Source organism: Betta splendens, chromosome 17 (assembly GCF_900634795.4).
Source record: "Betta splendens chromosome 17, fBetSpl5.4, whole genome shotgun sequence".
NCBI lineage: Eukaryota > Metazoa > Chordata > Actinopteri > Anabantiformes > Osphronemidae > Betta > Betta splendens.
The window spans coordinates 275803-345017 of NC_040897.2; the positions used below are offsets into that span (position 1 = coordinate 275803).

Genomic DNA, 69215 nt, shown 5'->3' on the forward strand with positions numbered 1-69215 from the left:
GGAAGTTGAAAAACTAGAGCAGGAGCACAGGCTGGTGAGGGGCCCTTTCCTATTCTAACGTAACCCCCAACATTAAGTTGTAATTGAACAATTAAATGGAAAGTATCTCAATAAACAAGGCCACACGCGTAGACAGCATAAACTAGGTTTAAGTGGCCATCTTGTTGCTAAACAATGAAACAAGTGACAAACCAAATGTTATAATTTAACAAGAATCAATTCATATATTATGTTTATGGCAGATCCAATATCTTTGGCTTTTCTGCACCGCGTGCCCCCTCTAGATGGAGCACAGTCCATCGTTCTCTGTCGGATTCCTGTTAAGCTGGTAAAAATTAACATTGTACCGTCAACCACTGTCAAAATAAAATAATTTCTCGTAGCGGCTTCTGCAACCGTAATCGTTTCGACAACGCAGTGACAAAATAAGTAGCTGTTGTTGATCCAGTGTTGATTTAAGGTTATCTTTACATCTATTAGTTGGATTTGGTCAGATAGCGCCGTTACGTTTGGCAGGCTTTTATTTTGCGAGGAAACCGCGCGTCCGGCGTGTTGTGGCTGAGTCTGGATGAAGGAGCTCTTTGTATGAGTGGGGCGCGAGCTGCACGGCACCGAGCACGCGCGCACTAGGAGCAGCAGAGCGGCACCGAGCACAGTCCCAGACGGGGACAGCGACACACCGGGCTCCGCTGCTTGATACCGACCGCGGTTAAAGTACGAAAACCACCTTTGCCTTTTGACCTGACTTTCATTATCCAAAAGTGCGTTTAGCGGGAAGTTTGCTACGGTCAGTAACGTCAGCGGCCAGCGCAGCACGGCAGCCGGCGACGGGAGACGAGCATCAGCGTAAACTTCACCGCATATTCACTCCTGGCGTCTTTTCTCTAATTTAAACGCTTGGTTTCAAACTACGTTAGTTCGTTTCTGTTTCTGGTGTTGACGTCGGTGGAGTCGTTAAAAAACCTTACAACTTTGCATAAAAACTAAAGTAGCCAAAGGTTTTATCAGAGGAGGGAAAAAAAGGAAAGAAGAAGAAGAAGAAGAAGAAGAAGTGGATGGATTTTCAGCTATGGATGTGACAGTTTACCCGCCGCCTCCTCAGCCTCTGGCCGCGTCAGACCACACGAGGCTGGGGCAACACTCGTACCCCGAGCCGGCGTACGGGACCCCCAAGGTAAGGACGAGACTGACTGAGCCACCGCTGCTTAGCCTTGTCTGAAGCCCTCATCCTCCCTCTGCTCATTATGTGCTCATTAATTGATTTATTAGGCTCCACTTAATTAACGCGGTCGTTAAAGGTAACTACATTCCTTCAGTGGCTTTTACTCGACACTTTTATCATATCCTCTGAGTGGGGGCGACACGAGCTGACTTTTGATTCTGCGATTGTTTTTGTTGATTTCAGGGCATCTTTAATTAAAACTTTACCAATCATCTTAAAGTGTGAAACTCAAATGCTCCACAAGCTGGACACACACAAGTATTATGATTAGATTGTGAGTGAGAAGAACACGCACTATTACAATTCAGAGGCTATTTCTTTGCTCAAGTCGTTTATCAGTGCTGTATTTATGCCTTTCTTATTTTTTTTTATCTCTGGTGACATTTTAGTTAATCTGGGTGTTTGAGACGCTTTTCCACTTCCAGCAGACCAAGTTCAAAGGTCTGATTCAGTACACAAACCTGGAACCAGTAGTCTCCACATGTATATTAAGTGGCAAGTTATAAGGTAAAAGGATGCAAATACACACAGAGCTGCTACACAGATGACTGCTCCTTTGACAGAGATGAATTGCTTATTTAATTTGGCTGATGAGTGCTAGTAGAGTTAATGACAGATTATTAGCCTCTGTTTAATTATAGCACAAGACAACAGGATACTGTAACTATTAATGCTGCTGCTGTTGTATAGTTTTAAACATCCAGTTTTGCTAGTGTTGCTGTTAAATCATGCATGCTACAGTCCTGCAGTATGGAAATCTTAATCTGTCAGTTCGGGTTTCAGTTACAGTTCAGTTCATTATTTTGGTCTGCTATTTACAGGGGTATGTATGTGTGCAGCTAAAGCACATGGAGCAGGTTAGAAGGCATGCATAATATCCACGTGCCGTGCTTTCTGGCTGTAACAACTTAAATTTTAATATTTAAAATGCAACACTGGCTCTGAGCAAATGAACAGCCATTTTCTTAGTTGGCCCCTGTGATGCTACCTGTGATGTAATCTATGGTGATTACTAAAGACCTTCACTGATCATGTATCATTCAGTATCCTTACCAAAATCTCACACCTGTCATTATTGCTGGAGTAGAGGTGGTCTGGTGACACAGGTGACTGGTGTCAACATTTCCCAAATGTTGAAAAATATTTCTTGGAATCAGTGTTGTAGTCTGTTTTACAAATCCAACTAAAGTATCACCTCAAAACTTGTTATCCTGTATTCAAAACCAGACAGTGGTTTCAGATCCAGCACACAGCAAGTAAAAAGCTCTATGTAACATAATCTGGGCCACAGCATCCTGGGCATGTGGTTACAGTAAATGCAATTTAAGGAGCCCTATGTCGAAATGTGAGTGTTTCTTGTTTTTGGGAGAAAATAGTCCTTACAAGTTGTTATACCCTCATTTGGCCGCTTTCACTTCTACAAAGGAGAAACTGCTATTACAAATGTGTAGAGCCAGTACCAATACTAATGCAACAGATGTTATCATGTCAATATATACTACATGTCCAATATTGTCCAGCAAGAAACAATGACCTGTTCCTTTCTTTAAATGTCCACATGATACTGAACTCCTTGTCGTGCTTCTTTCACTGTCATCCTATAAACAGCGTCCTGGCGTACAGTCCTCGCTACTGATTGTTCTTGGCCTTTCTCATTATCTTCCTCCTTGCCCGTCCCTAGTCTTCCTCAGCTTCTCTGTACATTTCTTTCCGTTGTAGTTGGATGCAGACTTTTGCACACAGATCCTACCTTACTGCTCATTAGAAACGTGTTCAGTTTGAGTTGTGTCTCAAAGATGACAGCTGTGTTAGAATTGTGTTCACATTTTGAAGATCTGCTATAGCCAAACAGCCTCTGCCTGTCACAGGCCTGTTCTTAAGTTACGATGACTCTCTGCCTGTATTTGTAAGTTAGCCTAATAACAAGTGTTATTATAAATGATTTCTTTGTACGCAGAACCAATATACTAATATTAAAAATACCTTTATGAGAGATCATTGCAGAAAACGTCCAACTGGCTTTGAACGAAGTAGCTTCGTAGTTGTGCTGCTTGAATGCAAATAACAAATCATTTGACAAACTGTTAGTAATATTCAAGTGGCACTGCTGTTAAAAAACAAGATTTGCAAAGCAGCAGCAAACTAGGACATTTTCAATGTATGGGCTAAATGATGTGTAGCTGTTGTGCAGATTTGGAACTGAATTTTAGATTTATGTTTTGTTATCTAGTTTATATTATTATGTGTGCTCTATTTTAATCATTAGATGTTGATATGTTGGACGTATATGACAATACAGTATATCAACCCAGCAGGTTTTGAGCCCAGAAAGTGTAGAAATGTTGAGCGTACAGAACCACATCGCAGTGCAATGTGTTGTCACCAGTGAGTGTATTTGTTTCAGAGGGAAGGAGAGACAGAAGAGAGAAGCTGGGATGTAGAGCGAGCTGTGCGGTTGGGGGTAGGGACTGGAGAGAGAGGTAGAGAGAGGGTTATTGGGGGTAGGGATGTTGCAGATGAGAAAGAGAGAGAGTGACAGAACGAGAAAGAGAGAGCGAGCGAGCGAGCAGTGGGGGTGGGGGTGGGCCCACTAACGTTTGTAATATTTTTCTCTCTCTGCCTTTTGATTCACGGCTCTCTCATCCTGATAGAAGAGATCATATTACTAGTGTGGGGGAACAGCGATAGAGCGAGAAATAGAGACAGAGGTTATATAAAAACGGAGAGCGAGAGGAGAAAGAGAGAAGAGAGGGGTGAAGCAGACGAAAGGGGGAGAGAGACAGGAAGTAGGAGAGGAAAGTAGGAGGCACAGAAGAAACAATGAGAAAAAAAAGGAAGAGGAACAGGGCAGAGAGATGTGTGAAAAAGAAAGGAGTGTGTGTTTGAGATAGATTACAGACATGTGAATGTACAGTAAAGACAGAGCACGGAGAATTCATCCTATTACCTCAGTATATGCACATAATGCCCATAGTCATATAGGTGGTCTTCCATGACTTAGATTGCCAAATCATATACAGCTTGTAGGAATTGTATTAAAAACACCACACTTTGTTACCGTTATTACGTTATTAGATTTACATCTTATCACCAAGGCATGATGAGCCTTTTGCTGAACTGAAATACCAGAAAACATTTGATTAACATTTAATTCTTTATAGAATCTTTCACCAATCTTAACTAAAATGCATTTGTTGCCAGAACCCAATCAGAACCTAGTCACATTCTGGTGTGAGCATCCTGCAGTTTACACCTTTGCCAACCAAATACCTTTGGATTAAATTATAGTTGAAAGAATACCCAGGAAAACTCAGTTCAGTTTAAAATGTATGGTTTGTTGCTACAGTATGAAAATGAAGATGAATATTTTCATACTATATTTCCTGGTAGAACAAAAAAAACAGAAACATCAGAAACATCATTTCTGCAAATGTTTTGCCCAATGCATTGCTCCGTAATCTTCTGACCTTAATATCTTATCGGAAAAGGTTCTTATTCGAAATAGGATTTGAAAAACTTGTTCTGGTGATCGATTGATTGGCTGGATGGTCACGGTCATGGTCAAAGGACAGATGGAAGTGTTTATTATTATGGCTAAATGAAAAGAAGCGAGAAAGCCATGTGGAGCTCTGATTGGGAGACAGTGCTCATAGAGAGTGTGCACAGACATAAATAGGTGAAGTAAGTTGTAACCCTGCAACGGCATGAGCAGATTTTAGTGTAAAATTCAGTATGTATTCATAGTTGAGTGATTTGATTATTCTGTGGCTTTAAGAGTGAAAACGGGCAAAGCAAGAAAAAGGAGGTCTGGGGAGTCAAAGATGGTAGGAGAGGAAGGGAAGGTTAGGGTGCCGGAGAGAGAGACTAATGCAAACATGATTGTGAAAGCTGGGTGAGGTATTTCTAAAGCAAACATCACATGGAGAAGTGGAGCAGACCTTAGCAAAGAACAGGAGAACACTTGTAACCTGGGATGGGGGGGCAGGATGATATTCAAATAATGTAGAAAAGCGAAGTGGGACACAGAAGCAAGCGAAGCAAATTACTATAATAGCTGTTATTTTAGACTAATGTTCATGACTTGTGTCAGATCACAAATCAGTCATCTGTGTTCGTAACTGAAAGTCGCACGGTTTCATTTTTGATATGAAGTTACACTAAACATTACTACTGAACTTAATTTTCCTAATTTTCTTTCTGTCATTTTCATTTCTTGCCTCTACCTATCTGTCAATACAAAACTGCTTAGTGATAATATGAAAAATGATCCAATTCATTTAGCTGCCTATGTTTCAGGATGTTTTGCATGTCGTCTCACCGTCGCTTTAGGTTTTCATACTTGATTAGGCCGGAAATTAATTGCACATAAATACTTGCATACAGTCAAGAGGTTTTATGCAGCATTTGCAAAAAGCTAGAAGCTCGGAAGAAGTGTGGGGGTAGTTTAGTCCATATAGACGGTCTTTACGTTTATAGCTTGTTGCCCCTTGCTGTATTTTCCAGCAGGAAATGATGCTATTTTCCAACATAACATGAAAGAAGAATGTAAGTCTCTAGCCCTGTTCAAGCCTCACGCAATGCACAACATTCAATGCAACGCTGAACCAGTACACATTGGAACATGATCTCAGTTTCTTTGCTGTGCTGCTGCTGCTACTACTCATTTCGATACAGTCTAAAACCCGCACTGATAGTTTTGTGTGAATCGCACCTCTTCTCCACCGTCCAACTCAGGCTCTAATTCCTCTGTGCTGGGCTCCTATTTGTACCAGCGTTTTTTACTCGTGTAATAATAAACCTGCTCCACATGAGTTGGCTCTGTTAAGGTATTGTCATCACTGGCAAGTATTCACAATAAAACCAAGATGATCCAGAGTATAATCTAGGTCATTTTAATTAGTTATTACATCTCACACATCAGCTTAACTCCTAAGTGAGTGCGATGATGAAGAAGTATTTGGGTAATACAGTCTCAGCTATTTAAAAAGATTTACTGTACATTCCCATTGTTTCCCTCCACAGCTTTTCAACCAGCCAAAGTGTCGGCATCTCATCTAATTATCTATCAGAAACGCAACCAGTCAATCTGTCTGTCCGTCTGTCCGTGCTGGCTGTCATTCCCACAACAGAACGACTCGCCAGACTCCCCTCAGGCCCCCACCCCTGGTGCCCACTGATGATTGGGTGACTTTCAGCACTGTTGCTTGTATGTTGATGTGGCTGAAGGTGTTTCAGTTGGTCGAATCACAGGGACGAAGCGATGAGGGACTCCTGGTTGGTGGAGGGATGCCAGATCGAACAGATGGGTGGAGATAGAGCAGTGCCAGAAGAGACTAATTATCAGGAATTCGTTTCCAAAACAAACATATTGCAATCAAATCACATACTGCAATAACTGCTGCGTGGTTTTGTGTGTGTTTGTGTGTGTACTTTATTAGTGACAATGGCTTGGATCAATTAACTTGTGATGGAAGACACTGGATCAGTTCCTGGGCCATTGTTGCAGTCAATTTTTCTTTCACACCCAGCTTTTGTTCATGTTCATATGTTACAGTGAAGTACTAATTACTGTGGGTAGATTAAAATAAACATGTCACATTTAAAGTGTATGGATCCTTTTCCTTCTGCTGTCTATTTCTGACTTCAGTTTTCAGTCAGCATGTGCTTCATCTGGGAAGTTAGGCATGGATTTTAAAGAATAGTCTCATGAAAGACATTCGGTCACAAGTTGCCAAATCATAGATTTTAAGATGTCTTTTGTGGTATCTGTATAAAATACCGGTTTAGTGACAGAACAATGAAAAGATGTCACAGCAAGCAGACCCAAACAATAAAAAACAGTGTAAGCAAACTATTTAACTAGCAAACCAACTTATCCGTTGTAGAAACTAAAGCAAAACTGAGGATCTGTGCAAACAGCGACGCTTCTTAGAGACTTTTATTAAAGGACTGAATAAACATGCATTCTGAATGCGCCACAGCTGGATCCACTGGATGAGCGGATAGAACTCTCACCTCAAACGTACCTAATTGGACCCTGAATCATAAAACCAGTCCTTCACTCTCCAACAGCTCACCAGGACAGGTCAGAATCTGGCACTTTACATAGTATTTGTCCCCTTAGTGTAATAAATATATACAAACGCACACACACACATGTTTGTTTTCATGGCCTTGAACTAAACAAATTTGCTGGAGAGTTGTGTTAACCTTAAGCTAACCTCACCACCCAACCCTACCCTACCCTAAGATCCATGCAGTTGAGTCCTCACATGTATGTGTAAACCGGTTGGGGGAACAAACGCATTATACAAATGTAGAATTTCCCTCCATATGAATATGATAGTGAGCAATGCATACTAAAGTGATGCATCACGCACACAGACACAAGCTAGATTTACAGCTAGGGTGAATACCGTTTAGCCAGTGTACATAGTTCTGTATACATTGTTGTCATGGCAACAGAGATAAGACAGATAAACAATTGCTGTGAATGTCAGTTTTCTTTTTCTCCCCCTCCACACACACACAAACACAAAGTCTCAATGTCTCATTTTCCTTTACAGCTCACTCTGCAGGGATGACTGTTGATTTATGTGACCCGATACACTTCACCATCAGCCAAAATTTATTAGGTCCCGTCCATCCGAATAGTTTCACGCAGCCGCAAATGATTCAAACGTTTTCTCAACCATTACAGCGACACATTTGCAGAAAGACGAGTCATGTTGCCATCTTCCAGCTGTAGTCGAGGAGGACATCAGACTGAACAAACAAAATACTGGCTGAGGGTTGTTGACTTTGGAACCTATTAAACTTTATTACACTTTATTTCTTTCATATGCTAAGCTACATTTAAGTTAAAGTTTAATCCATAATTATTACGTATTGTTTTGTTTTTTCCACGGCGTAAACCCAAAGTCAGATATAAAAGCCAGATCACAGTTCTTGTACATGTATGTCTCTCCTCAATGGCTGATTTTCTGGATGAATATGACTAATGTGACTTACGCTGCTTTTAGAGTAACATCACAGCTCACTGTCTGCTCACTCCCTTACCCCCTTCTCCCCACTCCCTCTCCTCACCTCTGCTTACCTCTTTCTCCATCCTCTCATCAACTTCACATTTCATTTGTCCCAACATTGCCTTCTCTCTCTGCCCACTGTATTCAACGCTTTCCCCCCATAAACTGTATTTTTCTCTTTTTCTTTGTCCTTGTCTGTCATCCTAATAGTCTCTCTCCCTGCCCCCCCACCCCCCTCCTTCGACCCTGACCCACTTAGCTGACTGTTTGTTATTCAAACGTCTGCCTTACCCACACAAATACACACACACACACACACACACACACACACACACACACACACACACACACACACACACACACACACACACACACATACACACACACACATACAGAGAATCAGGAGAGGAAGCAGCAGAGAGGAGAAAGACAGGGTAATCTAGTGTATGTATCTAGTGTACTGTACTGTAATAATAGTATAATAGTAATGTACTGTAGTGAACTCTTATTATTATCGTCATTATCGCTTACACTTAGCCAGCACTGTAAAATGTGCTGGATTGTGTTTCTCCAAAAATCACTGTCAGTCCTTAACGTTTCACTTGTTCTGTCTGTCCTAAAGAAAAGTGAACTAGGTTCCACTCTGCTTCTTATACTGAGCACCTGCTGAATAGAAATCATTGCTCTTTCTCTCTTTGGGCTCTCTCTCTCTTTCCTCCCTCTGTCCTCATCATTTCCCTTTCTGACAGTATTCACTGTACACTAGGTTGAAAGCTCTTGTTTGTCCTTTCGAAAGCAGGGATGTGTCAGCCACTTCGCTCAGCATCTACAAATGTTTAAAGTCAATGTTTGAATAGTTCTACATACGCAATGTTGGAGTGTATTTAGGTTTTTGTGACTTAAAGTTGTAAAAATCTGGGCTCCATGCATCTCTTCTGGTCTTCTTGGTCTTTGATTGCCAATATCGGACTGAGTTTAGACCATACTTAGTAAAATGTATGTAAATGCAGTGAAACCTCATCTATGATAAACAAATATTTGGAATTATAGTCTGTTATTAAGTTGATCAAATACATGTCAATTTCTTGGTTAGTGTATTCATTCATCTTTTATACTCGTAGCTCTATTGTGAACAACATCTGATTTCTTAAAAAATGCTTTTTTATGCAAATACATTATATATGAAACAGGATTTTGCTGTTAACCTTTGCTTAAATTTAAAATTTGTAGACTATGAAACATTACATCAACGTGAGAAGTTACTCCTACAAGTCACAGCGTGTGAGGTGCGTCACAAGTTTGGCTTTCTGTTGACTCTGTAAACCTACACCTCATTTGCATTATACCCAACAGCTGGTGAATAGATGGGGCAGTTACACCTGCCTGTCCACCTGTCCACTTGTATGTGTCTGTTTGTGTGACTGTGTGCAGTGAGTGTGTGTGTGTTTACATGGGCAAGTGTTTGTCTCGCAGGTACCCAGTACAGCAGTGATGATTTGTTGTATAAGTTGAGATTTCGTAGTTCAGAAAGGAAGGTGGGTTTGGTAAAGGGTTAAGGCGTTGAAGCTACCAATAGCATCAGAGAAATGTCAGATATGAATGACTTCTTGTTTTATAGCATAAAATGCTGTTGTCTATATCACTAAATCATCAATAAATTATATATGAATAATTTATTTATTAGCTGTGTGTTTTGTGCAAATGACCTGAAAAATCAGAATGCATATGTCTAGAAAGCTGTAGCCGTGGCTGTTGTCTAACAGTCTCCGACGTTGTTTAGTCTTAGGCTGGATATGGTTGCGTTTCCAACATGGCTCCCTGTTGTAGCCTACACAGATTTGGAATGTCATTGTTGCTTCTCTGCTATGACCTCATCATGGATATTTGTTGCCATGCCATCGCTCTTTCTGTTTACAGGGATTCTGTGGTCAATATGAGATGATGGCCTGAAGCCCTAGCTTGCTTCCTTTTCACCCAACAGACAGACATGACACACGGAAGTGTGTGAAAAATCATGCTGATAGCCGCGCTGATATCTGCGTCTAGGAAATAGTGGCAAGAAAAGAACTTATTGCTGAAGGTTGTTCAACCAGTTATTAAACTGGTTCATGGACTTTTCCTATCATTAGTTTGTGTGACTGATGGATGCGTTGAACTAGGACATAACAAATTGTGATTGTGTTTTATGCCCTTAGAAACGCTGTTTTTCTTCAACTGGTTGGGCACATTTTAGTTTTTCATTGGCAAAAAACTCAACTCATGATTCTTTCTTAGTGTTACACAATATTTGTAATTTGATGTGTGAATATTCCATCAAACAAAATAAAAGATGAACACCTGAGTAATGGACTGATCAATGGCTCAGAAATCAAGGTCTGGACCAAACAATGGACTCACTGAATATGACTCATTATTGCTGCCTGTAGTATTAGAGTAACATAACATAACATAACATAACATAACATAACATAACATAACATAACATAACATAACATAACATAACATAACATAACATAACATAACATAACATAACATAACATAACATAACATAACATAATGTATGTCGACAGATATGAGTCATGACATTGTAATGTTCCTAGTATTTAATGACAGTTTGAGTCCAACAGACAACCTGAAAACCGGTTCACAACTGGTACGACACTGATCATCCTCCAGGCTCGTTAATGCTAAATAGAATTGTTGCAATAATGTAGTTGTTTCTATAGTTATAGTTATAGTTACTCTGTGGTTGTTGAAAGTGTTTATATGTCATCTTATTAAGGTATGTATGTAAATGGAGGGGGAAAGGTGATCTGAGGGGGGTGAACTGGCTGCTATCAGCCCTGCTTTACTCTTATCTTCACTTGTCCCCTTCCTGACTGTTCTGTTTACTGCCTTTGATTGTTGACATTGTTGCTCTTGCTTTTTGCTCCCTCCAGCTGGAAGGGGACACCATGTTCCTGGGTATGGCAGAAGCAGGCCTTGACTTTGCCTCAACAAATCAGGTTAGTGCCTGTACTGTAACAAGCATTGCATATGTGTGCGTCTGCTTGTGAGTGTGTGTCTTCGTGTGTGTCTGTGTGAGTAAGAGCGAGTGAAATGAAAAAATCTGACCTTTCATTGTGTCCAAATACATTTACATTATGTGTTCTTCAGTTGAAACAAATACCAGTTGGGTCTGTTTCAGCAGTAAGGTATGCTCCCAAGAGGAAGTTTACCCATGAATGAGTAAAACTGAAACAAACAGTTGCATGTATAGACAAAAGAAAAGACCAGGTGTCCACAAAGTTAACAAATAGGTGGCTTCATTTGATGCCATTAGTTGACTGTGTGTATGATTTTCCAATATACGTTGTAGTTCTCAATTACAGTAAAATATATACAATATATACAATACAGCAATACAGTTTTGTCATAACAAGTCCTAAGAGATTAAAATTATACCTGAAAGACAGTGATAGTAGTGATGATTATTATTATTATTACTTCCAATTTTAGGAACATTTAAACATTTAAGTTACATTCATGAAATACTGCTCTAGAGATGGAACACTAAGTAAGTAAGTAATTGGGATGCACAGGATACCTTTAATAACAAAGTATATTATTCATATTCCTATAGCAGCCTTAGAAATCCACATCTAACCTTAGAGCCTACATTGGTGCTTCCTGGAGCTCAACCAAGCCAAGGCAAGTAGACATTTTTATTCAAAAATGAAACACACACAACACTTAAACAGCAAAAAACACCCCTTCAAACTATGGCAAAGAAAAACATCAATAAGAATAATAAACGAGGAGAAACTAAACACTATTAACATATGGCACTAAACACAAAAAGACTTGACTCTGAAACCAAACAAAGGATTTGACTTAGAAGTTAAACAAACGACTTTCACATGATTCCTAGCTTTCACGTCACGTGGCAACATTGCCTACACTACATACCGTATTTTCCGGGCTATAAAGTACACCCGGATTTAAGCCGCACCCTTTAGATTTTCATAAAAAAGTTTTTTTTTCATATACAGACACCTGTCTATAAGCCGCAGGTGTCCACATTGAGAGATATTTGAGGATTAAATATTTGCGCAAAAAGATGATACACAAAGATGTTTGTAACTTTTACTTAAATACCGTGAATGTTTTGCTTTCCCCACACTTTTGTTGTTTCGTTGACTTTTTCCTCGTGGAAAAGCAGAGGTGACTTGACTTCTTTTAAGGTGGCGATTGTTTTGGCTTTCGTTGAGTGCAGTAAGTCCTGCATGGTTTGCGCTTAAGAGGTAACAAAACGTCTTCGCAGTATCTTTTGTCGAGTCAGCTATCTATGAAAGGCAGAAATCTGCTCTGTCGTCGCTGTCCATCCGATGCGGTCAACAAGTCAATCATATATGGTTGCTTTCTTAAAAAAAGCTGTTTGGCGTCATGAAGCTCGTAAGCCGGTAAGGATCCGGTGAAAAAAGCAGCAGCTTTTAGCCCGGAAATTATGGTAACCTAATGCAGCATTCTGATTAACTGAGTGAATATAATTACTGCAGTGAAAGATATCAATGGAAAGAAAAATTTGCTTATTTTTTAAAAGTTTTCAGTTGCTAAAAAATGATTATAATTACACTAGCATTCAGTAAACATATTCTCATTATAAAATAAATTCAGAAGCCTTTTGTTTAGGTGGAGTTGAAAGTGTATGTTGAGCTGTTCTATTATGAATTATAGATCATACTAAATATCGACTGTTATTAGATTACTCTTGCACTATCAAGCAAACATTGTTTCTGAATGGCTGTGGACATAACTGCGTTCACTTTAAAGTTTACAAAGGCCTAGTAAAACCTCAGGAGGGACAGATGTGTTTGTGTGTAGGAGAGAATTACCTTAACACCAAGCAAAGCCCATATTAAAAAGAAACTTCTGAGATACATTATTCATAAAGTAGAATATAGAGAATATTGTGTACTATAGGAAGCTATGGTTTGATGTTTTATTCATAGTGTTGTGCCATAAGAAGACGGGGAGTGGTGTGTGGAATAAGAATTATTGGTTGTAATATTGGAGTACCTGTGTCTAAAGTCAGATGTTGCAGTGATGAATGTGACCAATTTTAGTCCAGTCTGAACCTTCTCATCCTTGTCATTTTGGGAATTGGAGCAGCAGAGTGTATTTACTGTGATAAACCAGGTATACTGGAAGTACTAAAATGCTTAGTTGTATTTCATCAATTTCATGTACAGTAACATCTTGCCAATTTTAAAGGTTGTTGGAAGACTGTAGTTCAAGTGTTCGGAACAAGACACAAATAAGAAACCACTAAGTGAATCTAATATACACTTAGTGTTAAATTTACTTGGTTTTACGGGTTTTATTTCATCCAGATAAATATTTTCTTTTTTATGTTAAAGAAAAGCAAATTACACAGAGACCAGGATCTTACATTTATGCTAATTTCATTTAAAAGGACCTTGGTGGCTTTTGCAGTGTACTAGATAGCTTAGCATATAATTAGCATCCTAAAAGTCAAGCACATGGCTAAAAGAGTACAATATGCTGCAGATAAAAAAACAAGTCCTCTTGACATGTAATTTAAGGACAGCATCCAGCAAAGACCAGTCAAGGCAGGCTTACCAGTTGGGACATGGCATTCAGAGGAAACCGTCTGTCAATCCTGTGTGAGAGGATATTATAGTCTGGTATAAATAGACACTTTGTGTTGCAATTGGCTGACTCCACCTGCAGAGTCTCTGCAGTAGATTGACTCCACTGCCTCATGCCCACTTTATGTACTGTAATAAGTCAAATATAGCATCAATACCCAGTCTCATCAAAGTGAATGGAAGACCAGCATTCATAGTGTAAAATGTATTTTCTGTGGTTCCTCTGACCTTATCTCTCAGCACATTGAAACTCTATGTTGATGCTGAAGTGCAAGACAGTGCCCGAGCAATTCTTACAGTATGAAAGTTACTTAGTGTGCACAGTCTATAAAAAGGAAAAGGATTTTTCCTAATGCTAAAACTTCACATTCCAGCGCTACTCCTGGGGCTTGTTTTAAATCCTTGGTTGTCTTTGTGATTTTTCCCCACAGTTTCGTGTGCCACACTCTTCTCACCCCCCCAGCAAGGTGACGTCACCAAACCCACCCTCTCAGCACTGGAGGAGAGACACGCACATGGCAGAGACACACCGTGTACCTTGGGTAAATAGTCACACGCACGCACCCACACACGCACACACACCTAAAAATAAAAGTGTGGCATTTACAGTATTTGTGAGAGTGAAACAAACTTTTGAGTTGACCTGTGAGAAATCCTTATCCTTATGGGAGAGTACTTAATATTCTTCAGAACTAATGAAAACGCTTGAAATTTTAAACTGCTTGTAATTAACAAATGCTAAGATGTAGAAAATCTGCCATAATTAAAAGACCTTTAACCTGCAGGTGGCAGAAGTGTAAAACTAAAGATCACAAGGATAATTTTGGATCAGGGATGATTAGGCCAAAGTTTACCCTCCAGGGTATAACATTTTAAGTCCCTCACATATACTTACAGTATATATGTCACATGGTATACAGTATATAAGATGTTTACATATGGAGTTGTACATTTCTGCTCTCCTGTGTTTATCTAAACGTGGCGGTTTGGCAGGTGTAGACCTGTTGTTCTACTGGTTTTACTGGAAATATTCTATAGAATGGGGTTTGGTCTGTACTTGGGTTGTTTAAGCACCACAAATTCATGTATAAATCAGCTTTGTTACTCTAAGAAAAAAAAAATTCAGTGTCGTTCTGATGAAATCGACTTTACAATGGACACAGCCCTGGTTAAAACACTGAACCACATGTAAGGTGCTCTGTGTTTAGCTTTGACCCTAATCTATGCCTCATTTACACTTCACAGTCCTCATCTCACTTTACTTTCTTGCTAATACACAACAGTGCTCTCCCCCACACATATGATCAACGATAGCAGTGACACCACCACTCAATGCTTTGGTAATTGATGATACTGCACAGGTCCATGTAGAAAAGGCTGGACTTATTTTTACTTGTTGCTTTCACACAACAGTGAACAAAGGAGACAGACTATGGGTATATTATAAAATCAGTGAGTGGCTATTTTTACCGAGTGTCTATTGATGTATTAGGAGCAACAATTCCGTGTGGATTGTTGAGACAAGATGCATTTACATCTTTTTCAAGGGCTGGCACAATCTGTCTCAGATCTCCTTTACACGCAGTTTGAGAGTCAGATTGCAATCTCTCATGATTTTTTCTGGGTTGCATTAACTTTTGAACTTGATTTCTATCAGATCTGCTGAAGACAAGTGAAGTGACTAAATATAAATTAGGTTTAGCATTTATCTTAACAAACTCTCCAAACACATTAGCATAAGAGACAAAGAACTTTGTTATCTCCAATTTATAACCAGTCATTAGTGTAGTGTTTTTATTTTAGATTATGTTATTTTGCTATTTATGATTCCCTAAAACACTCATTATCATAAGCAGCACAACAATAATACATGGACAACCAATAGATTTGGCATTAACATACCGCGGCATGTAACCAAAACAATCTGATCAATGAAGCATCCTTATGATGAGATGCCCAAATACTCTCCTATGTGCACTATTTCCTCATTTGTAGATGATGATCTAATTTAATGACTTTGCATCTAGTTTTCTCCACTGTCCTATAAAACGGATATAAATAGTCTAACTTTGTTACTGTGTGCTTGTTCTTATAGTTTGAAACGATCATGAACATGGAGAAGTGTCTTTGTCGTATACACACAAGAGTGAAAAGACTTAATCCTGACTACATTAGTCTTTCCAGAAGCCTGAGAGGCCTGTTGTACGGACATGAATGGAACAGCACAGAGAGTCGGAGATACAGGAGTAATTTATGCAGAACAGAAAAAAATGATAGAGAGAGTAGACAAGGGAGTGAGAGTGAGAGAGAGGCAGACAACACACAGGCAGTGTATTGTAATTTATGCAGAGCTCTGAGCTCCAACAGGACACAGTGTTTATGAGCAAGACCGTGAAACAGGCAGTTGGTTTGTTAGATCCTGATAAATCAGTGCAGTGCGTTTAATGTCATAACAAGATACATGGAGAAAATACAAGACGAGTGAAACTAAAGAAACCGTGAATCAGTATTTTGTTGCAGTGCCATATGTTCAGTGGTATTTAAATGTCAACATTATGAATTTCATAGTTCTCGTCCAGATTCCCAATAATGTCTTAGATCCTATTGTGGAGCTGTGCTGCTGGAGCTTCCTGTGAACGGAACAGTCTGGCTTTTCTTATATATTACTTTTTGAATCCGTCGATGAGGACACGGTGCAGTGTTCACATGTGCACAAAACATGCTGACAGATGCTATTTATTTCTAAAAGTGGAGTCTACTTTCATCTGCTGAATAATCTCTTATGCGCTGTAACCTTACATGCACCTATATAGCACAATTAAAAATACCAAAATGTTCCCATTTTAACCTGGTTTTAAACAGGATTTATTATTATTTGTTTTGTTGACTGTATTTTTTAAATTCTTAAAGGAAAAGATGCACACATGGTAGTAAAGGAACATGTTTATCAGTCCAGTGTTCTTTGAGTAATTTCATGCACTTTGCACTAATCTAAATTATGGAGATTGGAGAATTTCCTTCTTGGGGTTTGTTTTTATCATTTTAGCATATTTCTGTTCTTTGTTTCCCACAAGGTGGTAAACTGTCAACTCAGAACATGGTTTACCGCAGTGTCTGTTAATTACTTAGTCAGCACATACAATACATCATATAACTGGGCTTGCGGGCCATGCAACTCATAGCTTATCACTGATGTGGGTTTTGCAGAAAAGAGTGAGGGGGGGGAAATGTGAGACCGAGAGAGATCAAATGGAAGTTGAGGCTGAGATTAGCAGAGCAAAGGGAGCAAAAGAGGGTAGAAGGAGAAGCATGGTGAGAGATGAAGAGCAAAGATTATGAGAGGGAGAGACTGGTGTGGCTAGCCAAGCAGAAAAGGCTGTCAGTCTCTATAAAAGATCTCCTCTGTCAGATTAGTATGAGAGGACTCCTCTAACACTGCCTCGCTCTCCTCTCACCCTCACGTCTCTCACTCTTCCCTTGCACAATTCTCTCACTCCATTTCCCTTTTCCCTTTCTCCCGCGTATTGTTCTTTGCCATTGGACTAGTTTATAGTCTCACACGGGGCTGCTGCTGCCTTTTTCTTTTTTTGTGTGTCAGATTAGCTCTCGTGTATTTTTACACGCACAGATCTGCCTGTGTTTGTTTTTCTCATTCAAAGCCGACATGTACAGTGCATTTAAATGACTGTGTTGTTGAATGAATAGCTGTTTGTTCGCAGGCCTTCCTCTCAAGGCTGAATTACTGATAATTGGTCTGATAAAAGAAAAATGCATTACAACACAAACTGCTGTTCAGCTGAATTCAGAGTTCAGAGGTCACAATGATGGGCAGTTTTTCCATCTTTTCTATCTATTATGTCTGACATTTATGTTTCAAAACACCTGTCTCTTTCTAGTCACCCTTAAAGTCTCATTTTCTGCAAGTTGTTACTCTGCTGAAGACAATACTGTCCATCTGTTGAAGCTGTGACCACCTTAATATGTCAGCACCCTTCCCATTTTGAATTTCAGTATTGTTGAGTGTGCGGTAATTAAAATAAGATTCTAAAAGTATATTTGTGTCTTTCAATATTTCCTATAGTCATACTCAGCAGGTGGTTTGGGCGATGACGACTTCAACATCCCCCCCATCACCCCCCCAAACCTGCCAGACCACATGCTGTCCCCTCATCTCTCCCACAACTCCCAGTCTGGACCGTACCACACTCTGGACCCAGCTCCCAGCTCAGTTCGCCACCACCCCTACCAGCTGCAGGGCATGGGTCTGCCTGGTAGCCAAGATGGAGCTGCTATGCTGAACCAAAATGGCAGCGCATTTAGCCCAGACAGTGGCCCAATGACCAGTACACTCTCTGTGGTGAGTATAAATCATTACATGAGGATATTTTACTTAATAATGATCTTATAATATCCCTCTTAGAGGTCAACTATTGTATTCAATTACAGCTTTGTAAGTCTAGGTACATGTATGTGATTGAATGTTCTACAACATTAGCATTATTTTTTTTTTACATTACCATTAAAAATAAGATTAGAACTCTGTTATTATGCTAAGTTAGAACACCTAAACAAAGTCAACAGCCAGTGCACTTTCATTTATACAGCAGCTTTAAAAAACATTTTAATATTGTTCAACAGAATGAAGCAGAACAGTTTTTGTGAATGGGATGTTAAATATTAGCATCAAATTATCAAGAGAGTAACTTGATTCATTTCCTTACATCCGTAATGTCATTTGTATTTGCCCTGGGTCATTTGACTAAGCTTCCTGATTATTATATACTTAATACAGTAACTCTGAGTATTAAAGCTTCCAATCAAACCAGAGCTATCAACATATCGTCATAGGTGCAGGGTTGGAGATACTTTGATAAATGGACAGAACCAACACTGAGGAACAACACGATTTAAACATCACTTTGAGTCTTGCTCTAACATACTTTGACTTCACTCATTGCAGAAACTGTAGCCTCTCAGTCAGTCTTAAATTTGGATCTGACAGCCAATGGACATATTTTAACTACACTCTTACATATTTTATTCAGTTAAACTGTATGCGGGAGGATATTGCCTGGGGCAGTGGTTTTGAAAGCCAATCACAGCAGCTGGCTGCTGTGACATTTGTTTCATATTTTAAGTCTTCATTTCAGAGTAAATTGAAAATCCTGCTTTTAGCCGTGACATTCAGATGTGACTGACTGTGTCGTACAGTAAAGAAATGAAAGCTAGACCCGAGACTTGCAGTTTGTTCAACTGTCATAGAAAAAACCTGCTGTTCATTGGGGAGACAGGAGTGTTAGTATGTGTCAGTATGTGTAATAAAGATTTCTCCCGTTTTATTAAGACTGAAACTTGCAGCCCTCCCACTTCTTAGTGATCTGTCTGTTGTCACCTTCTCCATATTAAATCTGTCTGCTACAATATCAAGTGTCATATTGAAACCTCATGGTAAGCTCTTAGTCTTTGTCAATTATGATGTCTAGAAAACACCACCAAACGGGCAGTTTTAATAACTGTAGTTAAAGTGATTATTTTTCTTTGATTGTGACCTGCGTGTTAACTGTGCGAGCCTGAGGCTAATAGTTTTAGTGACCTCAACGGAGGGTCTTTGTTTTCCTTTTGTGTCTTACCCTTTCCCGTTCTCTCCTTTCGCTCACTTTTATATTGTCATAATAACATGCATTTACTGCCGGTCCATGAATTATGGTTGCTTGGCAACCGTGTCTGATTCAGGCTAAACGGAAAGGGTGGAGGGCTATAAAAATTCATGTCCGTGTGTATTTGTGCATTAGGCAACTACTCAGTAACAGTTTATGTTAAGATCTGATCTTGTTTTTTTGTCTGTCTAATCTTATTAGATTTGTGTTTCAACTAGAAATTATTTCCCAATGAGTTTATATGAGTTATAATCCTTGACATCTACATCTACTATCTACTAGCAACATAGTCCATCAGATAACATAGTTATTAGGTTCTGATAAATTCTAATATCAATTAATGTTTTAATCTAAACAAACATCAAAATTTTCCAACAGCAGCAGCAAAAAATTAGTTTGAATGATATGTGAGAGCTGAATATTTGCCTGAGCATGCTATGAATTAATGGAAAAGAGAACCATCATATGAAAATGCAAAAAAGGCTCTTCAGAAAATCCAGAGTTATGATACATTACAGTAAATGCTTATTTGTGTCTATTGGCAACAGTACGAATCAGTGTGTACAAGCATGTTAGATCTGTAAGAAAGAAAGAAGTTGTCAGGAAATAAATCTGACGTTCCTGTTAAGCTTGATGAAGTACCAAGCACAGTACAGTAGAGTTAACTGAGAGGTTTGATTTTCTTTTGTGTTTCTTTATTGTTTCAGTGAAGTTAATAATATATAGCAATATATGAACTGGAGTTGATTCACCGCACCTGCAGATTTTCAGATCACCAACTCTACTTGCCTCTACATCTCTTTAAACTCACATATCTGTCAGATGAGAACAAGTCAATTTATCTACTGATGTGATCAGGATTAACACTGACAAATGAATTGAAATATAAATTAATGTAAAAACTATATAAATATACTTTTAAGCATCACAGTTGTGTTCAAACCAATTCCAGTCATTGCAAGAGCGGGGTCTCAGACAATCACAGCATCTAGAAACATTTCCAAAAAAAAACATCTAAAATTATTTGGTTGCTATTTGAGATAATTGAAATATATGAATAAGAAAAGAGAATAATTCATAGGTCATTTGTATTCTTACTAATACTACTACTAAGAATAGATGAACTGCATTTTAAATTAAACTGGGAAGGTCAATTTAGCAAACTGTGCATTTTTTCCTGTAATTTATGCAGATTTGCACGTGTCTAATTAACTCAAACAGACAAACCGTGCGCTTATTAATCAATCTGTTCTGAATTTAGTGGCCATGTATGATTAGCATAGTGACTGTGTCATTGCTCATACATGAGTCATGCCAGTCATGAGGGGTTCCCCCCTCTCTGGTCCTCTTATTCAATTATGCTAAATTTTGCCAAATTTTCCTTCCCCAGCAGGAAAATCCGATTCATATTTTTCCGCTGTAAATGCATTTGAGTGTTTGCCATATTTGTAGGAATGTTGGTTTAGACGCGATGCGGTGTGACCTTATGACCTCATGTAAATAGTAGTAACGTTATCACCACAAATATCTTTGCTTCGTTTATTAAATTCACTCTCTTCTGCATTTTTCTTTTGAGTTTTTCTTTTTATGATTCTTTTTTTTTTAGTTGATATGCAAAGTTTATTTGTCATCCTAAACCGGCCAATATGATTAGACAAAAGACGTCCGTCAGTCGTTTTTATATTTTCTTTCTCCTTTGATGCAACCTTAAATAGCTCAGCTTGGTTCTCAGGTCTTCAAAAAAGTAATTTGCAAGCTTATTAATATTAACCATGCAGGCGGCCCACTGCAGGATTATACCAGAATGTTATTTGGTTTTTAGCTCTGGCCAAACCACAGTTATTATTCTTCATCATTTCTGCCAGCACATGCTGTAGTGTGAAACCTCTTCACATCTTGGGAAATGTCACTCTGTTTTCCACCTAAATACCACAGACTCTATTCAGTGACTGTTGCCAGTAATCAAGTTCAGGTAATATGCCCAAAGGGGCAAGCGCACACCAGACCACATCCTTTATTATTTGATACTTACTAAGAGGAAACTCTGAACACAAAACACCGTCAGCTGCGTCCCATCGTCAGACTAGGTGGTGGGTGTCACAGTTCCCATGTAGACAAGAGAGTGTCACAGACTTTTGTTTTCCACAGAAATGGCCAGACATCACTGTACACACGTGCTGGCTACAAATTAACAGTTTGTCTCATTTATCTAAAACTTGCCGGGTATTTGATTTTGTTTTTCGTTGAAATAAAAGATACAGTTTTTAAACATAATATCTTTAACTGTTTGTTGATACATTGATACAGTACATCTATCAGAGCTAATGGAAGGAATCTCATGAGACAAACATGAAACTGAATACAAAACACAAGTTTTGAACAAAAGACTGTGAAAGCTACTAAACCAGTGACAGTTCTGTGCATTATTAAATGAGGCAACACATTAAATGTCACCCAGTTTCACTCTTGGTGTGAAAATATTAAAGAGGTTTATGTCCACATTGTGTGGTTTTATGCACAGCAACACACATTTCTGCTATATTGATACGTTCTCATTTAGGATTTACTGCTTCAACCTCAATGAATTATATAAGTGTTAGATGTATAAACAATGCTTATTAATAGTTTATTTACCTGCACTGCCTAAATAATGTTTGGACATCTGACGTCATTAAATAATATTTTTTATGTTGTATATATGCATTTATATAATAATTTAAAACTATTATGAAAATACTGCCAACTATTATCAAACTAATTGTAATTATTATATAAATATAATATAAGCATAAAGCCTTTATGATATTATATGATATTATATTTTGCCTATTAATGTAGCTCTGCATTGTGAGTAATGAATTATGAATATACACACGTTCAACTAAAGCGCCATAGCGTACAGTTGTATTTGCCTGTATTGTACTATACTAATTTATAGAAGCTGTATGTGAATGATAGTTTTGGCAGCTCTAGAAGTTGATTGATCAATGACATTAACTTTTAAGGTTACTTCTTTGTGTTCACGCAGATGCAGCAGATGGTGAACTCTGATTCCCGGTTCACAAGCAGTCAACAGCCAATTGAAGCAGCACTTGGACCAAGAAGCCAGTCAGGCATGAGTCAGCAGAACCAGCTATCCGTCATTCACCAATCCCAGCTGGGTCCGAACGGAAACTCTGTTACCCACAATTCACCGTCACCTCCTGGGAGTAAATCTGCCACGCCATCTCCCTCCAGTTCAGCACACGAAGATGAGAATGACGATGGACTCAGGGTATGCACACACACACACACACACACACACACACACACACACACACACACACACACACACACACACACACATCTCGTGTTTTTATGACTCATATCTCGCTGAGCTGTGGCAGCCTTAGTGCTCTGTGGTGTGTTCTGTGTGTATGTGTCTATACAACTGACTGTAGACTCTGCAGAGTTGTTATGTTAATGGTATGTGTCATAATAGACCCATTTCCTCTGCATATCAACTAGATGGAAATTAGCTATCATTGTTAGATGTCTCACACTGAAAGATACACTGCAACTAACAGCTACTATTCTGTGGAAATGAAACCAACACTGTACTGTTGTATATCTTTAGCCACTCTATTATTCTTTTACGTCATGCAAAACATGACTTAAAACACACATGAAAACACACAGAAATGTAGATGGGCAACATAATCGCTCACAATGCAGGGAATGGTAACTGCCGGGAAACAACACAAATATATTTTGTCTGTCGGAATGTATTCAACCCCCTTCTTTTCCCAGCATATTATTGGAGCAGAGAAGCGGTCGGCAGCAGTGGACATCTCCAAGAAACCCAAAACACCAAAGAAGAAGAAGCGAAAAGATCCCAATGAACCAGTGAAGCCTGTGTCTGCCTACGCTTTGTTCTTCAGGGACACCCAGGCCAACATCAAGGCCCAGAACCCCAATGCCACCTTCGGGGAGGTGTCAAAGATTGTGGCCTCAATGTGGGATGGGCTAGGAGAGGAAGAGAAACAGGTAGAGCCTCATTGCTCTCTTTTATTTTAGATATTTAAATAAAATTTTAAATATTTTTATAATTGAAACTTTTATTTGACAAAATAAACACATTGAATTCACAATTAAATGATGTCAGGTTACTTTAGAAAATGTATCAGCATTAATGTTGTAATAATAATAGTCAATAATGTTTCAGGTATACAAGAAGAAGACAGAAACAGCTAAGAAAGAGTATCTGAAACAACTGGCTGCGTACAGAGCCAGCCTGGTCTCACAGGTATCCGTGTGTATTTAAGTATGTCTTACTTGTGTGTTTTTGTGTAGAAACCTGCAGACTAATCATCCGCTTTTCTTTTATTCTCCAGAGCTACAATGACCCATCTGAAATGAAGGCACCCCACTCCTCCTCCTCTTCTTCCTCTTCCTCCTCTGCCTCCATGTTTTCTCCCAAACCTCCCGTCTACCCCGGTCACCCAGGCCAGCACCCTTCCTCTCACACCCTCCCTCCTCAGCATCTGGGGATGTACATGCCGTACCCCCACCTCTCACATCCTTCCCATGCCTCAAGCCCTGGCCTTGCCTCCCACCTGTCTCCACCCCAAGCCCAGATCCATCCCCAGCTCCAGGGTCTGTCTTCTAGGGGGACTGTGCCACAGACCAGCGTCCCTCACCAGGGAGCCCTGTCTCTCGGCAGCATGGTGGCAGCGTCCACGCCTCCTCTACAGGTCAGCCCTCCACTCCACAGCCAGGCACATCTGGGAGGACTGCACAGTCCACACCACCCGCACCAGCAGCTCAGTGGACACTCACTGGGAATGACACACTCCTCTGCTATCACACAGGTCAGTCAAACAAACTAAACTACGGGCAGATTGCATGCAGACTCAAACTGTGTGTTTGACATGGCAACAACATAAAAGACATAACTTGTTGATATAGAAACAGAATCATTTTCCGCATGATGGGAGGAAGCTGACATCATTTAGGATGCATCATACAGATGCGCAGTATTTACGATGCATTTCTCTCTTTCTGTCTTCATTAGCGGATTTACTAAAATTCTGCATTTTTTGTGATTATTTCAAAGCACTTCAATGTTTTGTGCAGTGCAAAAAAAAAGAAAATTGTGGGACATGGTCTTTAGCTTGCTTTGTGACAAAACTATACTTTTTAGTTTGATCTCATGAAAAAGGGTAATTTTCACTTTAACATACACAGTACACAGTAATTAATAAGTATGATGTTGAAGAAAGACGTCTTTGTTTTGTTGCTGTCACCCTCTCTGCTCATGACAGATGAAGATGGGCAGCTGTGAAATTATTATAAACTAGGAACTTGTGTCCGAAGGCCTCCTCCATATAGTTAAAAAATGGGGGGTGGATTGCATTTGAGTCCTGCTTCCCATTTTATCCCTCTTTTTATAGCACACTTTTAAATCCCACACTCCCATAATCCCCTTTCTTTCCATAATTTTGCATATTCTTAGCAAAAAATCTAGAGGAAAAGAAGAAGAGACATAGTGACAGAGATCCAAACTTTTTTTCTTTGAGTGAGTAGTGGGAATGGATGGGGGAAGGGAGAAAGAGAGGGAGAGAGGAGAGAGAGAGAGACAAAAGAGGCAGATGGGGTCTTTGTGAAGGAGTGAAGGAGAAGAATTTGCTCAACAATGGATGAATAGGTGAGGTAGAGGACGAGTGGGGGAGGAGAAGGGGGAGAACCCAACCACCTGCTGTCCTCCTCTTTCTCATTTTTCACTCACAACACTCAGATTAACTTCAGGCTTTCAGCCACTCTGGTTCTCTCTCTCTCTCTCTCTCTCTCTCACACACACAAACTTTGCTGCTACTTTTGTCAGTGCACTCATTCATTTTTTTCCACCAGTCTTCTCTTTCAAGTAACTTATGGTTAGAGACATGCTCACGTCTCTTTTGCTCCATTCCCCCCTACTTCCTTGTCTCCTCCTACCTTTCCTTGTCCTCATGCCAGATGATAAAATTAGCAGGATACTAAACGATTGATCTAGTTCCTCTTAACTTCAGTGCACTTTCATACTCCATTCGTACATCTGTTCATTAGAATCCATTTTTCTACACACCAGTGCAATAAAAGCGATGTGAGTGAATGATCTCACTTTGATTTAAAACCATCTGCTGGAAGTGTTGCTAAACCTCTGGTCCAAAACTTATTTTATTTAAATTTAAACATTTAGCTACGGTTCTGCTTCAAAATTCCAACTTCGGCTTTAGACGGTGGGATGCAGATATACTGTAAATGAGTTTATTTATTTATTTCATTTCCAGGGCTACCATCCATCTCTTCAGTCTGAGTACCAGCCAGTGGGCGGAGGGATGCTTAACGGCGGAGCAGTGATGTCATCATCGGTGGACTACCACCAACTAGGTCGGCAGACTCCAAACCATCACCCTTCTCTGGACTGGACCACTGACTACCATGGCAATGTGTAGGTTCCCAGGCATTTCTGTAGACTCTGGGCTGTGATGGACTTCAATTTAGTTTTGCAAATTGAGTTACACAACACTGTAAACTTTTACTGTAAACAATATGTAAAAATACTAATCATGCAAGAAGACACTGGTTACAGTACTTAGATAACAATGACTGAGTTAGTGGCACCAACGATGGAGTCAAACACCTCCTGGACCCCTCTTCCACCTTCCACACACCCCTTGTTTGTGTCATTGAAATGGCACTTAGTCTATTTTATTAGTTGCACCTACCAATAACAGATCCAAAGAAATGTGTGTCACTGTAGTTAATTGTCTTTTGTTCCTCTTCTCTGCTTGCAGAAGTCTCCAGAGAGACAAACCTCTGTATCTGAGCTAATCTCCCCTCACCTCAGACCTCCGCCAAGCCCTTGCACTGCCACACCATGGAAACGTCCAGCCCCACTTTACATGAGCCAAGTCAGAGTCCAACCTTAATCCAAGGATGAGTCAGCAACACTGTTTTCGGACGAAATGTCAGGCAGTTCAATAACGGAACATTTTAGTACATTCATACTCTGTCTGTGCTAAGACACATCAGAACAGTGTTATGAACTTAGTGGCTGTATCTTTTATACTGATAATTTTATGAATTAATGAAGATTAAATTGGTTGAGTACTATGGGGAGGTACTGTGCTGTAACAGGGGCCAACAGGTGTATATACTTCACAATTAATATTCCTCGCAATGTTCCTGTGACCCAACATTTTATCTGTAAAGATGGTGTTCACCATCGTTTCTAGGAGGCTCTTAGAGCAAGTGTAAATTGCTGTAATATAACTGTTTGAACTGTGGAAAGATTTTTTTTTCGTTGACCTGATTATTGCTGTATCCGTCTTCAACCAAAGCCAGAAGAACACAGCTCGCAATGAGGGTTAATAACCAAAAACAACTTATCGTTTCCCTGCTCCTTTTTTAATTCTGTGATGATAAGCTTTGTTTTGTTTTTAGTGTGAACTGAGGCCCAGAGTTCTGAGCAGACACTTATGAAGGAAAAGGTGGAACAATAAACCAGGCAGTGTGTGGGAATCGTTATTTACGATTTCACCGTTCTTACTCATGATGCTCAGATTTACAGGAAAAAGATAAAAAGCTATTTAGTCATTGAAATAATGAAATGAAACAATTCTTCAAAAAAGACAAAAACAGACCTTTGTACAATGACAGCTCCTCCTTGCGTTATGTCTTGATAATATTGATTTGGATCCAAACTGTGTGTGTGAGTGTGTGATGTGTTAATGAGTGGCTGCTTGGGTTGCACGGTCTCTGTCATCACCTCTTCTTCTCTGTGCTCAGAGGCTATTTAAGAAACTATAACTGTTGCTAGATTGTCTGAATGTTTTTTTTAATCAACTTGAGTTTTGTTTTAGTGTCGATGATGGGAGACGTCGCTCCCCTGGCTCTGCATCTCTTTATATTAATGTGTGTTTTGGCTGATAAAAAGACGGGGCAACAACAACCATGAAGATTTTCTTATTTTTAGATTCTAATAATGTGTTTGAGAATAAAGTCAGCGCTGCATTGATGTGCAGTCATTACCCCAAAAACCTGCCTCTTTCATGCTGTTTATTTCTGAACTGTTTGTGACGGCTGCTGTAATTAGCTGCTCATAATAACGTACACCTTTATGTGGCCTTTGCCTTCATGTTCTAACTGCAAAACAAACGTCTGAAGTCTCTGAATCTGTGTATTTTTAAACAGTTCTTGTCAAAGATGTTTTAACAACTGTTTTTCCTTGTCTGAGGCAACAATGTATTCAGTATGTATCTGCACTGCACCATCAGCCGTCTGACTTTATGAAATCAGATCTGCTAATGTGAAGGGAAAGGTTACTAATTCCCTGTTAGAAAACACAGAAGCACCCGACCCAATGGGACCCATCATCAGGAGTCACATAAAAACCAGTAATACCAGTCGCCACTAGAGTCACCACATTTTCTCCATCTGCACTTTCTGGAGAGAACGAGGTGCAGCTTCCTGTTGCCATCCGGGGGCAGTGTGGTTATGCCACTGATGGACAAATACCAGAGCTGAAAACTCAGAGATTTACACACATGATTCAAGAGGCTCCAGTGTTTGAGTTGTGAAATCACGAACAGAAAGACATGTTAAAAAAAGACATAAAGCTACTTGCTGGGCAACTAGAACGTACTCTAAACTGTAAAAAAGGCACATCAATGTCAGTTCTGTGTGTGGAACATGTTTTTTTTAAATAAGTACCACCATGATGACATGCTATTAATAAATCCATAATGAAAACACAGTTTAGAATGGTTGTATAGCAGCACTTAGCCAGCTCCATTTGCAATGATGACTTCAGCTTCTTCCATAGGGCTGGAGGTTCAATGCTGCAAGGACTAAGAGCTTTGTTCCTGCTGCTTTTGTTCTTTTAGATAACTCGCATTTTATTCTGTCATACTCTTACTTTTTTACATGAACTGCACTACTGAAACACTATTCAAAGCTCTTTACCAATAGTTCCCTCGTTTTCACTTAAAGGCCCTGCCATGAGAAACCCTCTGCAGGTCACACCAGAACAAAGCTGTCAGCTTTTCATACTAAAGCTCGTGCCCACGTTATGGTAAAGCAATAATTCATTCTACCTGTCTATCTAGTAGCCACACACTGCCCCCTGATGGCAACTGGACAAAGCTGCACCTTGTTCCTGTTCTGCAAATTCGAAGTGCAGATGGAGAAAATGTGGTAACACATTCCCACCTTCACGTTTCATGATGAAAACTACACTGGAAGTATATTCATTATGATCACATAAACAGTTCGGCTACACTGATGTTGAGTTGCTGTTTTACTGACTCCATACAGATTATATGATATGCTACATTTTATAACATTTCAAGTTTAGTGATATTACACAGGGCTTAGTTCTTATAATTAACAATGATGACAGTGGTTTTCGCGGCGGGTCCAGTGACATCATCTACAGACAGAACAGCTGTGGGCTGCTAGCGTATTTTCCTCTCCAGGGCAGTGGGTGGTCGGCTGGAGGTTTTCTCAGGAAGTGCCAGCTTCAGTTTTCTCCTGGGGGAGGAGTCTCCGTCCTCCGTCACATACTCCTGGTGCAGCAGCACGGCGCCATCACCGCCCACAGCTGATGCAGACGCGTCTGCTGCTGGAGCGGCTTCACCAGGCTCTGGCCCAGGCCCAGGCTCGGGCCCCAACCCAGGCCCCAACCCAGGCCCAGGCCCAGGCCCAGGCCCAGGCCCAGGCCCAGGCCCAGGCCCAGGCCCCAACCCAGGCCCCAACCCAGGCCCAGGCCCAGGCCCAGGCCCAGGCCCAGGCCCAGGCCCAGGCCCAGGCCCAGGCTCGGGCCCAGGCCCAGGCCCAGGCTCGGGCCCAGGCCCAGGCCCAGGCCCAGGCCCCAACCCAGGCCCAGGCCCAGGCCCAGGCTCCGTCTGAGCGCTGGGGGCCTGTGAGCTCACCACCAGCACGCTGTCTGCGGCCTGAGCCGCAACAGTGACGCTCTCCATCATCTGGGGCGCTTGAGATTCGGGGAGCAGCTTGTTTAATTCCTCTCCAAGTTGAAGGCCTAGAGCTTCAATGGGATCGGAGGTTAGTCTGGGTGGAAGGGAGACGCTGTCGGGGAGCAGCTGTGGCTGAAAGATGGGCTTGGAATCAGCAGCTGCTAAGTTCAGGGCGAGTCCACCAGCCGGAGGGTTGTAAAGAGGAGTAGTCTGGAGTGAACCTGCCTGCAAAGGGTTAACGTGTACAGAAGACAGGAGAGAAGCTGCAGGAGATTTGAGGTTCAGCCCAGTTTGCCATCTAACGCTGTCCAGGGCACCACTGGTCCCCATACTGGGCCCACTGGCCGCTGTACTGGGAGCTGCAGAGCCGGACGGTCCGCTCAGGGACACAGGCTTAAACTGTGGAGCCGCACTGAGCAGAAGGGTCCCACCTTGAAGAGAAAGGCCGCCTCCAGTCAGTGGTGAGCCAGCGGAGCCCAGCAGAGGGAGGTTGGTAGTTTGAGTCCGCTCAGGGGCAGAGAGGGTGCCCTGACACCGGCCCACCCTGTCACCCTGTGCGTCTGGGCCCGGATCCGGGGGACGGTCTGCGTCTCCACTCTGCTCTGGGAGCGTTTGGCTGCCTTTTCCTTCTGCTTCCACCTCGTCCTCCTTCACGCTCGCACGGCCGTCGGAGCATCTGCTGCTCTTCCTTCTGTCTCCAGACTTCCCTTTCCCCGCTTTTTCTCGCCGGCCTCTTTTGTCGCGGCTCTTCTTGGAGCTTCCTCTCTCCACCGCGCCCTCGGCCTCCTTTTTCTTGCGGGGATGGACTTTGCTCCTTCGTAGCGGGTTGAGGTTGAGTTTGACCTTCAGCTGCTGCCTGGACGGGATCGGAGCTCTCGTCTCTCGTGCTTTGTCTGTGGGCGTGGCCACACCTTGCAGGTCGAAGGTGACGTTTCTGGCTTGGCGTCCCAGCTCTGTCTTCTTCGTGGCGTCCGACTGGTTGTAGTTCCATCTGTGTGCGGGAGGTGCAGAGTCTCTCGTGCCAGCTTTGAACCTCCCTCCCCTGATGCTCTGCTGAGCTCTGTAGGTCGTGTGGCAGCTCTCACAGTGGAACGTCTCCTTACTAGTGTTTCTACTTTCCACAATGATGCTGTAACCGTCCGTGTCCCCGTCTGTCTCATAAACGTTAGGAATTCTTCTCTCCTCTTCTACCACCATCCTGACTGTCCTCCTCTGCTTATCCGCCTCTTCCTCCATCTCTGTGTTCGTTCGGTTGTCCCACGTCATCAGCTTTGGCCTCGCTGCCCTTTGACCTTTGTTGCCACCGCGGCCCTGCAGCCACGCGTCCAGCGCGGGGTTGCTGTTCGCCTGCAGCACAGCCTCCCTCCTCCTCTCATCAGATGGGTGATGGTTCGCCACTGTGCTGCCTTCCTTCTCCTCCTCCTTCTGTCTCTCCCTTTCCTTTAGTTTCTTCTTGCCGACTGCTCGATAGCAAGCGAGCACAAGGAGCAGGGCGATGCCGGCGCCGCCTGAAGCAGACGAACGAATGAAGACGAATGAAAAGAACAAGATGGAATGAAGCCATTTTGTGTCTTTGTGTTGAGCCTCACTCTCACCTATGAAGCACGTGACGGCAGCGACGGCCAGGTCTCGGGCGTACGCCTGCGGCACCTGTGGGTCTCTAGTTCCATTCAGACCAGATGAGAGGGTGCTGGCCTCAGTCGTCTGTTGCATTGTGGTCAGAGCCAGTCAGCATCATGAGATGCTTATTAAAGGAAACATGCAGTGAAAAAGGATTTGCATTTTCGGTTCCATGAGTCCAGGTTACGGCTCGTCAACCTGGAGCAGAGCAAAGCAGAAAGAAATAGTAAAAAGCAACTCCTCACGGCAATAATATCTGTAAGATGAGTGAGAAGCGATGGGACGGTACAAAATATGGCTCCGGTGGTGGATAAAGGAATGAGAAGCTGGGTTTCTGCAGCGGGAGCAGGTGAGGCTGCGTGTTTGCTGACGTGCAGCTGAAGAGCATCATGTTTCCTCATGGACCATTCCTGTGTAGCCACTTCTAAAAGTTGCGTTCATTTTGTGTGTTTGTTGTTAGTGGTTCCACAACATTAAAAAACACACAACTGTTTCTTTGTGGATGACTTCTTCCTTCAACCTGCGTCTCAGGACCTGTTGAATGTATAGTAGTAGTTGATGGAGCCACTGGGCCGCTCACGTCCTCCCACACAAACCAATTCATTATTACACAGAAAACAACCTGCTTACCTGCTGATCACAGGATGGAGGCCGTGCTCCACACACACATTCATCCACAGGACTGGGCTGCACCTCTGTCCTGTCGTCCTGCAGCTCAGAGAGCCAACATTTACTGGTTGCTACAGAGCTACAGTGTGTGAGCGCGTCCAGCTTATGTTACCTGGACCCACTTTACTGAGCATGCTCAGTGGAGCCGGCTGCCACTCGAGAAGCACAGATGTCACGTCTGGAAGCAACAACCCACGCACTCAGGGTGATTGTGGATTCCTGCAGCCTTCATCCTGTGTCTCAAGGCTGAAATCTGGTCTAATCGCCTAAAACCTACTTCAGCGTCAGCTACATACAGACACACGCACATTTGTCAACCAACAATTTTATTATCATTCGTTTTTGTCATGTTCCAACAAGTGCTTCATCATCATAGAGCTGCCAGATAAATCTGTCTCCTTCACAGTCACACTCGAGTGAGTCCTCATGAATGTGTCTTGATGGGTCTTTGACTGGTGTGGTGATGAACCCTGGGCCCTCTGCGTCTGCCGGTAGCAGCGTCACATGGTCAGCACCACCTTCCCAGCAGCTCCGGGGGACTTGGACATGTCCTGGTGGGCCTGGGCTGTCTGATCCAGTGCGTACTTAGAGCCGATGACTGGACGCAGCCAACCTGCCTCCATCCCTGAGTGGAGAAACGCTGCGGACTCCCGCTTCTCCTCCTGGCGGAGCGACGGAGGAGAGACATAGGAACATGTTCTACCCGCTGTAAGTGGAACGTCGTGGGCTGGGATGATGTCAATTACCCACCGGTGTAGCAGAATAGAGCGCCACTCCCTTGATGCCGACCTCCTTGAACATGGTGTCTGCAGGGTTGATCTCTATGGGACCCGCGGAGCCCACGATCTGATGTAGAGACACAACGCTGGTCACTGTGAGGCTCAGTATGAAAAGAGGACTAGAGGCTGGAGCTCAACTGACCATGACTCGTCCCCCGGGGGCCAAAATGCTCAGGTCTTTACTCAGGTTGACGTGTGCCACCATCTCCAGAATCACGTCTACTCCTCTGCCACCAGTGGCTTCCTGAGACAGAAATCAGGCAAACTGTGTGTGTGTGTGTGTGTGTGTGTGTGTGTGTGTGTGTGTGTGTGTGTGTGTGTGTGTGTGTGTGTGTGCGCGTGTGCATGCGTGTGCGTGCGTATGTGTGTGCATGCGTGTGTGTGCACGTGTGTGTGTGTTGGTGTGCGTGTGCGCGTGCATGCGTGCGTGTGTGTGCGCATGTGTTTGTGTGTGTGTGTGTGTGTGCGTGTGCGTGTGTGTGTGTGTGTATGTGCGTGTGTGTGTGCGTGTGTGTGTGTGTGTGTGTGTGTGTGTGTGTGTGGCGTGCGTGCGTGTGTGTGTGTGTGTGTGTGTGTGTGTGCGTGTGTGTGTGTGTGTGTGTGTGTGCGTGTGTGTGTGTGTGTGTGTGTGCGTGTGTGTCTACAGTACCATGATCTTATCAGTGTAGTCCTTCTCTCTGTGGTTAAAGGCCAGGTGAGCTCCGTTCTTCAAAACCAGCTTCATTCCCTCTGCTGTTCCTGCTGTTCCCAACACCTTGAGACCCAGAGCACGAGACAACTGGCAAGAAGCCACCCCCACCTATACACACACACACACACACACACACACACACACACACACACACACATGATAGAAACACTTCTAGAGCTAAATGGATATAGCAGCTACAGTAAATGACCTCTCACCCCTCCACTGGCTCCATGGATCAGGACCGTCTCTCCAGGCTTCGCACAGCTTCTGTAACAGGCACACAACACAAAACAGTCTAGTTAATGAATCAAACGCACCAAACAGGAGAGCCGTGAACTTTGGTACGGTTTGGTGCTTAAACCTGTTTAATCATATATTAATAGCTTCTATCACTTCACTTCTTATTTTCATGGTGCAGCATCAGTCTAGTTCTGATGGATGATATATTACCATAACGTTGAAGCATTAAATCTGCACATGCTCTCCAGTAACTGAGCAGAGATGTCTGTAACTATTCTAATGTTGGACCCTCGGCCTCACAGGCGTTAGGCTGGAAATGTGCTGGTGTAGCATTTTAGCAGCCTCCTACCTGTGGATCAGCGCCCTGTAGGCAGTGAAGTAAGGGACCCCCATGGCTGCTCCCTGGGTGAAGTCTAAACCTTCAGCCAGTTTGTGGACACAGTCGTCAGCTGCTACAGTGAACTCTGCATAAGCTCCGGTCAACGTGCCCGTGGTGTAAACGCGATCTCCAGCCTGGAGAACACACGCGTGTCAGGACATTCACTCCTACTCTCTACTGCAGCTCCTGAACCGTCTGCTCAGACCTTCAGGGCAGAGACTCCTTCTCCCACTGCTTCCACCACTCCGGCCGCGTCGCTGCCCGGTGTGTACGGCAGGCTGGGCTTGACAGGAAACATTCCAGAGCGAATGTACGTCTCCACGGGGTTCACGCCACAGGCACGGACACGGATCAGCACCTGCAGCCCAGAGGAAGACAGCGGGACGTAAACATCAGGCACATGTGGTCCAGACGCACACGTCAGACAGCACCATCCGCACAACTTAATGGCTTAAACTCAATACAGCCTGACATCAACTTCACAGCCTCATTAATCCATCCACACATAGCAGCCAGACATACAGTAAGCAAACAGTGAGTAGGACCAAGCCTTGTTTAGTTGCATTTGGTGGCCAACACACAGGAAACGTAGAGAAACATCATCAAAATGAACTCAAAAAAAGCTGGAGTCTAAACGTCTGTTTACCTTGAATCAGGTCAAAGAATTAGCAGCAGGTCTGTATAAGAGCAAGTAATCACAGTCTGCTCTCACCTGTTGGGGTCCAGGCTTTGGAAGCGGAACGCTGGAGCACAGTTTGAGCACCGACGGGGCCCCAAACTCACTTACTCTGATGGCTTTCATCATCTTCGACATGTCGGCAAAGTAAAGGACGATGAGTTAGGAAACTCTGAACGGATACAAATAGTTCCCCGCACGCCTTGAGCAGAATAAATAGAGAAGCCCCCGGCTGCAGAAGAGCCGAGCGGGGCGGAGACAGACTGGGCTGGGCCAGATGTCAGACTGGAGCCTATGGAATCGTCCATCTCGTCCTCTGACACAGTCAAGTACAGGGTGTTGGCGCTGGTGTTTACACAACACAGTCATCAGGTAATAAGAATATAATATATCGAACAAAAGAAACGCCAGCTGCATCCATTCTGTGCATTGAATGTCTTTATTTATGTATCTGTAAACCTGTGATGAATGTTTTTAAAGCACTGATTCTTTCTTTTGTTAGAAATATAATTGCAAACACATAGAAATCCAACCCCACCCAGTTGGACTACTGCACATGTACCCTTCACCCTTCAGGTTTGACTGGTACTGTGTAAAGATGTTAGTTTGGCTTTTAAAAGATGTAAAGATCATTTCTTTTGTTTTTGAGAAAGCCTTCCCATGCAGTAGTTCACCTGGCCTTCATTCCTGAGCAAGAGCCAATAGAAATGATCAGGTAAGACAAAGAAAAATGCTCAATCAGGAAGAACCTGTAATCATTGACACCATACTTAATTTCCGTTCACAATTTACAGCTAAAGGAAAATGCTTTCACAGATTTTGGGAAACACCTTAACACTGAATGTGTCCATCATTAATAAACCCAGGCAGACAGCCAGGGATTACTCTAATCACTTGTTCAGTCACTGGTTCGAATACCGCTGTGTCAGAATGACCAAGTATTTTAAATCCCTTGGTAAAGTGGGTGGTAATGCGCAGGTACTGCCTTCAAAGAAAAAAACAGGCCCCACACAGTATCCACCCAGTCTTGGTAATCTCTGAACCAGTAAAACCTCTTTTTTAATCCCAACTTGTTAAAGCTCAGACGTTAGACACCACAGATATGGGGTGAAAAGGTCAAGCTTACGTACGCCAGCCTCACAGTAAATCAAAGTTCAACTAGATAAAGCATTTCCAGAGGAAACTGCACAGTGAATGCTTCCATACTGAGTGTATTGCTGAAGAAGTGCTGAAAGTGGTAGTTGAAGGTATCTTCTTGTTGAAACAAAGCTAAATATTTGCAGAAGAAGTTGAAGCAGTTGAATTTCAAGTTGAGAAACATTTGCTAAAAATGAAATGGTTTGCTTTATAAAATATAGCTGTACGTTTTATAACAGCTAAATAGTTTTGAGTTAAAAACTAGCTGAAAGTTGTGGAGACATTTAAAACAGCTGACAGTAGCTGCAGAGGAAGTAGTTGGAGCATTGGAGGAAAAATGTGCAGGTAATTGCTTAATAGTAAAATACTCATAATTAACCAATCAAAAGCAGAAAATGTGCTATTTAGGCTAAAGATTTGGATTTGTGCTTTTATTTTTCAAGGACATAGAGAAGGTGTGTGCCTAATTACTAAACTGTAAAATATTGTCATTAACCAGTCATAATAAACCAGTGGAAAGCAGAAATATTGTTGAAAATCTGAAAAGTTTTCTAAGGATGGAACTGTAAAATAATCTCAAAACCTGGTGTTAATTAACAATTAAGAAGTTCAAAATTTGCTATGAAAGCTAATAATTTTGACTTATGCTTTAATTTTGAAAGGATTTGGAGGATGTGTGTACTTAATTGCTAAAGGTAAAATAGTGTCAGTAACTATCCAGTCAAAAGCAGAAAACTTGCTAATGAATCTAATTGAATTGGATTGCTTTTATTGTGTTAAGATTTCGAAGGAGGAAGTGTGGGTATTTAATAAACTGTCAAATATTCTAATGAACTATTTGTAATTAATCAGTTGAACCATTACTGAAACTAGCTGACGAGTTGAATGTATACCTGATCAGATCTGCAAAGCGAAAAGGTGCAGAGCTGAATGTGCCCTAAAAAGCAAAAGCAGCTTGATTTCAATAAAAATAGAATAGAATAATGGTTGTCACTAAAATAACGTCCCATTATGAATCCCAAGGCTTCAGTGAGCAACTAGTGTGCGTTTTATGTTTGAGGAGTGAAATATGTGGCCACAGTCACAATTTAAAATTACCAGTCCTTCTGCGTAATTCTCAAAAACCTTAAAGACATATGCATTAGAGTCTTTGGGAGGAATTCTGAAACTCTCTGCACTTTGAGAGAGCTACAGACTAAAGTATTGGTCTGAGGGCTTATCCAGACACATCATTAGAAAGAAGACAAGTATGACTATGGATTAGTGAAATAATTCTGTTCATAGAGTGAAAGCTGTAGTTGTGACATCACACTCTGCTTAAACTGCTACAACTCAGAAAGTATTAAAGATATTAAAAAGCTGAACAAGAAATTAATAGTTGAATAGTTGAAGATTGTTTTGTAGTTCAAATGATGTCTTTAGCTTAAATTATACTAAAGTAGTTAAAACTGAAGGTAGACAAGGCTAAAAAGGGTTTGTAAATGTTTTTATTAGGAAATAGCACTACCACGTGGCTACAATGTGCCTGTCTGAGGATTTCCCAGCATGCAATGCTGACAACAATCAATTATGTTATTATGTGTTTTAATGACGTTTTGTGATTGCTAGACAAGTTATGAGAGGTGGTGTGGTTCTGTTGGTAAAGCAGGACCGAATTCCTGGATTAGCTCATTCCTGGTTGTTGTTGAGTTGTTGATAACACACTAAACCCTCAATCACTAGCGCCTACACAGAAAGCCATGATTTGTATCTATTACATAAAAGTTATTTGTCTGCATTAGCAATTAAATTAAGGACCTGTGTGTGTATAGATTCTCTTTCATTGAGTTTGACAGGAGACGGCAGCTCAGCCTGCACCTCTCAGATCAAACAAAGCCACAACGGAAGGAAAGAGAGTCTGTGTACATTTTGCTTTCTATTCTGTCAAAACGGACCGACCACACACACACACACACACACGTACACACACACACACACACACACACACACACACACACACACACACACACTAAAGAAACCACTTGGCCTCATCAGTACTGCTGAACAACCATGACCAAGTGGTTTATGTAGGCAGGTCTTAGTACTTGGAACCAATCTGGGTTTAATCATCTCTTGATTTTATTTCAGATAGACTGTGCTATGTCTGGAGGAGGACATAGAGAAAACACTAGGAAACAATACAACTTGTTGACAGGTATGCCACTAGATTTCAAACAAGACATCAGTTATCAGTAAATATTTATGTCTGACAAGATGAAATCGCTTACGATTTCCCAACAGGCAAGAAAAACAGAAGTTGATTGAGTGAGTCTGTTTTATTTAAACAATGTGTTCCTTTTTTTGTTCAAAGACACTTAAATATAGATTTTATAATTATATAGTCCTGCTATTGTTTGTAAGTACTTACGGTTTAGTCAATTTTTATGACAGCACTCATAATTACTTCATATTTGCAGCATCCATTCCATTTATATTACATTTCCTCACATTCACATAATTGTACCTCAACATCTGCCATGTGGCCAGTTCTATGGTGCAGAGTCATTTCTGCCAAGAACTTAGTTGGCTCAAGGGTTCTGCTTGTTTGTGTGGTTATATTAAAGGATTAATCGAATGATGAATCATAGCAGCAGCAGCACATCGGTCCTTCAGGAAATGCACATTTTCTAGTTCTACACCTTGAAGGTGAGGATATTGTACATTTGCATAGTTACAGTCTTGTCACCAGCTTTATAAACAAGGATAGAAAATATGATTGTAGTGAACCAATAATAACACAATATCAGTATTGCTTGTTTGAATTACCAACTCCCCTGATGTAAATACACAACTCTATTACTTGCTATGTCAGTTGGGTTAAAAACCAGTTTGGCAGCTCGGTGATTAAAGCAGGATCTGTAGAGTAGAAAGTCAAGCTCATTCTGCTTTCTAATGATTCCAATGACTCATCTTAGATCACTTATATGAGCGTACAGTAAAGGTTCACCCACTGTGACTTATCACCAACTCAATAATGAACAAGGACAGAGAAATAACATAGAGGTACAGTAGGTTTAATTTAACCTCACTGTGTCTGTCGTGTTCATCTCATCGCCATTGCTGATCATTTGTGTCTTCGGCACCGATAACATTTCCAGCCTGATGTAGCAGCTTCTCATCACATGGTCAGCACCATCTTTCCTGCAGCTCCGCTGGACTCGATGACGTCGTGGTGGGCCTGGGCGGCCTCCTCAATCAGATACTGGACACCGACGACTGGTTGCAACCAACCAGCTTCCATCCCAGAGTCGAGAAACGCTGCACACTCCTGCTTCTCGTTCTAACACAGGACATAGAATAAGTGCAACAATAAATCTGCTTTCGTTTTGCATGACTCCATATTAGTTTATTTAGCAGCTGAGAATCGTGGTTGTACCAGTGTAGCAGAGAAAAGCGACACCCCTGTGATGCTGCTCTCTTTAACCATGGTGTCTCTGGGGTTGATCTCTATAGGGCCCCTGCAGCCAACGACCTGACAGGGAAGAGAAAAGCTCAAGGGAACAGACCTGAAGCAGTTTACAAGCAACACACTCTTCTGTGTAATTAGAGGGTGGTGAAGCTCATAATCATATAATAACTGTGTTGCTACAAATGGGAATCTCTGGTCTCGTGTTAATGGCCAGTCAGACGCTTCATTCATTTATTCATTCATTTAAAAATGAATCATTAATGATGTGGACCAGATGCAGGATGGAAACCTGTTGTTTAACAATGATACGATGGGGCCCTGTTCCACAGTGGGAAACAATCAAAGGTGATAATTTTGATTGAGTATGATTATTTAGATAATGCCTGAAGAAGATTCAAAGGCACTAATTTCAGTGAGCTGAAGAGACTGCAGATCCACTGACCATGACTCGTCCTCCGTAGGTCAACACCTGCAGGTCTCTGCTCAAGTTGACGTTTGACAGCATCTCCACTATCACATCTACTCCTCTGCCGCCAGTGGCTTCCTGGAAGACAAAAAGGCAGTATTTGGATTTATTTTACTGGTTGCCATAATGCAACGTTCAGCCTATTCAGGTAACTGGTTAATCAGAATTCAACAAAGTGCAACTTTTGCTCAGACTCAGTCACACCTACACTTGCTGTTGCTGGCACTTAGATTAGATTGGTTCTATCTGTCTATTGTTCTCTCCAGCGGCTTCTCCTTCCTGTGTTCCAACGTCTTTTATGACACCTCGTTTGCACAGTAAATCAGCCATTGTGGCTCAGTGTGAACAAAACTACTACTGGGGTCTTACTACTCACTGTCCTATTCTCTTATTACACCCTTATAATATGGTGTTTTAGGAGACATGAACGCATATTGACAATAAGCTACATTTAGGTGTATGTGTGTGTGTGTGTGTGTGTGTGCGTGCGCGTGTGTGTGTGTGTGTGTGTGCGTGTGTGTGTGTGTGTGTGTGTGTGTGTGTGTGTGTGTGTGTGTGCGTGTGTGTGGTGTGTGTGTGTGTGGGTTGTGTGTGTGTGACGTGTGGTGTGTGTGTGGTGTGGGTGTGTCTGTGGTGTGTGCGTGTGTGCGTGTGTGTGTGTGTGTGTGTTGTGCATGTGTGTGTGTCTGTGTGTGTGTGTGTGTCTGTGTGTGTGTGTGTGTGTGTGTGTGCGTGTGTGTGTGTGTGTGTGTGTGCGTGTGTGTGTGTGTGTGTGTGTGTGTGTCTACAGTACCATGATCTTATCAGTGTAGTCCTTCTCTCTGTGGTTAAACGCCAGGTGAGCTCCGTTCTTCAAAACCAGCTTCATTCCCTCTGCTGTTCCTGCTGTTCCCAACACCTTGAGACCCAGAGCACGAGACAACTGGCAAGAAGCCACCCCCACCTATACACATGGAACTAATATTCACACACTTTACACTTTACATACTGACAAAGAGAATGACACAAAAAAACTCTCACTCCTCCACTGGCACCATGGATGAGCACGGTCTGGCCAGGTTTTACGCAGCCTCTGTAACACACACACACACACACACACACACACACACACACACACACACACACACACACACACACACACACACACACACACACACACAGAAATATTCGACAATCAGCTGTAATTAAACACCTAGTGGATAAACCAACTGGTAAATATCAAGTCGTCTCAGACGTTACACTGCATGTTGGATCCTTATCAGTAAAAGTCTTAAATATGAAAATTGACCTGATGTTGGAGCAGTTACAGTTACAGATTTCAGCAGTATGTTACAGTGACCTCTTACTTGTGGATCAGCGCCCTGTAGGCAGTGAAGTAAGGGACCCCCATGGCTGCTCCCTGGGTGAAGTCTAAACCTTCAGCCAGTTTGTGGACACAGTCGTCAGCTGCTACAGTGAACTCTGCATAAGCTCCGGTCAACGTGCCCGTGGTGTAAACGCGATCTCCAGCCTGGAGAACACACGCGTGTCAGGACATTCACTCCTACTCTCTACTGCAGCTCCTGAACCGTCTGCTCAGACCTTCAGGGCAGAGACTCCTTCTCCCACTGCTTCCACCACTCCGGCCGCGTCGCTGCCCGGTGTGTACGGCAGGCTGGGCGTACGGGCGTACGTCCCAGAGCGAATGTACGTGTCCACAGGGTTCACTCCACAGGCACGGACACGGATCAGCACCTGCAGCCCAGACACATCATGGAAGAGTGTTTAGTGTACTCTGTGCTAAATATCCACAGTAATAATGATGTTAGAAATATGTATTATTTTAAATAATAAAATTGGTTATTTTTAAAAAAAGTCAGACCTCCAATCTAATGAAATCTAAGTAGGATTGTTTCTAGTTTTTTTTAATCACATTCTTCAATTTATTTAATGCTTGTTCGTCTTTTATTACACACAAGAGGGAGTATCAGTGTGCTGTTGCAGTAGCTTTTAACGGGATGTGTTGTTGTTGCTGACGTGAATAGTAATAACAACAACTGTCTGCGCCAAGTAGAACATGATGCATAATTTTTCACAAGTACTACGTGAAAGTCTCTACAGGAGGACAGGGTTTGACAACCCACCAGCTGATCACGCCGTCACTGAACCTCCACCTGACACGTGGCGCAGTGATCGGTCTCACCTGTCTGTGTCCAGGCTGAGGAACCGGAACATCTGCGCACAGTCTGAGAACCGACGGGGCTCCAAACTCACTCACTCTGATGGCTCTCATCATGTTCAACATGTCTGAAAAATACAGGATGTTTAGTGACTTTAAACGTCACGTGTTCCAGCTCTACGTTTTGGAATGGGGTGTTGTTCTGTGGTATATATTCTGGTTTGTGTATTAGCGTCACCTTTTGGACGGGAGTGTGAAACAATTGTCTGGATTGACAAGATAATTATCAAGTTAACAATAATACAATAACGGCTATAAATGAAACAAATATATAGTTTATTGTTTTACTAATGTGTTAATGATATATGCTGCTAAAGGAAGATACTTTAGCTAATCGGCTACAGTGATGAAGTAGCGCTATGACGTCACATCCGTTTACGTTGTGCTAGCTCGAACACCGGTGGATTAGCATTGAGCTAATGTATAAAACTTCAGACCGGCCCATCCACATGAGCAGGAGATCGTAAGCTCCGTGCGTAACGAGCGGAAATGCGAAACTAGGAGGAAGCGGGACCAGAAGAAGCAGCAGAGTTCATTTAGTTAGTAGCGGATATATTATGAGAGCATGGCTTTATTCTGACACCCCGTACACTCTGGTTTCTGTTTTCTGTTCTGGTTTCACATATCCTCGCAAGACTCGCGTGCTCAGGCAGCAGGACACTGGACGTTACGTCACGTCACGTCAGCCTGGACTCACCCCGTGTTTGCTAGGAATGGCATCTAGGAGCAGGTTTCTTCTACACAGAGCCTTCAGTGGACTCAGACCTCACCCTGTGTGTTGTCGGAGCTCAGGCTCGACCTTTAGTCAAGGACGTGGGCTGTGGAGACCTCAGCTCAGACATGTGAGCTGCTCACGTGCACCCCTCCAGTCTGTTGCCCCTGTCACAGGTAAAGTCACTGAAGCAGCTAAAGCTGTTCGCTGTGGGAACGTTAACGGGCAGAGGGGGCTGCACTGTGCAAATCCCTTGAGGAAGACTTGGCTTCTAACGCTGTTGTGTTGTCAGGTCCCAGCAGTCTGTCATTCAGAAGTCACACCTGTGGAGAACTGAGACCACATCATGTTGGACACCGGGTCACTCTGTGTGGCTGGGTCCAGTACCTCAGGTGTGTTAGGAGTTAATGCTAACATCAGCAAAAATGTGATCACCATCACAAAATAGAGCTGACCGTAACTGCTTGCTCGCATTTTGATTTGATTTTGTTTTTCTGTCTTTCTGCCTCAAACAGACAGGACCTGTTTGTCATTTTACGAGATTTCAGTGGGTTGACACAAGTTTTAATCCCTCAAGAACAAGTAAGACTGTCCTAATGTTTATAATAAATGTACTACTGCTAATAATGATAGTAATCCAGTGGTTCTCAACCTTGTAACTTATCACCTAATTTCCACCAGGCTACAACAATAATAATGAATTTTTTCTTTTACATGTTTTTAACACTGTAATGTCCGACACCACTTGAACACCGCAGCAGCGGCAAAGGACTCTGCCTCATTCAACGGATTATTAAAGCATAAATAGCCTTAAGATACTTTAGTCAAGGAGGCGGGCTGTGGAGACCTCTGCTAAGACATGTGAGCTGAGAGCTACTTGGTTTATTCACCAGGTTTTGCACCACCGGAGTTTTTTTTACTAATTCGCTTCGGTTCTGAACTCACGTTTGCTTATTTTCGCTCTTGTCGCGATGCTGGATGAACGGATGCAACTGTTGCGAACAAGCAGATCATCGAACCAATCAGCAGCGCTGATGTGATTGACAGAGAGGAGGAGCCAATCAGCAACACATGAAAACAGTTCCTGCTGATGTGCGCCTCAGTCAAAACCAGACGAACAGCAGTGTCAAATCTATTGTGTATTGGCTCTACGATATCGTAGATCGTACAGATCTGGCAACACTGGCGCCAAATTCCCCGCAGCACAGATTGGCCAAGCAATGTAGCGGGATCATCTGCAGTCAATGATCCCGAAGCGGGCGTGAGTCGGGGGCGTGTGTTGTGTGTTGACTTCCACCGAACCCCTAGGGTTCGATTGAACCCACGTTTAGAAACACTGTAGTATAATGTGAGACCATTTTTATTAATGTAAATGATGATAAAAAATATGAAAGGATAGGAAAAATCTCAGTAATGTGATTTTTCTGTTTTTCTGTTTTAGTCTTCAGGTCAATTGAAAGCGGCGCTGTGTGATCTCACAGCTGAGTCTGTCGTCAAGGTGACAGGAACAGTGAAACGACGGCCAATGGGACAAGAGAACAAGGTGTGTGCTCCTGTGTGTTTGTTTTTAGGACTAGACTAATGCTTCTACCCATAAGAAAACCTGTAGCTGTGCTAAATCAACAAAATCTTCTGTCTTTATAGACAGATTTTATGAAATGTACTTTTTACTCTCTGTGTCAACGTCAACCAGGTTTTCCAGCTGGTTTTTGTTTCAAGTCTCATTCTGCTGTGCACAAACCAACAGATGATGCCAACAGGAGAAATAGAAGTGGCTGCTGAGAACTTGGAGATTTACAACGTGTGCCAGAAGTTGCCTTTTGAGATCAAGGACTTTGTCAAAGTATGTGACAAGCTGGCTGCATGTGCTCTAGTTGTGTATGAGGAAGTCATGTGGCTTATTTGATTCAATTAATGACGGTGTGAATTTGTGTCCTTTGTGCTTGCTTTGCTAGAAATCAGAGTCTTTGAGGATGCAGTATCGGTACCTGGACCTGAGGTCCAATCAGATGCAGAGGAACCTCCGGTTGAGATCTCAGCTGGTGATGAGGATGAGAGAATACCTCTGCAACACACATGGTAGGGAGAACCAGCTTCATTATTGTCTGCTTGCTCCATACCTTGCTGCTGCCACATTCCCCCATCTTCACCCTGTGTGTTATTTGCTATTTACAGGTTTTGTCGATGTGGAAACTCCAACTTTGTTCAAAAGAACACCAGGGGTATGAAGGTCCCATAAGTTGATTTATGTAATGTAGGGTCAAAGGTATATTTACTAAAGTTTGCTTAAGAAACAGACAAAGAATAGAACATCTCAGTTACACACAACAAAACCAACAAATTCTAATACAAATGTCAGCTTCAAGTTCAGATTATATGTCAATTTGCTCAACAGGCTGCTTTTGGATTAAAACACAAAACACATCACACTGTGATTTTGTTTTATAGGGAGCTAAGGAGTTTGTGGTTCCGTCCAGAGAGCCTGGTCGGTTTTACTCCCTTCCACAGAGTCCACAGCAATTTAAACAGCTTCTAATGGTGGCTGGCATAGACAGGTGGGTACAGGCAGCAGTAGAAGGAAACGCATTGGGCTTCCACTAGATGAAGGACCAATGTTGAACTCAGTTTCCTTTCTGCTTGTTGTATATGTGCACAGATGTGAACGTGTTTCCTTTTGCTGTGTTGTCAGTTTGACTCCTTCATCATTGTTGCAGGTATTTTCAGATTGCCCGGTGCTACAGAGACGAAGGCTCCAAACCAGACCGTCAGCCTGAGTTTACCCAGGTAAGACACTCGGGGGGGTTTCTGCCCCTGCACACACGCATGACAACCAAGTGAACAGAGATCACTTTGATATAAGGGAAAGTTAAAGAGCCAAATCTGGTGAGAATCCACTTGAGCAGAACACTGGACCTAAAGTGTGGTGTGGTCTGAATGGCTTCCTTGTCCTCGTCTCTCCCAGGTAGACATGGAGATGTCATTTGTGGACCAGACAGGAATAATGTCCCTGGTGGAGGGTTTGTTGCAGTACTCCTGGCCTGCGGAGAGCGGTGCCATCAATATTCCGTTTCCGACCATGACGTACGAGGAGGCAATGAGGGACTATGGAGTAGACAAACCTGACACCAGGTTCAGTATGAAGGTGGGTTGTGTGTCAGTGTGTGTGGAATGTATTTCCTTGCTATTAATGTTTTTGTTGTTTCTGTATTTCCTGTGTGGACTTACACAACATGATAGTCTGCATTATTAGTCAGCCAGGTGTTGAATGAGCCTGTAGAACGCTGTGAAACCAGACTTTGTGTCCTCTGCTCATCTGCACATCCAGCTGATGGACGTCAGTGAGCTTTTCTTACCCTTAGAAATTGAATTCTCCAGATCTGCTCTGAGCCAACCAGGGGGCTCCATTCAGGCCGTGTGTGTCCCCGGTGGGGCGGTAAGAAAAATCCATGTTCATATGAAATCAGTGGCATAAAGAAAGATCTGTGTCTGTCTCACATTAATTTTCTGGATTTGGATACAGAAACTTTTCTCTGGGAAAGTTTTGGAAGAACTGAAGGAAACCTCCAGGACTCAGTTTGGACAGGTAGGTTCGTCTCACCTCCTCTCCGGGTTGTGTCCACTGCGTCCATGCTGTGTTCTTCATGTATGTTTGTTTTGTCCCAAGGAGCTGAGTGTAGTGCTGGTTAAAGAAGACAACACATTGAAGTCTCCCCTCAAGAAACTGTTGTCTGTGTCTGTCACTGAGGAGCTGCTGAAGAGGACTGGAGCCAAACCCGGAGACCTGCTGCTGATGGCAGGTGGTTCCCTTCACACTGTGGTAGGTAACTGAACATCTGTCCACACATCTGTCCTCTTCGCCCCCTCCCTGTCTCACACCACTGCTCTGCTGTCAGCGCCCTTCGCTGGGCAGCCTCCGCCTGCAGTGTGCGCAGCTTTTGGAGTCCCATGGCGTTTTGTTACGAGAGCCTTCAGCCTTCCACTTCCTGTGGGTTGTGGACTTCCCATTATTCCTGCCTAAAGAAGGTGAGCCGGATCAGCTGGAATCAGCTCATCACCCCTTTACTGCTCCACTGCCTGAGGACATGCAGTTACTCTACACAGACCCACACAAGGTAGTGAGAGTCTCTCAAAAGCTGGTTTAGACACTTTTTTATTAAATTTTACTATGTATATGCCTCAATTTGTAAACGTTATTTTTTATTCATGTAGGTACGTGGCCAGCACTTCGACCTGGTGTTAAATGGCAGTGAGATTGGAGGAGGATCCATTCGTATCCACAAAGCTTCAGAGCAGCTTCATGTCCTGAAGAATATTCTTCTGGTAAACCGTTGTGTGTTGTAGTTTGTCTTTGGCATTCGTTTCAAGCGCTTGCTAATCATAGCTGCCCTTGATTCGTCTTCTGCAGGAGGATCCCAGCCTCCTCTTTCACCTGCTGGAGGCTCTGGACTCAGGAGCGCCACCGCATGGAGGCATAGCGCTGGGTAATGTTCCTTTCACCCCTCAGTGCCACTGCACTAACTAACTAATTACTTTGGCAAGCGTTATTTATATTTTTGCCTTTCTGAAATCACCCCACGCAAAATTGAAAACCACTGTGAAAGCCTACAATCTAATACAGAAATTAGTTTGTAACTCTCAACATTAATTAACAAGAAAATAATCTAACCCAGTAAAAAATACAGTAAAGCATTAGAGCAAATTCAACTCATGTGCATATACTAGTACAAATATGCTTTTTAATGAGCTAAGACTTTTTCTTCTCTAGGTTTGGACCGGCTTGTCTCCATCATAGTCAGAGCTCCCAGTATCCGTGATGTCATTGCATTCCCCAAATCCTTCCGGGGTCACGACCTCATGAGCCGGGCCCCCGACCTTGTCTCTGACCAAGATCTGAAGCCTTACCACATCTCTGTCAGATGGCCAATGGAGGAATGAGATCAAAAAGGGAAGAGATGAACAGTGCTCAGAGAAAAGGGGTTGATGTAACCATGACAACGGAGACAGAAGACACAGAGGTGCATACAGTGAGCAGTCCATGAGGAACTCTGCCAGCTGGCTGGCATAGACGAGGATGAAGACAAGGAGAAAGTGAGGAGGAGGTGATGTTGTGGCTGAATCTAGTTTGTTCTTCTTCAGAAGGGGACATGGATACCAAGACAACGCAGGAAAAGGAAATGTAACAATGCTTAAACCAAGAACAAAAGACTTCCTGATAAAGGCAGACACTTCTGAACACTAATATGGCTTCATCTCATTCTTCTGAATAAAGGTTTTAATATTTACAAATTTGTAACTGTAAATAATGGTAAAATACCTTGTTATTTCTAAATGTGGACTGTGAACCAATTTCAAAAATGAGGAAAAATGCTGTGAACCTACCGTTTTTTTCCTGTGCTTTGGTGTGAGCTCTTTTTCTCTTTAATAATTTCACCTCAGACCTTCCTCATCACAGGGACTTCAACCCATTATTCCTCACACAACAGCTTCAGATCTTTCTGCTGCGCTTCCGACAGGATTAGGATCAGAACGTTGCCTCAACCTTCTAGTTTATTCACAAAACCATATTCAGGCAGTAGCCGCTTCTTCCAACCATTTCTGCCATTAATACCGCTGTTGTGGTGGACGCTGATATCCTTGGTTTCCTAGGAGTCACCTGTGGTCTCCTGTTACCTCATGCTTTGTTGGGCGGCCTCTCCTGGGGCTTTTGTTGAGGCCAGGACACACTTACAGACGGTTTTGTGAGGATCAGACTTCAGTAGTAGACCCAGAAGTCCCCTCCTATTTAAGCATAGTGGAGCATCCTACAACACCTGTCTGAAACTACCTCTCCATCATTTCCTTTGTATGTGAAATATTAGAGCAGTTATACACCAAAGAATCTTATGGCTATTTATGCTTAAATAAATACAACTGTCAACGTTCACAAATCTTGAAGCACTATTACGGCTTCTTCTGCGAAATGTAGAATTTAGTTAATTTTGTCTTTTATTCGGAATAACAGCGGTGACGACAGCAGCGGTAACCCGGAAGTAAACGGGACGCGACGTGACCTCTGTACGAGGAGAGAAAATGACAGAACAGAGATGCGATTGTTCCGTCCTGCGTTCGACACGCGCGGCTTATTTCAGTGAGCTAACGACGAGAGCGCGGATCCAACGCCGAAGCGAACCGAATCAAGGGGACGGAATGTCGCCACGCAGCGACACGGTCGCTCCCTCCGCTGGATGTCGCGCCACAGCCGTTGGACGACGCTAAGCGACTAACCGACGCTAAAGCTCCTCAGTCCGCGCCCAGCGGCCGCTTGGATGACGGCCACCCTGTGTTATCTTTAACCCGAACGCCGGCACTGAAGCAGCCAGTCCGCTGCTGTCTGCGCGAGCGGCCACGTCAGCGTAGCGCGGCTCCACGTCGGGACTGCGCGGCCATGGCTCCGATGGGCATCCGGCTGTCCCCGCTCGGTGTGGCGGTGTTCTGCCTCCTTGGAGTCGGCGTTTTCTACCACCTGTACGCCGGGGTCCTCTCCAGCCGCCTGGCGGCGTTCAGGTCGGCCCGCTTTCAGTAGCTCCTCTCCGCAGCTGCTTCCATTGTAGTGAGATCCAGGCCGCTGTTTGCTGTTTGCTGTTTGTGCAGGTGCAGCCTCTCCTCCGGCTGCTTCCAGCGCTGCTGACGGGCTGCCTGACAACACGCCTTTATTAACCAGCCAGGTTTTAGGCATTTAAGCGTGCAACATGATCGTGGTCCAGTATGTGGGACCTCAGACAAACATTGTTTAATCACTCGTATGAACTTCCTGGTAGCAGGGAATGGCGTGTCTTTGCTGAAGGTTTAGTGTTGAATTAGGCTTAAATGAAATAGTTGGGACTTAATTATATTGAGGAAGATACTGTGTTTCAACGTTTAACACATTGAGCTCAGCCCTGACTCTACGATATCCAGTTAGAACTGAAACAATCTGGAATTTGTTGGTCTGTGGGGAAACAATGAACTGTGACTTTCTGATGTAACATCACGAACGTGTAGAACTAGTGCCGATCAGTGACTAAAAGGACGCTGCTCATCTTTGAACTCAGGAAAGGTCCAATGCTGGTTTGATACACAGTATTTCCGTTTGTCTGTGCAGACAGAGGAGAACTGTGGATCTGAGGGACCTGCTGGCCGTGTCACTGGAAGCTGCACAACTGGGCGGCATAGAGGTGAGCCCCTGTTTAACGCTAGGCTTTCAAAATCCCTTTGTTTCAATTGGGAGACGAACTTAAAGAATGTCCATCCAAAAACACCACACATAAATCGTATCACTGTCACGTGAGTGATGCTTTCTCCTGCACAGGTAAAGAGAGTGCGTGGCGATAACAAGCTGGAAGAAAAGTCCAAGGGCAAGACGAGGGAGGGAGCCAACGAGCTGCTGACTATGGGCGACCTGCAGTCCCACAGAAAGATGTTTAATCTGATAAAGAACACCTTCCCTGACATCACGGTGAGCTAGTGTTTCTGCTTTTGTGCACAGCAATGTGAGACAGCCCAACCACCGCCTTAACGTGGAGCCTGAGGTGGGAGCTACAGCGCTGCCATCGATGCTGCAGTTGCCTTATTTAGGTGTCAGACCCTGATCGGAATTTTAATGTCAATAATAATTGTACCTGCTTGCGTTTGTTTTCAGGTGAACAGTGAGGAACTTGACAAAGTGGTGGATCGATCAGTGGCCTGGAGCCGAACGATTCCACTTGAAATACAAAACATGATTAAGGAAAACAGGGACGTTCCTGCTGAGAGCGTCACCGTGTGGATCGATCCTCTGGATGCTACGCAGGAATATACAGGTGTGCAAAACTCCCGCTTGCAGTACAAGACTAGAAATAGCTTAACAGCAAACCTTTCAGTTTATTATCCTCTCAGACCTCACATTCCACCTCATCCAAAGTAGGGTCTGATAATTCAGTATTTCCTCCTGTGTTAAACCTCTGGCTGCCTCCACTCATCTGTCTCCATAGAGAACCTTGTGAAGTATGTGACCACAATGGTATGTGTGGCCGTAGATGGTAAACCAGTCATCGGGGTCATACACCAGCCATTTTCTAGGATCACCGGTAAGTACGTGTGCCTCCATTATGGGCCTTACTCGCTTACGTTGGCTCTGTGGTGGAAACCTGCTGGACTTTCTGTCTCGCTGTCTCCCTCAGCCTGGGGTTTTGTGGGTGAGGGGTCAAACGCTCGTCCCAGATCGTCCTACAATATCAACACTCCAAAGGTGGTTGTATCACGTTCCCACTCCGGAAAAGTTAAAAGTTATGTTCGTGATGCTTTTGGAAACAGCACAACAATCATAGAAGCAGGTGGAGCTGGTGAGTAGAGGAGTCTGTTACTTCATGTACAGTTTTTATACCCCTTTAACTTTACTGGAATGCTAAGTAAAGGAATCAGAATGGATAAGATCATCAAGTCTGGGGTTTAATTAAAGAGTGAAACATGTTGTTTGAAAGTGAATTCTTGCCTGTTTGGCCTTCGTTTGGACTCGGGACTAGACCCCAGTTGTGATGGTTCTCGTCTGGTCAGTTCAGGCATCCACCCTCTAACGCTGTGTTTCTCTCTCAGGATATAAGGTTCTGTCTCTCCTGGATGTTCCCACAAGTGAAGCAGGTTCTATAGACCAGGCCGACATTTACCTTCACATCACCTTCATTAAGAAATGGGACATCTGTGCTGGGGCAGCGCTGCTTAACGCAGTGGGTAAGGGCTCTTCACTGTTTAGTATACCTTTTAACTAAAATGGATCATCCTCAACTGAACATAGATATTCAGTGCTACATACAGTGAATAAATAGAAAACACTAAGCACAAATCATCAGTAACAGAAGGTAAGTGATTTTTCTATAATGATATTTTCTGTCTAATAACTGATCGTAGAAGGCCACATGACAACTCTAAAGGGAGAGGACATTGACTACAGTGAAATACCACTCAACAAAGGAGGACTAGTGGCCAGCGTGGGTGTGGATCATAAGGCCATTCTGCAGCGGCTACCATCCTGGGACCCGGAGGAGCATTAACACTACATGAACCAGTGGGAATGGGCACGTGTGACGGCGCTTTGTCAGACGCAGTGAGCAGGTCTGTGGCTGAGACTTTGGCTGTGACTGCACCCTGTGCAACCAGAAGAAACAAAGGCTCCTCCTCATCCAGTGTGTACACACACACACACACACACACACACACACACACACAATGGAAACCCCCCACCCCCATCACATGTAAAGCTACAAACTGGAGTCTCAGAGAAAAAGAGAAAATGTGATGCTGATTGAGCAACTGATATTGATTGATGTTTGGTGATTGACTTCACCTCATGGTCCATCTTTACATAACATTCACATCTGCTTGATTGGACTGAACTGAAACTCGTCTATCAGGACAACTACAACTAAACTATGAAGTTACTTGTAAACACACAAGATGCTTCTTCAGCAGAACCACATGCTCTCTGCTCTATAGTAAAATAATGGTGCATCAGTTCCACAGCGGTGATGCACTGTCTTGTTCATGATGGATGTACATGCTGGTCTGATAACACTCCATTTGCGTCGGTAAAAGGAATCTTAACTCTGTTTGAAGATTTTTTTTGGCACAAGTTATGGTTCTGACTTACAACATTAGTTTAATGACGTTGTAGCCAACAAAGATGTTTATTACAAAATTACGAAGAATCAGGAAAGGTGTCGCCTGCTACAACAGTGATTACGGTACAAATTGTGACGCTGCTGTACATTCTCCTCTCCCTGGTTATAACTTATAACAGAAATAATGTTTTCTATTTATATAAGTAGTTTTATGCAAACATAAAAATATATTTGTCTATTGAAGAACCGGTGTGAGGTAAGGTTCAGTGGAGGTAAAATCCTTAACCAACCGTGATCTAATCAGCTACAGAAAAGAAAAGCGTTTTTTTTTTTTTTTAACAGCCTGTAAAAATGTACTTTTGTGTGTCCACTCCACTCAGGACTGTTGCTTGGACTGTTCCATTGCATATTTAATCATTCATCTGTGCTCAAATTCCCATAATAACATTTTTAGAAATGTTCGGCCTCCTGCTGAGGGATTACATGTTTTTCTGTACTGTGTTGTGCAAATGCCAGTGCTTTAAGTATTTCTACAGCCATTTTTTGGGGGGGGGGGTGAACTCAAACACTGGCATAGAGTTAGAATAATTAAAATACAAGTGTGTGTAAAATAACTCATGTCACTTCGTAAAAGATACAAGTGACCTGATGGTTCTTTTTGCTCTTTTGTTGTTAAACCTTCTAGAAATAAAAACTGTGTAGAGTTTCAGGGGTTTGATGGTTTTACACCGTGTTCTGCCACAGACTGGAGATGATGTCAGATCTCTGGAGGCTTTCGTCGAAGAGGCTAGGTTTACGTTTTGAGGGTGGGAGTGTGACTACATGTGGAGGGAAACGAGGTTAAGGAAGCTTTTGTGCGTCTTATGAAGAACACTTTCTGTTCTGATGTGACTGAACGGTCAGCTGTTGAGTTGCTTAGTGGGCGATAGGTGCACTGTATGACAGGTAGGATTGTTTAACAATAAAAAAGATGTTCCCAGTATCATGAGTTTTATTCTTTCATTCACAAGCACAGGATCATACTAATAAAACGCTGATAAATGTCATAGAGCTGCATTTTCTAAAAGGAAAACACAAACAATTTCTAAACAATTCAAGATGTATTTACTGAAACACAAGAAGTATAGAAATGTTCACCCGCTTGATGGGTTTGCTGCTGCTGCAAAAAAATATAATATGCAATTACTGGAAGAAAACCTAGAGATTGCAATTCTAATAATTCTACATGATACTGACTGTGAAATCTGACCAATACTCACACTGAGCTGACAACTTGTTGAGAATGGACTGTAATTTGTCCTCAATTTCTTTCCTTTGAGCTGTGAAGTGCAGCACAGTGGGGTTTTTAAAACTCTGAATCCAGTCTGACTTGGCAGCGCACAGCTCCACACACAGGTTCTGTGCAGACATTTAACAAGAGAGAAAGTGATAAACATGACTATTTCCTGTATGGCAGCTATTAGTCTCGGTAAAGTTACTGCTTTGCTGTCAGCAAACACAAGGAGGACTGAAGGACTGTAGTGCTCAGGGCCTGATGCCACAGTGCTTTATTTTACAATAATCATAAATACATTATTTTTGTTTCTATAACCCCATTCTGTTAGAGCTGCATTAGAAACTATAGATCACACCATTTTTATTATTATGGACATTATGGAAGTATTCTGTCTCAAAGTATCCTGATGTAGAGCAGGTAAACGCTACCTTCTCCACTGTTGTGATTTGTCCAGCTGATTCAGAAACCATGTCTTTAATGAATGCAATGTATGACACCAGGTCCTGTTTAGCACCTGTGTGGAGATAAGAATAAGAATAAGAATAAGAAAACCTTTAATAGTCCCGCAGTGGGGAATTACCTCTCACAACAGCAGTACAGATGAGCAAGAATACAGGTACAGAACAGTATGTGTTGGCACAGTACAAAGCAGTACAGTACAGTTAGAGTGAGTATGAGGTCATTGCAGGGTTATTGCACAGTAATGGGTATAAGATTTGTACCGGTAACAATATACATGATTGTTCACAGATTTACACAAATATTGTGCAGAGCAGGTTGAATATTTGTGTAAATCTGTGAACATAAACACTCGTGTTACGATACAAATGGTTGACTGAATTACAGCAAACAGCGGCTCAGAGAACCTGCCAGGGCGAGACAGTCAACGCAGTCTGCCTTGGAGTATTTCCTGGCCAGATCTACGGGTCTCTCCCGTCGGAAGGTCCAGGTTTCTGTGCTGGCTCCGAGTTCAAGCAGAGTCCTCACTGTGTCCACGTGGCCCCAACAGGCAGCGAAGTGCAGAGACGAGTAACCTGTAATAATGATAATAATAATAATAATAATAATAATAATAATAATAATAATAATAATAATAATAATAACAATAACAGATGCACGTTGGCTCATAGTTGACAATGAGATTTGAAGTAGCCAATGAGCGGTCTCTGCTGCTGTTTCGTCAGATAAAGTCAGACTTATTTCCACTCACCCCTCACGGTTTGCTCGTTGACCTGGGCTCCGTGTCGGACCAGCTCCCGGACGATGGCACTCCTTCCCAGCATGGCGGCGACTGCCAGGACTTTCCGCCCAACTTCGTCTTTCTTGTCAAGTATCTCCTCTCTGTCATATTCGCTTTCCAGATTGTGAACAATGGCCTCCAAGTCCCCGGACGACACAAAGATCATGTTTGATGTCGCTGTTTTTCTCTTGGTTATAGTGAGTAGAAAAGCTAGCTACCTGCAAAGCTACCAACGGAGCTGGCTGTTGCTATGGTAACAACGCGGCGAGGAGGTGCGTTCACGGCCAAAAGCTGTAATGCGTTTAATCGGTGACTTAGGTGATACAAAGAGATACGGTTTGGAAGTTGAATTAATTGTGTTTTTTATTTAATTTCATTTACCTGTATAGCCTAATGTAGCATCAAACTTACCTCTCAAACACCTGTCAATGATAAACAAATGTGTAATTGACTCTAGACAAGGGGATCATCTCTGGATTGATTCAGTCCTCTCAGCTGACTCATAACACTTGACCAGACGAACACACGTTTTAGCCACATCTGGGGCCCGTTTCAAGAAGGAGGTTTCGTTGAAACTCTGAGTTTGTTAATCCCCGAAATGAGGAAAACTCTGAGATGTCGGGTTTCAGCTTTTAGTTTTTCTGCTTTTTTTTGTTCTGTCCAGCAGTTCAACAAGCTGCATGCATTACGCTAAATGCCATATTGTGATGGACAGCTTTGCTGAGGAGTATATAAGAAATATATATACTCTTCTTGAATAATGGTTTATTTAATGTTTTATTTAAATTAGATATGCGTGATCTTGCTGTGTTGGTGAACAGGTTGAGTTTTTGCTTTGGGGTGTGTGTGCAGGAGGGAGGGGCGGGGGGTGGTTTGTGCAATTAGCTGCTGAAACCAAGCAAATCTGTTAAATAAAATAAATAAGCAGGGATGTACCTTAGGCTGACACATTCATAACTAAACAACTGTTGTACTGTGGTTTACCTTTGAGATTAATAGTAATACCAATAATAGTGTTAAGGTATGTGCACACACTCATACAAACATATACATATATCATATACATTGTTATACATATCCCATACTACTTAGTAATAGTCATGACATACATATGGAGATATTAGAAGGGACGGAACCACTTTCCGGTAGCCCCGGTCCCTCCATCAGCAGGACGCCCCTCGCAGACCTGAGTGGATGAATGAGTAGAGATGTAGTTGGGAAGCAGAGCACCAGGGTCCGCAGAGCCAGGTTCCAGGCTAGCGCTACTAAACCTGTTTTAAGAAGCGAGGTAATGGAAAGTCACAGTCAGTTACCATGGCAACTTACTCTGTGAACCTAACCTGGTTGGGAGCACATTTTGTTCGGGAAACTCAGGTTCCTTTGGCCCCGCCCCTTTTTAAAGTGAACAGTGTTCAAACAGGCCGTCCTCGTTTCATCTTTCAGTACATTCATAGATTTCACCTGTTTCCTTCGCGCAGAGACCAAAATGGCGTGTCCGTTTCCAGAGGATCCTGTAGATGTGGACGCTGTATTAATTTGCACCACATTGAATTTACGCCACAAGTTAATTTTCTCTCATATCCGCACGCATATTTATTTTAGCGGTACCGTTTTTCTCGAGACTCCATAACATATATCAATGGTCTTATCACCGCGGTGAAGTTGGTTTGACGTTGGACATTCAACAGACATTCGAGCGGTCCGTGTTTGAACAAGCGATCCGCGTATCGTGTTCGATACGCGGACACAGAACGAGACCGCTCGGCACATGAAGACGTTGATTTAGGGACCGTCGATAAATTATTTGGATTTTCAAGAAATTAATAATTGAATATAGCTTCTCATAGCTTTGCTCACCTCATCTGTTTCTGTTATTTGCTGCCCCACAACATCCACATCTTCCTCCCTTCTTTCCCTGTCATTCTCCTCATTCATCAGCTTCCTAGAATCCTCCTTTTATCTTCTCTGCACACTCTCCTGGGTTGTTAGCACCTTTCCATCACTGTCTTTAATTACCCTTATCTGTTGCACATCCTTCCCATCTCTCTCTCTCTGTCTGGCTAGCCTGTGCAAGTCCTTCTCTTCTTCCTTTGTATCTAACCTGTCATACAGCTCATAGTAAGCTTTCTGTTTGGCCTTTGCCACCTCTTAACTCTGCTCTGAGCTTCATTTGTTGTCCTGTCTACTTTCCTCAGTTCTTTCTACATCCCACTTCCTTTTATCCAACCTCTTCCTCTAGATGCAGTCCTGTACTTCCTCATTCCACCACCAAGTGTCTTTATCTTTCCTCCATCCAGATGACATACAAAGCACTTTCCTACCTGTTTCCCTGATAACCTCTGCTGTAGTTTCCCAGTCACCTGGGAGGTCTTCCTGACCACCCAGAGCCTGTCTCAACTTCTGCCTAAATTAACAGCTTCCACCACTTGGTCTTATTTTCTGTCATCTTACGCACCACCATGCCGTGCTGTCTGGCTACAATTTCTCCTACAACCACTTTGCAGTCACTAACCTCTCTCAAATGACCTTGTCTACATAGGATGTAGTCTACCTGCATGCTCTTAACTTCACTCTTGTGCGTCACTCTGTGTTCCTCTCTGTTCCGGAAGTAAGTTATGACTACAGCCATTTCCATCCTCTTAGCAAAGTCCACCACCATTTGTCCTTCTAGATTCCTTTTTTTTACACCAAACCTGCCCATCTCCTCCTCATCACCTCTGTTCCCCTCACCAAAGTCTGCTCCAACCACTACCCTCTCTCCTCTGGGTATATTCTCTATGACCTCATCTAACTCACTCCAGAATCTCTCCTTCTCTTCCAACTCACAGCCACTTGTGGAGCATACCCACTGACTACGTTTACCATCATCCCTTCAATTTCTAGCTTTAGGCTCATCACCCTGTCACCCTGTCTTTTCACCTATAGAACATTGTTCACAACCTCCCCTTCAGGATCACTTCTATCCCGTTTCTCGTTTCTCTTCCTATACACACCATGGTAGAATACACCACTTTCCCTGTCATTGCATCAACGTTAAGAGTCTCTATTCTCAGATCTATGCTCCTGTCTTTCCTCTTCTCTCTCTGTCCACAACCCCTTCTGTCTGCACTCCTTCTTTGACTAACAGTAGTCCAATTTCCACCAGCACCCTGTAGGTTAACAGCATAGGTTGTCGTTGTTAACCCAGACTTTGACCGATCCAGTGTGAAATTCTTATGGACGATTTACATAGTGTCACGATTCATGTTTCTTAGTTACGTTTGTCTAGTCATGTCCGGTTTTATTTTGTTACCACCTGTTTAGTCCTCATCCAGTCAACCCAGCTTTACTTCCTGTTGTTATCATTACCTGCATCTCATCAGTCATCAGTCATGTAGTATTTAAGCTCCACCTCTAGCCATAGTTCCCTGCCAGATTGTCTATGTTGATTCCTCACTAGCATTCCAGCATTCCTTGACCTCTTGCCTTGTGTTACTGACTGTGCTTTGTCCTCGACCCTGCTTTTGCCTACCCTATGGTCATAGGGTAGGCAAAAGCCTGTGCTGTCCTTCAGCCCAGCCCTTTCAAGCCATTGGTAGGATTTGTTGAGATCAGCCACTTCAGTTATGTTCCGAGGTACATCCCGTGTAAGGGCTTGTCCTCCCATGATGGTCCCTCTTCCAGCATCTCATTCTCTGTTCTCCACTGCCTGAGACATTCACTCAGCACGTTATCTGTCGGGGCCTTATCCTTGATGTACTTATGGATCTTGGATGTTTCATCCCGGATAGTGGCTCTCACGCTCACTAGTCCTCGGCCTCCTTCTTTGCGACTAGCGTAAAGTCTCAAGGTGCTGGATTTGGGGTGGAACCCTCCATGCATGGTGAGGAGCTTTCGTGTCTTAACATCTGTGGTCTGTATCTCTTCCTTTGGCCACCTTATTATTCCTGCAGGGTATCTGATCACTGGCAGGGCGTAGCTGTTTATTGCCTGGGATTTGTTCTTGCCATTGAGCTGGCTTCGTAGGACTTGCCTTACTCGTTGGAGGTATTTGGCTGTTGCCGTATTCCTTGTTGCCTGTTCAAGGTTGCCGTTCGCCTGTGGTATTCCAAGGTACTTGTAACTGTCCTCAATGTCTGCTATTGTTCCTTCTGGGAGTGAGACCCCTTCTGTGTGGATTACCTTGCCTCTCTTTGTCACCATCCTCCCACATTTCTCGAGTCCGAATGACATCCCGATGTCCGAGCTGTAGATCCTGGTGGTGTGGATCAGCGAGTCGATGTCTCGCTCACTCCTGGCGTACAGCTTGATGTCATCCATGTAGAGGAGGTGACTTATGGTGGCCCCGTTCCAGAGTCGGTATCCATAGCCAGTCTTGTTTATTATTTGACTGAGGGGGTTCAGACCTATGCAGAACAGCAGTGGGGACAGTGCATCTCCTTGGTATATGCCACATTTGATGGATACTTGGGCAAGTGGCTTCCTATTGGCTTCAAGGGTGGTTCTCCACAACCTCATCGAGTTTGCAATGAAGGCCCTTAGAGTTCTGTTGATGTTGTACAGCTCCAAGCATTCAGTGATCCACGTGTGTGGCATTGAGTCATAGGCTTTCTTGTAGTCGATCCAGGCTGTGCACAGGTTGGTGTGTCGCACTCTGCAGTCTTGGGCGACTGTTCTGTCAACCAGGAGTTGGTGTTTGGCTCCTCTGGTATCCTTACCAATGCCCTTCCGTGCTTGGCTCATGTAATGAGCTGCGAATTAGCTGCGATGATGCCTGACATGAGCTTCCATGTTGTGGAGAGACAGGTTATTGGCCGGTAGTTGGATGGGGCTGTTTACCCTTTGAGGGATCCTTCATTATCAGGATCGTTCGCCCTTCGGTTAGCCATTCAGGGTGAGTCCCATCCCTTAGCAGCTGGTTCATTTGTGCTGCCAGGCGCTCATGGATTGCAGTGAGCTTCTTTAGCCAGTAGGCGTGGATCATGTCAGGGCCAGGTGCTGTCCAGTTTTTCATACCTGAGACTCTTTGTTGGATGTCTGCCACTGTGATAGTCCCTGGATTCTGTTCAGGGAGGTTGCTGTGGTCTTCCCTCAGATCCACCAGCCACTGTGCATCGCTGTTGTGTGACGCCTCCCTCTCCCATATACCTTTCCAGTACTGTTCAGTTTCCAGCCTTGGTGGGTCTGCTCTGCTGTTATTACCCTGCCATTGAGAGTACACTTTCGCAGGTTGTGTTGCGAACAGCCGGTTTATTCGTCTGGCTTCGTTGTCTCTGGTGTATCTCTGGCGGCTGGCCAAGGCTTGTAGCCTTTGTTTGGCAGTTTCGAGTGCTTCAGGTATGGTCATCTGGCTGTACCTCATAGGCATCGGTCTTTTAATTGCACCTCTCTGGTCATCTGTCATTTGGCTCACTTCCCTCCGAGCTGCCTTGATTTTTGCCTCCAACCTTCGTTTCCATGGTGTGTATTGTTTCTCATGGCTCCCATGGTTGCTCTTATAGCCAAACACCTCTAGGATCACTGATACAGAAGCATATATCAGCTATATATAGCTGAATATATATATATATATATATATATACCGGCGCCGGAGGACCCTTTTCTCCGGCGCCGGTCGAGCTGCTGGTCACAACAGCTCCTGTCCTCTTACTTCTATTTATTACTTTCTTCACTTATTTAAGTTTACCTTTCTAGTGTGTTTTTAGTAACATTAGTGTACACAACCTGTACACAGCTTTTTTATAGTTTTTCTAAGTTTGGCGCAGTACAAACGCTGTTTTTAAAGCTACGATGTGCGTCGGGGTCAGAGCGCGCATTGTTTACACCGCGGAGCAGCTGATCGCGCTGCGCAGCGCCGTAGTTCTGCCCAGACACAGACACGAGATCACCGCTGAGCTGCTGGTGAAGACCCGACGTGGGCGCCGCGCCGGAAAACTACGACGGGAGAAAACGAGACGCTTCAGGCCCGCTGTCCCCTCCGTCATCATGGGGAACGTGAGATCTCTCGCCAACAAGATCGACGAGCTCGCGGCGCTCACACGGTACCAGCCGGAGTACAGAACGAGCAGCGTCCTGCTGTTCACGGAGACCTGGCTGACGTCACTCATCCCGGACTCGACTGTCGCACTGGACAATTTTCATCTGCTACGTGCGGACAGAACGGAGAACAGCGGTAAGAGGAAGGGAGGGGGTCTGGCTGTGTTTGTGAACATCAGGTGGTGTATGCCACGACATTGCACTGTCAAAATGAAGCTGTGTAACAGAGACATTGAGCTGTTGGCGGTGGGCATGAGGCCATTCTACCTGCCAAGGGAGTTCACACACGTTATAATAATTGCTGTGTACGTCCCACCCTCCGCTAACGCTGACACAGCTTCTGAGACCCTGCTCTCAGTCACCAGCAGGCTTCAAACACAGCACCCACAGGCCCTCTTCCTGATCTCTGGGGACTTTAACCATGCACCTCCTTCAGCTGCTCTGCCTACATACACCCAGTATGTGACCTGGCCCACCAGAGACAATAAAACCCTGGACTTATTCTACGCCAACACCAAAGAGACCTACACTGCATCCTGCCTCCCACCACTGGGCAGAGCTGACCACAACATCCTGCATCTCCTGCCTGTGTATAAACCTGTTGTACACAGGCAGCCGGTGGTGCCCCGCACAGTGAAGAGGTGGACAGCTGAGAGCGAGGAGGCTCTCAGGGACTGTTTTAAACACCACTGTGTGGACGGAGCTCTGCGACCCACATGGGGAGGACATTAACGCAATAACAGACTGTGTAACGGACTACATAAACTTCTGCTGTGAAAACACTGTTCCCACCAGGCGGGTTCGGTGTTTCACCAACAGCAAGCCATGGGTCACCCCTGATATTAAAGCTCTGCTAAAGGAGAAGAAGAGAGCATTTAAATCAGGGGACAGGGAGGAGCTGAGGAGGGTGCAGAAGGAGCTGAGGAGGAAAATCCGTGAGGGGAAGTCCAGCTACAGGAGGAAGATGGAGGAGCAGCTGCAGCAGAACAATGTGAGTGAGGTGTGGAGGAGCCTGAAAACCATCTCAGGCTTCAAAGCTCCACAACCACAGGCTGAGGGGGACCTGAGCTGGGTCAACGAGCTGAACTCACACTTTAATAGGTTTGACCAAGCACCCACTCACACCTCCCAGCAGCTGCCTCCGAACCTCTTGTCACCTCATACCACTGGATTACCAGCCCCCACAGCCCTTCACACCTTTACACAAAGCCCTCTACCCTCAGCCCTGACGACTGGCGACTCATCCCAACAACACCCCCTCACTTCACACCACACTGAGTCACTTCCTCAACCCCTCACTTCACACCACACTAAGACACTCCCTCCACCCCTATCCTTCTCCAGCACCCAGGTGAGAAGTGAGCTCAGGAAGATCAAGGCCAGGAAAGCAGCTGGACCAGACGGCATCAGCTCCAGACTCCTTAAGTCCTGTGCAGGCGAACTGTGTGGAGTTATGGAGCATGTCTTCAACCTGAGCCTCAAGCTGAGGGTGGTACCACTACTCTGGAAGACCCCTGCGTGGTACCAGTGCCCAAGACACGTGCCAAACCGCACGCCAAAGACCCCAGCAGCTTCAGACCAGTGGCTCTGACATCACACCTGATGAAGACACTGGAGAGACTGGTCCTGGGTCACCTCCGCTCTGCAGTGGGAACCTACCTGGACCCGCTGCAGTTCGCCTACCGACACGGCATAGGAGCAGACGACGCCGTCATCTTCCTCCTACATCGAGCTCTTTCTCACCTAGAGAAGCCCGGCAGCATTGTGAGGATCATGTTCTTTGACTTCTCCAGTGCCTTCAACACCATCCAGCCGATGCTTCTGAAACACAAACTGGAGGAGGCTGGTGTGGACCTTCATCTGACGGAGTGGATCATGGACTATCTCACAAACAGGCCTCAGTTTGTGAGAGCCAGGGACTGTGTGTCTGACACTCTGACCTGCAGTGTGGGGGCCCCACAGGGGACTGTACTGGCCCCCTTCCTTTTCACCCTCTACACGTCAGACTTCAGACACAACACGGACAGCTGTGTTCTGCAGAAGTTCTCTGGTGACTCTGCGATCGTCGGACTGATCACCGATGATGACGATGCAGAGTACAGAGGACTCACTCAGAACTTTGTGGACTGGTGCCAGCGGAACCACCTCCTGATCAATGTAGGGAAAACGAAGGAGATGGTGGTGGATTTCCGCAGACAGCAGTCTGCTCTCATCCCACCGATGCACATCCAGGGAAGGGACATTGAGAGAGTGGACTCTTACAAGTACCTGGGAGTGCATCTGAACAATAAACTGGACTGGACTCATAGCACAGATGCACTGTACAGGAAGGGTCAGAGCAGACTCTACCTGCTGAGGAGACTGCGGTCTTTTGGAGTGAAGGGGCCACTCCTGAAGACCTTCTATGACTCTGTGGTGGCATCAGCCATCCTGTACGGTGTGGTCTGCTGGGGCAGCAGCATCACAGCGAGGGACAGGAAGAGACTGGACAGGATCATCAGAAAGTCCAGCTCTGTCCTGGGCTGCACTCTGGACACGGTGCAGGAGGTGGGTGAGAGAAGGGTCCTGGCTAAACTGACATCCATCATGGACCAGGTCTCTCACCCACTGGAGGACTCACTGTCTGCTCTGGAGAGCAGCTTCAGTAGCAGACTGATCCACCCTCGCTGTGTGAAGGAGAGATATCGTAGATCCTTCCTACCTGCTGCTGTCAGACTGTACAATCAGAACTGTTGACCACATCCCACCACAGTCACTCACCCACTGCATCAGTGGTTTATATAGCAACCTGCTCTGCACAATATTTGTGTAAATCTGTGAACAATCATGTATATTGTTACCGGTACAAATCTTATACCCATTACTGTGCAATAACCCTGCAATGACCTCATACTCACTCTAACTGTACTATACTGCTTTGTACTGTGCCAACACAAACTGTTCTGTTCCTGTATTCTTGCTCATCTGTACTGCTGTTGTGAGAGGATGACTATATATATATATATATATATATATATATAGTCATCCTCTCACAGTCACAGGCTGCACTGTGGTGAGTACATGTATGTCCTATACCCTTATTTTAATGCATGCACTACACACTCACAGGAGCACTTCTATGCAGCACTAATGTAATGTGAACTTTCTTCTAGGAGAGATTGATGGCTTTCTGCTGGAGATAGGGGTCACCCATGCCAGCCCACTCTACTGACCCCTCACCCAGAACCTGAAGCAGGCCCCCAGCAATGCTTTAATGTGGCCCTGCAGAACAAGAGCCCGGGTGGAAATGACCATAGGCCTGTTGAAAGCATGTCTTCAGTTCCTACGTCACCTCAGGGAAACACCTGAGAGGCCTGTGACATTATTGTGGTATGTGTTGTTCTCTACATTATTGCACTTATTAGAGAGGAGCAACACCCTGCTCTACAAATACAAGACCCTGAGGAGACTCCTTCCATCAAAGTAATCTGCAGAGTGGATGGACAGTCAGAGATGTGATTTTCTGTAATGTCTTAATCAACCATCACCACCACCAATAAAAGAAACTGAATAATTGCAAATCATAGTTTATTTGGTTTTCTTTATTTCCTACAAATACAAAGGCAGTTGTTAGATTTTATGATTATTCCAATAATTCATACAATTCACCTTTAACTATACACTCACCCCCAGCTTTTGCTTCCGAATTTCAAGTTCTAGATCTGTCTTTTTTCTCTCCATTGCCCGTAGGTGTGAGGGTGTGAGTGTGTGTGTGAATGGTTGTCTGTCTATGTGTTGCCCTGCGATGGACTGGCGACCCGTCCAGGGTGTACCCTGCCTCTCGCCCATAGTCAGCTGGGTTAGGCTCCAGCACCCCCGTGAGCCCGCATTAGGGAATAAGCAGTTTGGAAAATGGATGGATGGATGGTCTTTTCAATCTGGTGGTCCAAGTATAACATTTCCTTGAGATTTAGTTTATACAACTCCTTAACCGGTAACTGAAAATACAGAGCATTTAGAGTTACATGACATAGTTCCTCATTACTTTTACAGAATTGAACTCTGGCATTTACTGAACATCACTGAACTGTGTGCATCTGTGCAGCAGAATGTGACGGACCCTCCTCCTGCTGTTCTTCCACACTCTGGGGCAGAGGGGAGATAATAAAGTCAGTATACTTGGAGATCAAGTTACATCATTTAGGCTACGCAACACAAACATCAGAAATCATGTGATGTGTATAAACTCTATTATTATTACACTTTATAATACTACTTATCATAATTTAAGCTTTATTTAAGATACTTACAACAGCCTGGGCTTCTGTTGTGACAGGAAGATTCACATATTACCATCAGAATCTGTTTGACCAACAAAGAACCCAACCCATACTCTAAGAAATGGCCTCTTACATTTTACAGATGCACTTGTATCCTGGGGAGTGACTGGTTCTGATGAACTCCCTCCAGGAATCCCTTCAGCCAGTGTTCAGGCTGAGGGCCTTCGCCTCAGTGCGTGGAGGTGCAGCTCCTACACCAGTTGTTCTAGCCTCTGCCTTCTTTCCTTTGGCTGAGTAGAAGTCAAATTATTTAACTGTGTGAAAACATTACAGCCATGTTGAAAATGCTGCTGCACTGTTATACGCTGCATGTTATTTAGCTATTTAATATGTTAAATGTTGTAAAGTCAGGTGGTCTACACCCATGATAAGATGGTGCCTTAGCTGTTTAAATTATGTTTTCTCACCCAGACCCTAGAAGCCAGTTGTGTTTTGTATTGTTTACCGTCCTCCTGCTCTATATTTGGAGTTCTTAACTGAATTCTCTGAATCTTATCTGACTTAGGTCTTAGCACAGATAAAGTCATTGTAGTGAGAGACTTTAACATTCATGTAGATGTTGACGTAACTGTCTCAGCACTGCTTTTAACTCCTTAATAGACACTATTGCTTTTACACAGCAGGTAAATGAACCCACTCATTGTTTTAACCATACCCTCGATCTTGGGGTTGAAATTGATAATTTAATAGTTCTTCCCCAAAACCCTCTGTTATCTGACCATCTTATTAACTTTTGAATTTAGTATAATTGACCTCACAATAGCTGGAAAGAAATGTTACTATAGCAGATGTTTATCTGACACGCTGTTGCCAGATTCAACAGATGATTCCATCATCTTTTGCCTCAATGTCTTGTAGATACACAGAGAACAGTCACCTTAATCCTTATGAACAGGTTGACTGTCTTGTAGATGATGCTGCAGCTTCTCTACGTACAATGTTAGACACAGTGGCTCCTCTGAAGAAGAAGACAGTGAATCAGAGGAGGTTAGCTCCGTGGTATAACTCAGAGATCCACAGCCTAAAGCACAGGACCAGACAACTAGAAAGGCAGTGGCGTTCCAACAAAATAAATGTAAACTGAATTGCATGGATGGACAGTCTAATGAAATATAAAAAAGCACTTTGTGCTGCTAGAAAAACATATTATTCCTCCCTAATTGAGAAAAACAAAAACAACCCCAGGTTCCTTTTCAGCACTGTAACCAGGCTGACAAAGAGTCATAGCTGTGTTGAGTCTACTATCCCCTAATCTCAGCAGCAATGACTTCATGAACTACTTTACTAATAAAATTATCATCATTAGAAAAAACATTCAGCAGCGACTTCTTCCAAATGACAGAAAGCACTGTCTAGATCCATCAACTTTAAATTTATTAAATCCTCTGTGTTACCTCGACAGCTTCTTCCCCATAACTCATATGGACTTAACCGCAATAATTAACTCTTCCAAGTCGTCCACTTGTCTTTTAGATTCAATCCCAACCAGATTACTCAAAGAAGTTCTACCTTTAATCAGCTCGTCCATATTAAATCAAATCAACCAATCTTTACAACTAGGCTATGTACCACAGGCTTGTAAGGTGGCTGTGGTCAAACCTCTATTGAAAAAACCAACTCTGGACCCTGGAGCAAGCCAACTAAAGGCCCATTTCAAATTTACCCTTTATTTCCAAGATTCTTGAAAAAATCGTGGCTAAACAATTATCTGACCACCTGAGTGGGAATAACCTGTACGAAGATTTTCAGTCAGGATTTAGAAAACATAATAGCACAGAAACAGCTGTGGTTAGAGTCACTAATGATCTTCTATTAGCTTCGGACAGTGGTCTAGTTTCTGCCCTTGTCCTGTTAGATCCTAGTGCTGCATTTGATACAATTGATCATAACATTCTATTACAGACACTAGAACATAGAATTGGGATTAATGGAACAGCATTGGGATAGTTTAAATCCTATTTGTTGAACAGATTCCAGTTTGTTCATGTTAATGATGAATCCTCCACATGCACATGGATTAGCTATGGAGTACCACAGGGTTCTGTGCTTGGTCCAATTCTGTTTAGCCTATACATGTCTCGTCTCTAGGTGAGATTATTAGGAAGCATTATTAAGCTATATATCAGCTACATATGTCCTTGGAACCTAGAAACAGATCAACTAGTCAAAATTCAGGGTGTTTAAAACACATCAAATCCAAGATGTCCCCAAAAACTTCCTTCAACTAAATTCAGATAAAACTGAAATTCTTATTGTTGGCCTAAAAATCTGAGAGAGACAATATTGAGTCAGATAGCCACCCTGGATGGCATAACATTAGCTTCAGATTCTACTGGGAGGAACATTGGTGTCATCTTTGACCAGGATCTCTCTTAAACAAATCTCCAGAACCGCCTACTTTCATCTTAGAAATATAGCTGAAATCAGAAGCCCTCTCTCAGAGCGATGCAGAGAACTGATCCATGCATTTGTTACCTCTAGGCTGGACTACTGTAACTCCTTACTCATAGGATGTCCTAACAGCTCTTAAAATGCTGCAGCCAAGTTCTGACACAGGACTTAGAAAGAGAGATCACATTTCTCCTACATTAGCTTCTCTGCACTGGCTGCCTACAAATGTAGGATAGAATTTAAAATTCTCCTACCCCCTGCGAAGTACTTAATGATAAAGCTCCTTCTTATCTTAAAGACCTCATAGTTCCTTATGCTCCCAGCAGAACGCTTCGTTCTCAGAGCGCTGGGCTACTTGTGGTTCCTAGAGTCTTTAAATGTAGAAAGAGGCAGAGCTTATAAAGCTTATAAGAGCTTAAAGCTTATAGTTAGAGATGGTTCAGGTCACTGGCAATGATTGTTAGTCACAGGAACCATCTCTTAGTTAAGCTGCAATAGACATAAACTGCTGGGGGACTTCATTTATACACTGAGCTCCTCTGTTTCCTTCTACCTCTTCTGTCCAATAACCTCCCATCATTGTCCCATGTTTAACTAACCTTGTCTCTTTCTCTCCAGTAGTTGTGCTTCTCTCCCGCTCGCTCTCTCTCTCTCTCTCTCTTTCTCTCTCTCCCCCTCTCTGTCCTCACCTACAGGTATCATAGGACTCAAAGTTTGGTGTCTGTGATGGGCAGCTGCCGATCCAACCATCCTGCCTGTATCCAGTCTCTGGTCCAACCGTCCTGCCTGTGTTCTGTTGTTGCTTGTTGTTGTTGTGCTCCTTCTTATCCTAAAGACCTCATAGTTCCTTATGCTCCCAGCAGAACGCTTCGTTCTCAGAGCGCTGGGCTACTTGTGGTTCCTAGAGTCTTTAACTGTAGTTAAGCTGCAATAGACATAGACTGCTGGGGGACTTAATTTATACACTAAGCTCCTCTGTTTCCTTCTACCTCTTCTGTCCAATAACCTTCCATTATTGTTCTATGTTTAACTAACCTAGTTTCTTCCTCTCCAGTAGTTGTGCTTCTCCTCCGCTCTCTCTCTCTCTCTCATTGGACTCAAAGTTTGGTGTGTGATGGGCAGCTGCGGATCCAACTATCCTGCCTGTATCCCGTCCCTGGTCCAACCATCCTGCCTGTGCTCTGTTGTTGCTTGTTGTTGTTGTTGTGCTTTTCTCTCTCTCTCTATCCCCTCACCCCAACTGGTCGAGGCAGATGGCAACCCACATCTAGCCTGGTTCTGCTGGAGGTTTCTTCGTCATTATAGAGGGGGTTTTTCCTCTTCATCGTTGCTGTCAAATTAAATGCTTGTTGTATGTGGGATATGTTGGGTTTAGTTGTGTAAGGTCTTAAACCTTACTTTGTAAAGTGCCTTGAGATAACTTGTTATTCACTTGTTGTGATTTGGCGCTATATAAATAAAATTGAATTGAATTGAATGTTTTTATATTTCATTTTTAGCCACGTTCTTTTTATACCTGCAGGATTGCGCCTACATAAAAATTGAAATTAAACTCTTACATGAGTTTTGGGTAACTTTTAAAAACCTAATTAGATTAATGTAATAATTGCTCTCCATAAAATGTATTGGATTATTATCATTACTTTACAAATCCCACATAAACCACAACAGGAATTTTAAAAATGGATAGACATAACACTGCACTTTTAATTGATACAAACGTCGGTATTTTATGCAATTACTGAAGTAACTCCTTAGATGAGTGAAAAAATTACTTT

At 43.2% G+C, this 69215-nt stretch overlaps 6 protein-coding genes across 11 annotated transcripts; 3 read left to right on the forward strand and 3 right to left on the reverse strand.

Annotated features, from left to right (window-relative positions):
- Positions 1 to 584: 584 nt before the first annotated feature.
- On the forward strand, positions 585 to 27615 carry tox (thymocyte selection-associated high mobility group box). Its single transcript, XM_029132479.3, has 10 exons — positions 585 to 1174; positions 11187 to 11252; positions 14330 to 14440; positions 17980 to 18255; positions 22584 to 22829; positions 23345 to 23581; positions 23760 to 23840; positions 23929 to 24405; positions 25864 to 26024; positions 26371 to 27615. The coding sequence occupies exons 1-10, from the start codon at positions 1070 to 1072 to the stop codon at positions 26405 to 26407; spliced, it is 1797 nt and encodes a 598-aa protein (XP_028988312.1). The 5' UTR covers positions 585 to 1069; the 3' UTR covers positions 26408 to 27615.
- Positions 27616 to 32159: 4544 nt separating this feature from the next.
- On the reverse strand, positions 32160 to 34822 carry LOC114844278 (zeta-crystallin-like). The gene is made up of 8 exons (XM_029131506.3): positions 34641 to 34822; positions 34134 to 34286; positions 33899 to 34062; positions 33525 to 33576; positions 33268 to 33417; positions 32761 to 32862; positions 32590 to 32685; positions 32160 to 32501 (listed from the first exon to the last, which is right to left on the reverse strand). Exons 1-8 carry the CDS (start codon positions 34740 to 34742, stop codon positions 32340 to 32342), a joined length of 981 nt encoding a protein of 326 aa, XP_028987339.1. The 5' UTR covers positions 34743 to 34822; the 3' UTR covers positions 32160 to 32339.
- A 3015-nt stretch (positions 34823 to 37837) lies between these two features.
- Positions 37838 to 42707, reverse strand: LOC114844277 (zeta-crystallin-like). Its single transcript, XM_029131505.3, has 9 exons — positions 42571 to 42707; positions 41838 to 41941; positions 41237 to 41389; positions 41002 to 41165; positions 40676 to 40727; positions 40449 to 40598; positions 39632 to 39733; positions 39157 to 39252; positions 37838 to 39060 (listed from the first exon to the last, which is right to left on the reverse strand). Exons 2-9 carry the CDS (start codon positions 41937 to 41939, stop codon positions 38899 to 38901), a joined length of 981 nt encoding a protein of 326 aa, XP_028987338.1. The 5' UTR covers positions 41940 to 41941; positions 42571 to 42707; the 3' UTR covers positions 37838 to 38898.
- Positions 41988 to 47964, forward strand: dars2 (aspartyl-tRNA synthetase 2, mitochondrial). Of its 5 annotated transcripts, none has more exons than XM_055503708.1 (17): positions 41988 to 42020; positions 42509 to 42761; positions 42878 to 42977; positions 43101 to 43167; positions 44027 to 44128; positions 44279 to 44428; positions 44541 to 44664; positions 44761 to 44807; positions 45034 to 45140; positions 45300 to 45369; positions 45548 to 45727; positions 45911 to 46018; positions 46106 to 46402; positions 46479 to 46697; positions 46795 to 46905; positions 46991 to 47066; positions 47351 to 47964. In XM_055503708.1, exons 1-17 carry the CDS (start codon positions 42003 to 42005, stop codon positions 47518 to 47520), a joined length of 2199 nt encoding a protein of 732 aa, XP_055359683.1. In that variant the 5' UTR covers positions 41988 to 42002; the 3' UTR covers positions 47521 to 47964. The 5 variants fall into 5 exon arrangements, with proteins under 5 accessions (XP_055359683.1, XP_055359681.1, XP_040924056.1 ...); XM_041068122.2 differs by lacking the exon at positions 41988 to 42020 and having other exon boundaries at positions 42258 to 42761; positions 46106 to 46168; positions 46250 to 46402; XM_029131501.3 differs by lacking the exon at positions 41988 to 42020 and having other exon boundaries at positions 42260 to 42761; positions 44333 to 44428; positions 46106 to 46168; positions 46250 to 46402.
- A 634-nt stretch (positions 47965 to 48598) lies between these two features.
- bpnt2 (3'(2'), 5'-bisphosphate nucleotidase 2) lies at positions 48599 to 51796 on the forward strand. Its single transcript, XM_029131503.3, has 8 exons — positions 48599 to 49128; positions 49706 to 49778; positions 49913 to 50059; positions 50243 to 50402; positions 50574 to 50669; positions 50763 to 50924; positions 51175 to 51309; positions 51487 to 51796. The coding sequence occupies exons 1-8, from the start codon at positions 49010 to 49012 to the stop codon at positions 51627 to 51629; spliced, it is 1035 nt and encodes a 344-aa protein (XP_028987336.1). The 5' UTR covers positions 48599 to 49009; the 3' UTR covers positions 51630 to 51796.
- An 884-nt stretch (positions 51797 to 52680) lies between these two features.
- On the reverse strand, positions 52681 to 55544 carry ankrd45 (ankyrin repeat domain 45). Of its 2 annotated transcripts, none has more exons than XM_029131508.3 (5): positions 54683 to 55544; positions 54339 to 54506; positions 53901 to 53986; positions 53456 to 53594; positions 52681 to 53352 (listed from the first exon to the last, which is right to left on the reverse strand). In XM_029131508.3, exons 1-5 carry the CDS (start codon positions 54876 to 54878, stop codon positions 53330 to 53332), a joined length of 612 nt encoding a protein of 203 aa, XP_028987341.1. In that variant the 5' UTR covers positions 54879 to 55544; the 3' UTR covers positions 52681 to 53329. The 2 variants fall into 2 exon arrangements, with proteins under 2 accessions (XP_028987341.1, XP_028987340.1); XM_029131507.3 differs by having other exon boundaries at positions 52681 to 53355; positions 54683 to 55488.
- Between the last annotated feature and the right edge of the window lie 13671 nt (positions 55545 to 69215).

Bases quoted from the DNA above. Each gene is read 5' to 3' on its own strand.
- tox (XM_029132479.3), top strand. From the start codon at position 1,070: ATGGATGTGACAGTTTACCCGCCGCCTCCTCAGCCTCTGGCCGCGTCA. The intron at 14,441-17,979 runs GTAAATAGTCAC...TATTTCCTATAG, and splicing joins AGACACACCGTGTACCTTGG to TCATACTCAGCAGGTGGTTT. The intron at 23,841-23,928 runs GTATCCGTGTGT...TTTATTCTCCAG, and splicing joins GAGCCAGCCTGGTCTCACAG to AGCTACAATGACCCATCTGA.
- LOC114844278 (XM_029131506.3), bottom strand. From the start codon at position 34,742: ATGTCGAAGATGATGAAAGCCATCAGAGTAAGTGAGTTTGGGGCCCCG. The intron at 34,287-34,640 runs GTGAGAGCAGAC...TCTGGGCTGCAG, and splicing joins CAAAGCCTGGACCCCAACAG to GTGCTGATCCGTGTCCGTGC. The intron at 33,577-33,898 runs GTAGGAGGCTGC...TGCCTGTTACAG, and splicing joins TACAGGGCGCTGATCCACAG to AAGCTGTGCGAAGCCTGGAG.
- LOC114844277 (XM_029131505.3), bottom strand. From the start codon at position 41,939: ATGTTGAACATGATGAGAGCCATCAGAGTGAGTGAGTTTGGAGCCCCG. The intron at 40,728-41,001 runs GTAAGAGGTCAC...TGTGTGTTACAG, and splicing joins TACAGGGCGCTGATCCACAA to AGGCTGCGTAAAACCTGGCC. The intron at 39,253-39,631 runs GTCAGTGGATCT...CTTCCCTGTCAG, and splicing joins CCTACGGAGGACGAGTCATG to GTCGTTGGCTGCAGGGGCCC.
- dars2 (XM_055503706.1), top strand. From the start codon at position 42,431: ATGAGAGCATGGCTTTATTCTGACACCCCGTACACTCTGGTTTCTGTT. The intron at 42,978-43,100 runs GTGTGTTAGGAG...TGCCTCAAACAG, and splicing joins GGCTGGGTCCAGTACCTCAG to ACAGGACCTGTTTGTCATTT. The intron at 43,168-44,026 runs GTAAGACTGTCC...TTTCTGTTTTAG, and splicing joins TTTTAATCCCTCAAGAACAA to TCTTCAGGTCAATTGAAAGC.
- bpnt2 (XM_029131503.3), top strand. From the start codon at position 49,010: ATGGCTCCGATGGGCATCCGGCTGTCCCCGCTCGGTGTGGCGGTGTTC. The intron at 49,129-49,705 runs GTCGGCCCGCTT...TTGTCTGTGCAG, and splicing joins AGCCGCCTGGCGGCGTTCAG to ACAGAGGAGAACTGTGGATC. The intron at 50,925-51,174 runs GTGAGTAGAGGA...TTTCTCTCTCAG, and splicing joins CATAGAAGCAGGTGGAGCTG to GATATAAGGTTCTGTCTCTC.
- ankrd45 (XM_029131507.3), bottom strand. From the start codon at position 54,878: ATGATCTTTGTGTCGTCCGGGGACTTGGAGGCCATTGTTCACAATCTG. The intron at 53,987-54,338 runs GTTCTCTGAGCC...ATCTCCACACAG, and splicing joins TGACTGTCTCGCCCTGGCAG to GTGCTAAACAGGACCTGGTG. The intron at 53,356-53,455 runs GTGAGTATTGGT...ATTTTTTTGCAG, and splicing joins CAACAAGTTGTCAGCTCAGT to CAGCAGCAAACCCATCAAGC.